The sequence below is a fragment of the Oryza sativa genome, chromosome 10, assembly GCF_034140825.1.
Source record: "Oryza sativa Japonica Group chromosome 10, ASM3414082v1".
Taxonomy (NCBI): Eukaryota; Viridiplantae; Streptophyta; class Magnoliopsida; order Poales; family Poaceae; genus Oryza; species Oryza sativa.
In genome coordinates, this window is record NC_089044.1 from 7389995 (window position 1) to 7462083 (window position 72089).

General features: G+C 43.4%; 2 long non-coding RNA genes, 1 other non-coding gene and 1 pseudogene across 4 annotated transcripts; 2 read left to right on the forward strand and 2 right to left on the reverse strand.

Moving 5' to 3' along the window:
- The first annotated feature begins 22689 nt into the window (after positions 1 to 22689).
- On the forward strand, positions 22690 to 24688 carry LOC9268637 (uncharacterized). Its single transcript, XR_001540405.3, has 3 exons — positions 22690 to 22836; positions 22984 to 23067; positions 24248 to 24688. It is a non-coding gene; the product is annotated as an uncharacterized lncRNA (long non-coding RNA).
- On the forward strand, positions 23497 to 24170 carry LOC107279012 (uncharacterized; annotated as a pseudogene).
- Positions 24689 to 35656: 10968 nt separating the features above from the next.
- Positions 35657 to 36995, reverse strand: LOC107278346 (uncharacterized). Of its 2 annotated transcripts, XR_003238869.2 has the most exons (3): positions 36877 to 36995; positions 36360 to 36757; positions 35657 to 36242 (listed from the first exon to the last, which is right to left on the reverse strand). It is a non-coding gene; the product is annotated as an uncharacterized protein (transcript). The 2 variants fall into 2 exon arrangements; XR_001540477.3 differs by lacking the exon at positions 36877 to 36995 and having other exon boundaries at positions 36360 to 36806.
- Positions 36996 to 43798: 6803 nt separating this feature from the next.
- LOC136353771 (uncharacterized) lies at positions 43799 to 45837 on the reverse strand. The gene is made up of 2 exons (XR_010737190.1): positions 45757 to 45837; positions 43799 to 44576 (listed from the first exon to the last, which is right to left on the reverse strand). It is a non-coding gene; the product is annotated as an uncharacterized lncRNA (long non-coding RNA).
- Between the last annotated feature and the right edge of the window lie 26252 nt (positions 45838 to 72089).

Below are 72089 nucleotides of genomic sequence, written 5' to 3' on the forward strand. Positions count from 1 at the left end.
GCACGGGCAAATTACTAGTATAACGATATGCAAGTACTTTGCCTAGTTACCTTGCTGACGGTTTCCTTGCCTTTGGTGGCATGGGCCAGCGAATGGTTTGCACTTCGCAGAGGTGTCGTAGATCCTCTGGTCGTCCCTTTTGACCAGCCCCCAAACCAAAGTACTTACCCCAAAATCAAGTCTACACCCAGAATTGCAAATCGAGCACGCGCGGTACCAGATCCACGCAGATTGGATGCACCCCGTAGGGAATCAATCGGGAGGAAGCAAAAGGATCGGATGGGGATGGGCGAGGGGGAAACCCACCCCGCGGTTCTGATGTGGCGGCGGTGAGGGAGTACCAGCAGCGTCGACAAAGATTGGAGCGGCTGGGTGGAGCAGCTTGCTCCCCGGGCCTGGCGCCGATGCGGCGGCGGGCACCCAGGCGTGGCTCCGATGCTGCGCAGTTGAGGGAGGCAGTACAGGAGCGGTGGAAGGAGACAACGAGGAAGGAGATGAAAAACTCGGTGCCGTAACTGGGAGTGTGGAGAGGAGCGAGAGGAGCCGATGCGAGTGGGAGCGGTTGTGGGAAGGAGGCGAGGAAGGCGGAGAAAATCGCGTGGGTTGGGGAAACGTGCTGCACGGGGAGGTGGAAGCAATATCCTTCGTTCAATCTGATTGTCGAAACTAGATTTCGGCAATAATAAAAGGGGGTGGCTATCAAGCTGGAGAAGTGTATGGGTTTGGAGACAAAAGATTTATACAGGTTCAGGCCTTCTTATTCAAGAAGTAATACCCTACTCCTGTCCGGGGATGAATCCGCCGAGTGTCTTATTGATTGTATGATTTGGAGAAAGTCAACATATGCCCCTAGAGGCACCCGGACCCTCCTTATATATGGGAAGGAGTCCATATTACAAAAGATAATCTATATCCCTAACGGAATATGTAGATACAGATAAAATACAGTCGTAACCGACTAAGTCTCAAGGTATTTCCTTGATGTACAAGTTGAGAAACAAACCCGAGATACAAATAAGATATTCTATCTATATTCGGTATCCTATATTCAGTCCAAATATCATCGCCGTGTAGATATGGGATATCCATAATCTCCACAGTAGCCCCCGAGACCTTTGCAGTCAACCATCAAGGCCTTCTCAAAGATAATAATCCGAGTGCTTCAAACTTTTCATTCCAAGGCCTGCCGAGTAGCGGAGACGAAGACTGTAAAGGGCGAAAAGATAAAGAATATGGTGCATCGAATAGATGCACCTAATTAGGTGTAGCCCCCAACTATGTGATTAGTTAACAAACTAAACATATAGTTGAGAACAAAATAATAGCGCAATCGTGCATCATATGACAAAAGCATACGCGGCGCCTAAAGAGGCATTCTAGCCGACTGCTTTTTAACCATAATAAAAGGAATCCAAGTGGTTAACACTCTAAAAGGTTCACGAATGAACACACTTGACAGGCATCCGAATAGAAAACTCTAAAGATTACCCACCAAATATTATAAAAATTATGGTAATGAATAAGTCTAATAGCCTAGGCTATGACTATTTACCATAATGAAAACAGGCATATAACATACCAAGGAAATGGCTATGGTAAAAACAAGTCATTCCAAGTTAACCCAGACAGCTTTTGTAGCCTAAAAAAGCTTACAAAAACAGCATAACACCTTTCTGTCGGGCACCTTTTAATTTGCATTGCAATAATTCCAAAGAATTATATGACCGCATAAAAAGGATTTTATCAGCATTGGGCAACACTATTGTGCGCATAAATTGCCAAAGCAAAAAATGCCTAAGTCCCTAAGGAGCACAATGGGCCACGCTGTTTAAAGTACTGGGCTGAGGTACTGTTCAGGCCTAAGCCCATTTGCACCTCCGATACCCTTAACAAGAAATCCTGAGATCCAAACGACACTTCATCTTCCCCGCCGGAACTCTCGCCATTTTCCCCACTCCCTGCTACAGTACAGAGCTGCGCCGGCAAACTAGGGTTCACCATTCCACTCGAATCCACCTTCGAAAAGTTCATCAAAATCCTTCCCGTGATCCACCGCCTCAATCCCTCACTTCTCCCTAGCCATCCCTCGAATCAAATCAGCGCATTCGGGTAAAATCAATGGCGGAAGAGAAGGAAAGCTTTGAAGGCCAATGGGCGCCATCCGACGTGACGGAGGAGAACCTGAAGGAGATGGTGGCGCACGGCGTTCTCCCTGCCAAGGAGATCATCAGGTGGCGGCCAGCGTGCGGTGAGGCTTTTCCGACCCCCGATACACACGAGGCTGTGGTCTTCTCCCATTTCTTCTATGGCGGCTTCGCTCTTCCGACCTCAAAATTTTTCCGCGGGATATTAAGCTTCTATGGAATCAGCTTGCATCACCTAAACCCAAATTCCATAGTCCACATCGCCAATTTCGTCCATGTTTGTGAAGCCTTCTTGGGAATTAAGCCCCACTTCGCTCTGTTTCGCCGAATCTTCTTTCTCAAACCCCAACCGAACAAGAGTAAGCCATGTGTAGTCGGAGGGGCCGGATTTCAGCTGAGGGGGACTCTGAGCCAGAAGTACTTCTCTATGCCCTTCAAGACCTCAAACAAAGGGTGGCATGCAAGCTGGTTTTATATTCAGAATCCTGAGCCTGCTCTTCCCGAGTACTCTTGTCTTCCTCCGGTGTACCAAGATACCTGGAATTCTCTTCCGATTGGGGATGAAGCAGCCCAAGCCTTGGAATTGATGGATCGCATGCTAAAACTCAAAGAACAAGGCTTACAAGGAGAGCAGATTACTCGGCACTTCATCAAATGCCGATTGGCACCAATTAAAGAAAGATCCCGTACGGCATTCGAGTTTGACGGCAAGCATGATCCTAATCGTGAAGAACCAGATTCTCTGGATTTTAAAATCATGAAGGAGAGAATGTACAAAATCTTCTCAAATGCTATTGTCGTCAACTACTCACATCAGCTGCCAGTTGTGCCATATAACGCATTCAATCCACCTCCGCAGGTATGTATCTGAAACCTTCAACCCATGACCAAAACATAATCTTGTCTTCATGTTGAGTTAACTAACTGTGGAGGCATCTCATTCAGGAATATGTATTGATGAAGTCTGACCCCCCAATCACTCAGCGCTGGTCTCCTCACCAGCACACCGTTCAGGGAGGTGAAGGGCCAACAATCAGATCAGATCCGCAACCTCAAACCTCCAATCCGGCTGGGTAGACAGGTTCTCGCAAGAGAAAGCTGGTGCTTAACGACGACGAAGGCGACGACGGCAACAAATCTGGGAACAAAGGCTTGCCCAATAAACTCCCAAAGCATACCACTCCCAGGAAAAAACTGGCTAGCCGTCCAATGCCAAAGATTAGAACATCTTCCAGGTATAAACCTCTCGGTACCATTTCACTTCGGCATGCTTCTCTCATGAAAACAATACTGAATATTGAAAGAACACTTTGCAGGAAACCATCCGACATAGATCCAACTGGAAAAGATCCTGATCCGGCTGTGACAGAGCCAAGTTCATCCAAGGATTCTGAGCCGACTGCCGAAAGCCAGCCGACTGGCGCCCATACTTCAGGTGACAAGGCCGATCCGAGTGACCAGCCTCCGACTGGAAACCAGTCGGCAGCAACTGAAACTACAACAACCCAAGAGCCCCCGGCTGGAAACCAGTCGGATGTAGGTCCAGATCAAGAAATTCCCGAAGTTGAAGTGCGGACGACAACTTCTCAAGGACCAGAGGCTGGTAACGACTCGATGATTGGGTCTCCAAATAAAGAACAAGGATCACCTCACGCTCAGCTAGGAACATCCTCAGGTAACTCATCTTCTCAAGTGATGCCGATTTGAATAACTCCAGCTTATTCGTCTAATGTCTTGGAAATACATCAGGACCACCAGGCGATGACGAAGAAGAAATTCCTCGCATAAAGGCGGCTGATGACTCTCGTCCTCCTATCTTACTCAAATGGTGGGACGAGAACTTACAAGCTGCCGGCATCGTCATAAATCGTCAAAAAGAAGATGAGGAAGTGTGCCAGCTGAAGAAGGCACTTGGAGAAGCCACTCGCATTGTGAATGTAAATCTTCCGGGTGACCGCCTTTGATGACTTTGTTTTCTCTTCAGCAAAACTAAACCATGAACCATCATGCAGAGAATCCATCTTCGCAATGAGGCCAAGACCGCAACTTTAGAAAAGCTGGTTCCTCATTTGGGAACTCTTGAAGCAGTTAGGGACCAGCTACACGAGGCCAAGGAGCTCGCCAAAAAGACAGAGAAGGAATTAAGGGACCAAATTGCTCAGCTCCAGGATTCAAACTTCGAGCTGAGTGGTTCATCAAAAGGTAATCTCTAGATCTGTCCCATTAATTTATGCTGTCGTAACTGTATCCTCAACCATTTGGATTTCAAACAGCGCAAGCCGCCAGGATGGCTCAAATGGAGAAACAAATTGAAGCCCTGGAAAGAGACAAGGTAGAACTAGCTGCGCAAAGGGACTCGGCCTTGAAGGAGGTTGAAGGTACTGCCAGCTGACAATCTGAACTTCTCTCTTTTCAATGCAGCAGATTTTTATCATAAATGTGTTTTGTAGACCGCAAAATCAAATCTCAAGCTCAATTTGACGTCCTGGTTGGTAAGATCAAGAGGCTTGAAGGAGCAAGAGATGAAGTCGCTAATGTCGCTACACCACTCGTCCAAGCTATGTTCCTCAATAACAGTGGTCCGAGTGCACTCGACGCAACCGAAGTCTTCGACAAGCTGAGAGTTGCTCCGGATGTATATTTCAAGAATATCAAGAAAGCTGGAAGTATGGGAGCTAGCACGGCATTGGCGATGACCAAATCCTTGTACCCGAGGATTGAAATTGACGCCATTGATGGCTTTGCAGACGGGACAAGCGTAGGGGCTGCTCTTGATCTTATCAGCAATGCTCAAAACACGGCTGACAAGATTGCAAGTGACGTTGTAGATCAATTCCGCAATACCAACCTTCAGCCGAGTAGTAATAACTCTGATGATGAAAAGACTGATTCTGACTGAGTATAAATGTAGCAAATGGAGGCATAACTTGTACAATACTGGTGTATTTATGCTGTGCTTGATAATTCTAGCCAAGTCTTTGATTTCTTAAAAGCTTTTATCAAGCTTTGTTGAGCCTAAAACCCAAAGAAGCTATTAAAAACTTTCAGTCCTCGCAGACTAAGTAGAAAAATCAAGCAAGGCAATGATAGACCAAGTAAGCAAATTGAATTGATAAAAAATCACACTCCGTTATTATGATGATAGCCCCCGACTGACAACTTCAAGAAGAACACTTGATGTTGACAGTCAAGATAGGGAAGTACAATGATAAGCTTAAGCGTAGAAACGACGAAGATGTTCAATGTTCCAAGAGTTGTCGACGAGTGTACCGTCTTCGCGCTTGAGTCGATAGGAACCTGGTCGGGTGACTTCAGAGATGATAAATGGCCCTTCCCATAGAGGAGATAACTTGTGCCGATCTCGTGTAGTTTGAATTTTCCTCAAAACCAGGTCGCCGACTAGAAAGGCACGGGATCGAACATTGCGATTATGATAACGTCGCAACCCTTGTAAGTATCGAGCCGACTAAATCAAAGCTGCTTCGCGGACTTCTTCCAATTGGTGCAAGTCATCCACTCGGTCCTCTTCGTAACGTTCTTCGCGGAAATTACGAAAGCGCAAAGACTCGAATTCGACTTCACTCGGCAACATTGCTTCTGCCCCATAGACAAGGAAAAAAGGTGACTGGCCTGTGGCCCGACTGGGTGTAGTACGCAAAGACCAAAGTACTGATGGCAGCTGTTCCACCCATTTGCCGGCATAGGGTTTTAGCCGGTCAAAAACACGCGCTTTAATCCCTTGAAGTATCATGCCATTGGCTCGCTCCACCTGTCCATTGCTCATGGGATGCGCCACTGAGGCATAGCAAATCTTAATTCCAAAGTCTTCACAAAAGTCTTTAAAAACTCCGCCAGTGAATTGTCTGCCATTATCAGTGATGATCCGATTGGGCACTCCAAATCTATGCACAATGTTGATGAAGAAGTCTCGAGCGTTATCTGCTGTGATTGTGACAACCGGTTTAGCTTCAATCCACTTGGAGAATTTGTCAATGGCCACAAAGAGGTGCGTGAAACCGCCGACTGCCTTTTTAAACGGGCCAACCATGTCGAGCCCCCAAACCGCAAACGGCCAAGACAGTGGGATGGTCTGCAACTCTTGAGCTGGTAGATGAATTTGTCTGGCGAAAAATTGGCAACCTTCGCACGTGCGCACAATTTTGTCGGCGTCGGACACTGCAGCAGGCCAAAAAAAACCCTGCCGGTAAGCTTTGCCGATAATGGTGCGTGCGGCAGCATGGTTTCCGCATATCCCAGAATGTATGTCTTTCAGCAATTGTCTCCCTTCCTCTAAAGATACGCAGCGTTGCAGAATCCCTGAAGGGCTTTTCTTGTACAACTCAGCTTCATGCATAACATAAAGTTTGCTCCGCCTTGAAATCCGCTCGGCTTCATCTTTGTCTTGGGGGAGTTCTTGAGAAGTCAAAAATCGTATGAGGGGCTCTCGCCAGTCGGCTTCAACCATAGCTACGTCATGAGTGCCCGCAACTTGAGTAGTATCTTTGTGAGGTACTGTCGGCGTATAAAGGTGTTCGACGAAAACATCAGAGGGCGCCCCCTCGCGCTTGGATCCAAAGTTGGCAAGTCTGTCGGCGGCTTCATTATTGTGTCGAAGAACGTGACTGAGCTCGAGTCCATCGAACTTGTCTTCCAATTTGCGTACCTCTTGTCGATATGCCGTCATGTTGTCGTCAAGGCAGGACCACTCTTTCATAACTTGGTTGACGACCAGCTGTGAATCGCCTCGAACTATTAGACGCTTTATCCCTAGGGAGATTGCAATCCGCAGTCCATGAAGGAGCGCCTCATACTCAGCGACGTTGTGGGACGCCGAAAAATGTATCCAAAGCACATAGCTTAATCTTTCTCCAGTTGGGGAAATTAAAACCACTCCTGCTCCAGTGCCCGAAAGTCGTTTTGATCCGTCGAAATGCATGGTCCAGTGCTCCATCTTCTCCGCGGGGGTATCCTCCTGGCACTCGGTCCATTCGGCGACAAAATCAGCTAACGCTTGGGACTTGATTGAAATTCGGGGCTTGAATGATATGTCCAAAGACATCAACTCCAAAGCCCACTTAGCAATCCGTCCGTTTGCTTCGCGGTTGTGCAGTATATCACCGAGTGGAAATGATGTGACCACCGTTACCGAGTGACCTTGAAAGTAGTGAGATAGCTTCCTGGTAGTAATTAGAATACCATATAACAGCTTCTGAACCTGAGGGTACCTCGTTTTGGAGTCGGCTAGGACCTCGCTGACAAAGTAAATCGGTCGCTGGACTTTCTGGACATGGCCTTCTTTCTCGCGCTCAACGACCAAGACTGTGCTCACAACCTGGGAGGTGGCTGATACATACAGCAACAACGGCTCCTGCGGGTGTGGTGAGGCTAAGACCGGTGGCTCGGTGAGGAGTTTCTTGAAATCTTCGAAGGCCTTCTGTGCTTCGGGTCCCCACTGGAAATCATCTGTTTTCTTCAGTAGCTTAAAGAAGGGCATCCCCCGCTCGCCAAGTCTTGAAACAAATCGGCTGAGCGCCGCCATGCATCCAGTCAGCTTCTGAACATCTTTCTGGGTACTTGGCGGTTTCATGTTGAGGATAGCAGTAACTTTCTCCGGGTTGGCTTGGATGCCCCTATGAGACACCATAAAACCAAGCAGCTTCCCTGACGGTACTCCGAAGGTGCACTTTTCAGGGTTTAATTTCATCCTGAAAGCGTGGATGCTCGCGAAGGTTTCTTCTAGATCCGAGATCAAATCATCCTTTTGCTTGGTCTTGACAACTACATCATCCACATAGGCTTCAACGTTGCGGCCGATCTGCGTTGAGAAGCATCTCTGGATCATACGTTGATAAGTTGCTCCTGCGTTTTTTAGTCCGAACGGCATGGTGACATAGCAGTATGCTCCAAAGGGCGTGATGAATGAAGTCTTCAAGCAGTCGGATTCCTTCAGTCGGATCTGATGATACCCCGAGTAGCAATCCAAAAAACTGAGAAGCTCACAGCCGGCGGTCGAGTCGACTACCTGGTCAATGCGAGGCAACCCAAAAGGATCTTTAGGGCAAGATTTGTTGAGGTCAGTATAATCAACACACATGCGCCATTGCCCTGTTTTCTTCCGAACTAGAACCGGGTTTGCCAGCCAGTCGGGATGATGGACTTCTTTGATGAAGCCTGCCGCTAACAGCTTGGTTAATTCCTCCTTGATCGCGTCCTTCCTGTCTTGTGCGAATCGGCGGAGTCGTTGTTTGATAGGCTTGGCATCTTCTTTGACATGTAAGGAGTGCTCAATCACCTCTCTAGGAATACCGGGCATATCAGATGGTTTCCACGCAAAGATATCTTTATTGTTCTGAAGAAAGGTGATGAGCGCGCTTTCCTATTTACAATCTAACTCGGCGCCTATTACAGCAGTTTTAGTAGGATCAGAAGGATCTAGGGGAATCTTCTTAGTCTTGGCTTCGCTTTCTCCACTTTTTGAAGTCTTGGTAACGGGCACTTCTCCTTCGCTCGCCGTGGCAGCAGCCAGTTGGATATCCTCTCGGGCAGACGCCATCTCGCGGGTTTGGGCCATGTCGCAACTCTCCTTGTCGCATGTGACGGCTTGCTTGATGTCGCTCCGTAGGGATAGGACTCCTCGGGGACCAGGCATCTTCATCATCATGTAAGTGTAGTGCGGGACGGCCATGAACTTGGCTAACGCCGGGCGTCCGAGTATGGCATGGTATGTTGTCTCGAAATCGGCGACTTCAAAGCTGATATTCTCTGTGCGGAAGTTTTCCCGAGTGCCAAAAGTGACCGGGAGGGTGATCTGGCAGAGTGGAGTTGCGGATAATCCTGGAATTACTCCGTGAAAAGGCGCATTGCTTGGTTTTAGCTCGGAGCGAGGAATCTGCATATCATCCAAGGTCTTGGCGAAGAGGATATTGAGAGCACTGCCACCGTCGATGAGGGTTCTGCGAAGCTTGACATTACGGACCACTGGGTCTAGTACCAGGGGGTACCGCCCCGGGTGGACCACTCGGTCAGGATGATCCGAGCGGTCAAACTTGATTGCAATCTCTGACCATCGAAGATACTGGGGCGTGTCGGGCTGAACAGCATTGATCTCCCGTTCGGTCAACTTTCGCTTCCTTTTAGACTCATAAGCCAGGGGGCCGCCGAAGATATGGTTGAGCTCCTTGCGGTGGTCTTGAAATCCTGCCGGGGTGTCGCCGTCGTCCTTCTTCCTCGACGTGCTGTGTTCTTCGTCGGAGTTCTTCCGTGTAGTCTTGGTGTATTGCTCCGCAAATTGCTTGTAGACGAAACAATCTTTGGCCACGTGGTTGGAGTTAGGATGGTGCGGGCATTGGGGGTTCATGATCTTGTCGAACGTGTTGACGCGCGAACGCTGTCGAGAAGAGTGAGTGGCGGTTGCAACAAGTTCCTCAGGCTTACGCTTGCGGTCCTTATGATTGTTACTTCCACCTCCTCCCGTAGCCGGCGTACCCTTGTTTGGCTTCCAACTGGGACCCGACTGCTTTGATGCGGTGACGGCGTCTTCAGCTTTGGCGTACTCGTTGGCTTTTTCAAACATAAGCTTGACTGTCCTGGGAGGCTTACGCCCGAACTTGCCGACCAATTCTTCGTGGCGAATCCCTTTGGTGAATGCGGCGATGATAACGTCGTCGGTGATGTCGGAGATCTTGTTACGTTGTTCAGAAAATCGCCGGATGTAATCTCGAAGGGATTCTCCGGACTTCTGAACAACGTTGTAGAGGTCGAATTGTGTGCCGGGACGCTCGAAGGTGCCTTGGAAGTTGGCGATGAAGTGGTCGCGTAATTCGGCCCAAGATCCAATTGTACCACGGGGCAATCCATGGAGCCAAGATCGGGCGGAATCCGCTAAAGCCACTGGTAAATAGTTCGCCATGGCCTTGCTGTCTCCTCCTGCTGCGCGGATTGCGAGACCGTAGACGGTAAGCCACGATTCTGGGTTAGTGGTACCGTCGTACTTCTCTATTCCAGTCGGCTTGAAGCCGGCTGGCCAATCCACTCGACGCAGGTTGTCGGTGAAGGCTGCTACTCCGTCAAGGTCGTCGTCGTGGCGGTCCGGCGAATGATGATGGCCTCGAGCTGCTCGGCGCTGTATGATTGTGTCGCGAAGATCGACGGGGCGGCGACGAGGTGGTGAGCGAGGCCGTTCCACTCGGCGCTCCCTATGATGGTCGGGAGGTGAGTGAACGGACCGCTCGTCGTGACCCCTGCTCCTGCGATTGGATCCTGCGCCGGTGATGCTGAGGCTTGGATGACGGTAGTCATGAGATCGGAAGTGGGGGACTCGGCTGCCAGTCGGCGTGCGGACGCTTTCGGAGTTAACTGGGACCGAAGCCGCAATCATGGTCTTCGTCTGGTTCAAGATGTTGTCGACGTGATCAGATTGATTGAGCTCGTTTTCCTTGAGGAGGGTGTCGAGGAGGGTGATCGCGGCAACCGCATTCTGTTGAGGGGTGCGGAAAACCGGTGTCCCTTCAACATCTTGTTGGCCGATGAAATCACGCGCTCGGCGCCCTGCTTCCAAGGCTCGCTGCCGTCGATCCTCAGCCTCCTTCGCGGTCCGCTCACGCTCCTGCTGCTCACGCCGTAGCCGTTCTTGTTCTTGTGCTTGACGCTCCTCCTCCAGTCGGCGACGCTCAGTCTCGCGACGTGCTTCGGTTTCCCGGGCTTGGCGTTGCTCCTCCGTCTCGTTATCGGCCATGAAGACGCCGAAGTAGAGAGGGGTGTAGTTGTCATCTAGGCTTCCGTCGAAGTCGTCGAGATCCGGGTCGTTGTAGCGAGAGCTAAACTTGTCGTACTCCACGATGTTGGTGGGACGCGAGTCGACGGTGGGAGAGCTGTAGTAGCCATCCAGCTGATCCGTCGAAACCGTGCCGAGTGGTTGGAGGATGACGCCGACTTCCCTGAAGCTAGGCGAAATCGGTGTTGAAGCCGACTTCCGCCTAGGCCTACGGGATGGAGACGCTGTCGTGATGGAGACGGCCGCTAAATCGTCGGGGAGCTTCATCAGGATTGGTGGGTAAGCCCCATCATCTTGATCCGGTGTCGTTGGAGAAGATGCGATCTCGCCCGAGTGGTTTGAAGCAAACTCGATTGAGATGGTCTTGAAGTAACTTTCAGCCGCGTTTGGGAGTCCAAACGGGACTGAAATACGGTTCTCTCCCGACTGGTCTGACTCCGAGTCAAGGAGAGAGATCTTGCCGAAGTTGTTGGTGACGAAGTCGAGGCTGCCGAACCGAAACGTCTGCCCGGGTGGGAAGACGAGGTCGTCGATGCCGGAGACGGAACCCATTACACTGATCGGCGAAAAGCTTGACGCAACCCCTACCTGGCGCGCCAACTGTCGAAACTAGATTTCGGCAATAATAAAAGGGGGTGGCTATCAAGCTGGAGAAGTGTATGGGTTTGGAGACAAAAGATTTATACAGGTTCAGGCCTTCTTATTCAAGAAGTAATACCCTACTCCTGTCCGGGGATGAATCCGCCGAGTGTCTTATTGATTGTATGATTTGGAGAAAGTCAACATATGCCCCTAGAGGCACCCGGACCCTCCTTATATATGGGAAGGAGTCCATATTACAAAAGATAATCTATATCCCTAACGGAATATGTAGATACAGATAAAATACAGTCGTAACCGACTAAGTCTCAAGGTATTTCCTTGATGTACAAGTTGAGAAACAAACCCGAGATACAAATAAGATATTCTATCTATATTCGGTATCCTATATTCAGTCCAAATATCATCGCCGTGTAGATATGGGATATCCATAATCTCCACACTGATGCAAATAATACGGTCCATTATATTTGTCCAATGATAAATGATGAATGAGTATATGGTGTTGGTGAATTGTAGTAGGGTAGGGTAGATTAAGCAGCTGGAAAATAGCTACAGTTTTTCATCAGAGAACCAATAAGTTATACTCTTAACTATGCTTCTTGGTAAGTGCACTTGATTTTGTACTTGCAGTGGTCCGGCGATGGCAAAGATTATCAATAATCACAATTACTTGTGTTTAGTATGTTTCTTGAAGTATGATTTCAGAGATAAATCGATGTAAACCAGCATTATGTTGGCTTAGGCTAAAATGGCTTAAATGTCTGGGAAGTTAGCAAGAATCAGATAATGTTACCAATTTTTCTGTAGATATGGGATTAATGTCATAGGCATTGAGCAGGATGCCGATGACAATTGCTCTTACCGTTTGTTGAATATAAGCACGCTGCGTTCAATAAAGTCTCAGTAAGAAAATTGTGTTTGAGAGTTTGAGGTCATCATAATTATATATTTTTGTTTGGGCAAAATCTAAATCAAGAGGCCTCTCATTTTAGTGCTAACTGGTGAGTGTGCATGTGCAATGCACATCGACATATAGACATATAACCATATAGGCAAGAGTTAAAGTTTTTGTTGTGTAGATTGTGACAAAAGTCGTGTTAAGCATTAGGATTGCCAATTGGTGTTGCAAATCCCTTTTTATCTGCCTAATATTTTGTGTGTTCATTTGCCTCTTCAATGGCATTTTCAATGTCATGGACACTCGAAAATCATTATTATTAGTTGCTGTTTTAAATTTAGTACATGCACAGATTGGCTACATCCAATCCAGATAGATATATTTATTTATGGACTAACAGACAATGTTGTTGATTTTAAGTATACATGCTAAGTATGTAGCTATATTTAAGTTCCCAATGTCTACACAAATTCAAGAAAACATTGTGGTAGGCGCATTATCTTTCTAAGGATCCAAACAAATAAAAAGAATATCGGTATTGATAGACCACAGGATAGCTTCAGGTGCTTGTTGGTTGCTTGAATGTCAATTGACAAAACAGGCAAGTACAAATAATTAAGATGTGATTGTTCACCATGCGAACTCGGAAAATACATAAGTCAGCAAGAGGCAGTTTAACATTTAATTATGGGATGCTATTTGAAGAACAAATGTTCGGGCTGCAAATTTTCAGCTATGCAACCTTGTGAAATATATAAAAGAAATAGCTCTTTTCTGTACATCATGAAGATATGAAGATATTCAGCTATGCAATCTGAAGCTACGTAGATTTTTAGATTTCCATGAAGCAGACATGTTTCAGGATATATATTCCATGAAATTATGTATGAAGTGATCACCTGCTGCAGGGCCTCAGACGGAAACACATCCTCAAATGTTGACTAAAAAACCTCAAATTTAGCCACTGTTATGCATATTCACGTAATCCAGCAAGATAAGAGTTAAAAATCTGATGTATACAATAAGAAGCTGCAGATGCACACATAGCAACAGAATTTATTGAGCCATTAAGCTTCTGAATTTACCAAATTAATTTCTGAAACAATCTAGGAGCCGTGATTGCTTCAAATTCAGAAGCATGTTGACAAAGTTTGCAACCCTAGGTTCAGAAGCAATGCATCACAAGTTTCAACCTCTATAACTTTAGATGTATGTATGTATACTCGAACTAATATTTGGTTCATATCATTGTAAATCATCTTTGTTGTGTTAAAATATCTGATGGCCTACCAGAGAAGATATAGAGATTTACATTTTTAATTCAATAGGAACTTAGCATGTGACTGTTGGAATTGAGATTGAGCAAAGGGAACCATCAGCATACATAATTAAAATGCAAAATCCAGATAATTCATAAATAGTCAATAGTACAGTGGTATGCATGTGGCAAACCAGAACATTCAGGTCGATAATTTTGAGATATGTTATATGTGTACAAACATATGAACGCCAAATCTTGTTCCGACAGGGAATTACGTTTGAAGAACACAAAAGATAGATGAAAAATCTAAAGAACAAAAGAGAATGTTGCAGGTTCTTGCAAGAACATTCAGAAAACCATTTTTCTGGTCATGCCCTGCTAAACTTTAAAAATAATTGAAATTGAGATTACTGAAGACCCAAAACCATTGCCTCTTCCAAATTCATTATGGTTCTGCACAAGCAAGAGCTCCCTTTCCTGAACTTAATCCAGCAGGAGCATCTTCACAGTATGGCCATCAATAACAGAAAAGGAATAGGAGGTGGAGGACATACCTCGTGTGGTGGTCGAGTAGGCTGATGTGGATGCCGAGAATGCGTGGAGTCGTTGCTGGCGCGATGGTCGGGGATAGAATGACCATGACTGGGGTGTGGGCCGGACGCGATCACGATGCGGAAGGGATCTCAATATAGATAATTATGCTCACCTAAACAGTTGCATGTTCAGGACATCATATCAAGCAGAAGAGAGTCAACTTAGGCATGCTACTACTCATAATTTCATAGCTTCCCTGTAAAGAAACAAACAGAACAATTCAATTTTACATAAACCAATAAAAGGTCAACTATATTGTGTAGAAGCAAATATTTTAAGTTGAATATATACATAACACCGAAGGAAGCAGCACATGCATAAAAATGCTGGTATTTATCTATTAAAAATGCTTGTGAATCAGGGGAGTTCAGGGGAAATTTAGTGCACTCCGCATACATGGAAGAATTGTACATCCAGTATAGAAACTTCAGGTAACAACAAATTCATATCGAACGACAGAAACTTAAATTATTTTGAGGTGTACATTGAATGAAAAACTTTCTTTCGGTCAATTATTTTCTTCTTATTTCATTATTATCTCAGACCATTTGTGGCAACTTTTGAGCAAATTTTGTTCAGAATCATCAAATATTTATGTACATAACTGAATTACCTGTCAATCTTCAACCAAGACAAAGAGTATCAAATATATGCATGCTGTCACTCGGAAACAGTTGCATTATTGCATCGGCAGCCCATATGATTTGGTTTGAAGCACCGGAGAAAAACTATAATCACTTGGCTGAAATGCAACTACTCCTCCTTGGCCATCGTTAAAGCATAGATAAACCTCAAATGAATATGATGGCAAACAAGATGAACCAATCAAAAAAAAATTCTGAATAATATATGTTTTCCATAGAGAGCAATAGATAGTTACAACCCAGGAGATATTTGACATCTCTATTGATACCTAAAAAACAAATGACCAGCTCTAGGTGAGCTACTCTTTGGTTCAGAGGTATTTGTTAAGCATCAATGAAACTTATTTGACAGCACAGATAAGATAATAGAAAAACCAAACTGTAAATCGCAACCATCAAACTTAATTAATCAATCGCTGGATGATCTTGGCTTGGGGCACAACGTCACCCGAGATCGATGGCGCGACGTGGGGAGGGCGGCACAACGCTGAAGCGGCGAGCACGGGGAGGGTTGGGTGGAGCGGGCGGAAACAGCAGCGTGGAGATGGCGGCGTGGGGAGGGCGGCACAGGTGAGGTGAGGGGGGCGGCGCAGCAGCGTGGCTCAGGTCAGGCGTGCGGCGCAGCATCGGGATGGTGGATGGCAGAGGTTACATGCTTTTAACAGCGAAATTTGATAAGTGAAGCATCTAGGCCCCTGTTGTTAATTTTGGTAATTAATGACAAGCACTAATTATGGACTAACCGTTGTCTTTGAGATATTTATTTTAAATTAGGTTCACATCATGTGTGCACATGGATGATTATCGATGGATTAAAATTTGATGGCGCGAAGCGAAGAAAAGAAGACGGTAAAACTAGTGCTTTAGTTTTAAATTGATTGAGGTGTAGGGCGATCAAATTTGCTAGTTTGATTTTAGCTTCGCCGCACTACTAAGAGCGGTAATGACCTAGCAAAGAGATGATTTAAATTGCCACATTAGGTCATTTGCATTTAGACTCAAATTTCGTATCTTTGTCCTAGCAAAGTGTTGCTGTGCTGCTGACCAGGGGCGGTCAGACTGGCCCCAAACGGGTGGTCTGACTGGCGTACATGGCCAGTCTGACCGGTGGCATATGGGTAGTCTGACCGGCCCCCTGGTAGCTGGGATGGTGTGCTCTGGGATGGCCAATATAGAGCCGCCGGAGCCGTATTCGGTCAGACCGAGCTGAGGGTGGTCTGACCGAGCCGAGGCCGGTCGGACCGGCCACCCAACTGCGGTCTGACTGGCTAGGCTGATGGGGCCCTCTGACAGGGCTACGACGGCTAGAAAACTAGCCGTTGTAGAGTAGCATGGTCAGACTGGCAGTGCACAAAGTTAGGGGATCTCGTCCCCAACGGCTAGTTTTGGTTGGTGGGACTATAAATACTCCCCCACCAGCAGCAAGGGGACTCTCTTGGCACCCACTTTAATTTCATACACCCCTTGCACCCCTCTCACACTCATTTGAGCTTAGTGTTCATCCATTGTAGTGGTTGAGGGTTGATTTAGCCAACAGTCAAGTGCATTGCTTCATTGTTGAGCTAGTGTGGCACTTGATCATCTCCGAGCCGGGTCATCGCTTGTTACTCTTGGAGGTTGCCGCCTCCTAGACGACTTGTGGAGGAGTTGCCCGGTGACCTCTCCGAGAAGATTGTGGAGGAGGCCCGGTGCCGGTTGTGAGTGGTTTGGAGTTCACCACCTTCGGAGTGAAGGAAGAACTACCCCGAGTGATCAAGGCTTGGGTAGTCCTCTCCGTGGGCCGGCTCCCGCCTTGCCCACCCCTTGACGAAGGGGGCGTGCGGTGGCTTCGTGGTTGAGCGGTGGAGTTGGGCTCGCCTCAACGGGGAGTGGGAAACCGGCGAGTTTTCGAACCTTGGTGAAAATTCTATTGTCTCATTGTCTCATTTATTTGTCGCATTTACATTTGTGCAATTTACATTCCTAGAGACATACTTGAGATCAAATCACCCTAGGATTGCTAAACATTGAGTTAGGAGTGTGATTTACTTTCCTAGAGATATAATTGAGCCACTATCACCCTAGGTTTGCAAAACATAACTTAGTTGCTTTGTTAGACTTGATCCTCACCGAGCCTAGCAACTTAGGTTAGTTTTGATTAGGTGTCATTTAGTTTTTAAATCGCCTATTCACACTCCCTCTAGTCGACATCTCAATCCTACAAGCGGTATCAGAGTTTGGTCTCTATTGATTGGGCTTCACCACCTAGAGAGAAGATGTCAAACAAGGTGAACCATGTATGGAAGTTTCTCATGTTCAATGGCACAAACTACTCCACTTAGAAAATTAAAATGTCTACTCACCTCAAAGCTGTGAGCTTGTGGATGTAGGCTTCGCTATCACCGGCACACCCTTGACGGAGATTGACCACCGCAACCTCCAAATCAATGCTCAAGCCATGAATACTTTGTTCAACTCTTTGAGCCAAGAGGAGTTCGATAGAGTGAGCAACCTTGAAACCGCATATGAGATTTGGAACAAGTTGGCGGAGATCCATGAGGGCACAAGTGAGTAGAAGGATGCCAAGCTTCATTTCCTCAAGATCCCATATGAAACATTCTCCATGTTGCCTCATGAGATTGTGAATGACATGTATGAGAGGCTCAATGTAATTGTGAATGATCTTAAGGGGCTACACCGATCTTGAGGTTGCCCAAAAGATGCTTAGGACTCTACCAGAGAAGTATGAGACCCTAGTCACCATGCTCATCAACTCCGACATGTCAAGGATGACACCTGCAAGCCTCTTGGGGAAGATCAACACCAATGACATGTACAAGTTGAAGAAGAAGGAGATGGAGGAAGCCTCACCATCCAAGAAGTGCATTGCTCTCCAAGCCGAAGTGGAAGACAAGGGTAAGAGCAAGGTGAATGAAGCCAATGATGACTTAGAGGAACATACTGCCCTTCTAGCTAGAAGGTTCAATGATCTCTTGGGAAGAAGAAAGCAGAGAGGAAGGGACTCCAACTCAAATAGAAGAAGAAATAGAAGACCCAACAAGACTCTTTCCAACTTGAGGTGCTTTGAGTGTGGTGAGAAGGGACATTTTGCTTCCAAGTGCCCTTCCAAGGATGATGATGGAGACAAGTCATCCAAGAAGTAGAGTGGAGGCTACAAGCTCATGAAGAAGCTCAAGAAGAAAGGGAAGAAGATTGAGGCCTTCATCGGGCAATGAGACTCAAATGAGGAGAGCTCCGCCTCATCCGGGTCCGAAGAAGAAGGTGATGATGATACAAGCTCCAAGAAGAAGAAGATGGCCGTTGTTGCCATCAAGGAGGCTCCATCACTCTTCGCTCCACTTTATCTCATGGCAAAGGGCTCTTCTAAGGTTACATCTCTTAGTGATAGTGAAAGTGACGATGACTGTGATGATGTTTCCTATGATGAGTTTGTGAGTATGTTTGATGAGCTCCATGTATATAGTGAAAAGGAGATTGTCAAGTTTAAGGCTCTAAAGAAGGATCATGCTTCTTTGGAGGTCTTGTATCAGGAGCTAAAAACTTCACATGAGAGACTCACCATTTCTCATGAGAAACTTAAGGAAACTCATGACACCCTCCTTTCTACTACCCAACATGGAGCTCACATTGATGTTGGCATATCTTTTGACTTGCTTGATGATAGTGCTACTTGCCATATTACTCATGTTGCATCATCTAGCATCTCTACCTCTTGTGATGATCTTATAGATATGCCTAGATCTAGCTCTAGCTCTTGTGTTTCTATTTGTGATGCCTCACTTGTTGTTGAGAACAATGAGCTTAAGGAGCAAGTGGCCAAGCTCAACAAGAGTTTGGAGAGGTGCTTCAAGGGTAAGAACACTCTTGACAAGATTTTGAGTGAGCAACGGTGCATCTTCAACAAGGAGGGATTTGGATTCATTCCAAAGAAGGGTAAGAAAACTTCTCACCGTGCCACTCGTTTTGTCAAGAGCAATGGTAAGTATTGCTCCAAGTGTTGTAAGGTTGGGCATTTGGTGAATGATTGCCCCGGTGGTAAGCCTTCTAAGACATGCATGTTTGATTCTCATTATATGCTTAGGAAAGCTCATGATGGTAGTATTGTTGCTAGATATATGGGTTCCCGTATACTTGGTGGTAAAAAGAATGCCATTTTGGTGCCCAAAGCTTTGGTTTCTAACCTCCAAGGACCCAAACAAGTTTGGGTACCTAAAAGAGCTTGATCTTCTTTTTTTAGGTGAACTACCGCATCGGTGAGAACCATTGGGTGCTTGATAGAGGATGCACTCAACACATGACCGGTGATAGGGCTATGTTCACCACATTTGAAGTAGGAGGGAAAGAACAAGAGAATGTGACTTTTGGAGATAATAGCAAAGGAAAGGTAATTGGGTTAGGTAAAATTGTTATCTCCAATGATTTGTCAATTGAAAATGTCTCTCTTGTTGAATCTCTAAATTTCAATTTGCTTTCGGTTGCACAGATTTGTGATATTGGCTTGTTATGTGCCTTCTTCCCGCAAGAGGTTATTGTTTCTAGTCTTCATGACAAGTCTTGTGTTTTCAAAGGTTTTAGATATGGAAATCTTTATTTGGTTGATTTCAACTCTAGTGAAGCAAATTTGAAAACTTATTTAGTTGCAAAAACTTCATTGGGTTGGCTTTGGCATAGGAGGCTAGCCCATGTTGGCATGAATCAATTGAGCAAACTTTCAAAACATGATCTAGTTGTGGGCTTAAAAGATGTGAAGTTTGAGAAGGATAAACTTTGTAGTGCTTGTCAAGCCAGCAAGCAAGTTGCATGCTAGCATTGGTGGTAATAGTCATTGTCTTGTGATTGTTGATGATTATTCTCACTATTATTGGGTGTTCTTTTTGCATGATAAGTATATTGTTGCCGAATTTTTCAAAAAGTTTGCAAAAAGGGCACAAAATGAATTTAGTTGCACTCTTATGAAAATTAAAAGTGACAATGGTTCCGAGGTTAAAAATACCAATATTGAGGACTATTGTGATGATCTTGGTATTAAGCACGAGCTTTCCGCTACCTACTCACCTCAACAAAACGGTGTAGTGGAGAGAAAAAATCATACATTGATTGAGATGGCATGGACTACGCTTGATGAATATGGTGTTTCCGATTCCTTTTGGGCGGAAGCCATAAACACCGCTTGCCATGCAACCAATAGGCTTTATTTGCATCGTCTCTTGAAAAAGACTTCCTATGAGCTAATTGTTGGGAGGAAGCCAAATGTTGCCTATTTTCGGGTTTTTGGTTGCAAGTGTTATATTTACCGAAAGGGTGTTAAACTAACCAAATTTGTAGGTCGGTGTGATGAAGGATTTCTTCTAGGTTATACCTCAAATAGCAAGGCATACCGGGTCTACAACAAAAGCAAAGGTATTATGGAAGAAACCGCCGATGTTCAAATTGATGAAACTAATGGCTCCCAAGAGGGGCACGAGAATTTGGATGATGTAGGTGATGAGGGCATGATGAGAGCTATGAAGAATATGTCTATTGGAGACATCAAGACTATTGAAGTTGAAGACAAGCCATCCACCTCCACTTAAGATGAGCCATCTACTTCTGCAACGCCAAGTCAAGCTCAAGTTGAAGTGGAGGATGTTGGGAATAGTCCCACATTGCTAATCTAGTGGGAGTTGAACCAACTTAAAAGTGGAGGGAGCCCCTCACCTCTTGAGCTAGCTTTTGGGGTGTAGAAAGGCTTTCTCCCGGTTAGGCGAACGTCTCCCGGTTTTGGGCCAACAAGTGGTATCAGAGCCAAACCCACAATCTCTAGTGCTTGTGCACACTCAGGGTGGTGTAAGCTCAAAGCCTAGTGGACCGCGGGTGTGAATCCCGTATGTGCCCGTGTGTGGGGCCGGTCAGGGCTAAGGGGTGCCAATGTGTGACGGGGGAGATTGTTGGGAATAGTCCCACATTGCTAATCTAGGGGGAGTTGAACCAACATAAAAGTGGAGGGAGCCCCTCACTTCTTGAGCTAGCTTTTGGGGTATAGCAAGGGTTTCTCCCCGTTGGGCCAACGTCTCCCGGTTTTGGGAGGAGGACAAGACACAAGATCCTCCTATGCCTCCAAGGATACACACCGCTCTTTCCAAGGATCACCCATTTGACCAAGTTTTGGGTGACATTAGCAAGGGTATCCAAACTCGATCTCGTGTCGCTTCGATTTGTGAACATTACTCGTTTGTTTCTTGTCTTGAGCCAAAACAAGTAGATGAAGCTCAACAACTTTGCAAGAAACAATGTGTGGACTTTGGTTGAAAGACCTTATTTCTTAACATTTTTTAATAGTAAAACCTTATTGATATGTAAGTTTTATATAATTTTACATTGTTATGCTATATTCTGTTGTATTAATGTTGTTACAATTATGTTTTTTTTATCTACTATAGTATTGTTCCTCAATGTTCAAATTCTATTAACTAGAAACAATGTGTGGACTTTGGTTGAAAGACCTTCTTTCTTAACATTTTTTAATAGTAAAACGTTATTGATATGTAAGTTTTATATAATTTTACATTGTTATGCTATTATTGTTACTCATGATGCGTTTATATTCTGTTGTATTAATGTTGTTACAATTATGTTTTTTTATCTACTATAGTATTGTTCCTCAATGTTCAAATTCTAGTAACTAGATTCACAACCCATATTTAAGATAATATTTTTTTATGAAAACCTTTATTTTTCTTGATGCATAACATGTTATGGGCCAACCACAAAGAATCATTTGTAACTATGGTAGAAAAAATGACTATATGATCATATCAAATAAATTATAATTACGTGACGACAATATAAAAATGTAAGAACACTTGATATTGAATCGTGGAGAAAATATAAATCTTTCACCAAATTTTATTTATGTGATTCTTTCTTTGCTTTCAAAATTTAAACATGGTCAGCATATGTAATCATTATGATATCTGAAACAATGGCCATGTATTTTTTTTTGGAGTAAAGCTACCATAAAAATGTGTCTAAACATAATGAGAGTCGTTAGTTTAAAAATGATTTCCTTTGTTAGCATTTATTTTTTCTTTCAAGGATATTATTGGGATATAATTTTGTATGATACTACAGTTCTTATATTATAATTGTTACTCCTAATATGTTTATATTCTATTGTACTAATGTAATTATAATAGTTACTTAATGTATTTTTAAGTTTTAGTGACTAAATACAATTTGAATGTAACAACCTATATTTTAGGTGGTAGGAGTATTAATGTAAAGATTACATATTGATGTTGGTAACCTACTCATTTTACTTCTGATGTATCGTGGTATGAGATATACATTGATAATTATGATGGCTAAATGATATAATTATATGTCAATATAAAAAGGTAAAAATATTCTAGATTTTATATGAAGGAAATACTAGACTGAAAGGCCAAATACATAGTAGCACAATTACCACACTTCTCTAAGAACATGTCGAAGATATACATACTTTTATCAATAATGAACTATTCTACCGAAGGGCATGTAATGCCTCGAGTTTTGAATTAATATATTTCGGGGAATATTAGAGCAAACACGCAAAAGTTCAACTTTTAAACCATTGTTCGTATAGGCGATCGGGAACCGTGGATGCATAGAGGTCGCTGAGTAGTGCAAAATAGACTATAAATTTATAGTAATCGGAGTTCAAACGAAGTCCCGAGGATTGAATAGATGTGGGCCGTTAGATCTTGTTTAGTCTCTTTATATAACCAACAAAAAAAACGAACGAAAAAAAAGAGAAACAGGAGAAACGCCCCTGTAGCCCTAGCCGCCGCACCTCCTGCGCTCTGCTGCCGCCGCTGCTGTTCCTGTCTTCGCCGGCGCCGCCGCTGGTGCAGCCGCCGCCGGTCGCCACAGCCGTCGTCGTCCACAGCCGGTCGTTGGTGAGCTACTGTTGTTTCTGTTAATTTCCCTGCTGTTGCCGATCCCTGCTGTTGCCGATCTGATCTCTTCCTTGCTGGTGATGCACGGCTTGCTGTTGCTGCCAATATTCGTTTCTGCTGCTGCTGCTGATGGCCTGCAACGAACAGGAAGGAGGGAGAGAAGGCAGAGACGAACAGGAAGGAAGGAAAGAAGGGGAAATTTGATAGAAGAAGGGAAATTTGGGGAATTTGGTGAATATTTCTAAATTCTTCGTTTTTCTTATACATTAGTACTGCTAGGTAATCTGTTTTAGTCCATAGTTGTTTCTAATTTATATTTAAGACGATCCGTTTCCGGTAGTTCGAATTTACTTTATATCGAACGCTAGGCTGAAACCGTATTTTGAAATCTGGTATTAAACCATCAGGAATCAGGTTAGTTGTCCTAAATAAATTTTGTAGTCATCGTCGATATCTTTCTGACGGCACTGGTTTCACTCAATTCCGATAAACGGTTTGGGAGGAACAACAAAAACAGTACTGCTGACCTGGTCTGGAAATCAGGACTGCGATTCATTTTTCTTAATCTGGGATTTTCAGAGGCATAATCTGATTTTGTGCTCAACATGAAAGTGGTAGACAATTTTGTCTAGATGTCCGAAGTTATATTATTTGCTAGATTCCATTAGATGGTTTGCAAGTTAGACATAAAACAGTAAGGGAACTGCTATAGATTATTTAATACAAATCGGTAAAAAAAGTCTATATGTTCGAGGTTATCGATTTTAGTGAATATCCCTTGTAACTGTCATTTAGTTGAGTATAGTGGTTTATGCGTAGTTTTACTCCACAAGTGTGGAGGATTCCAACGTTGGAGGAGTTGAGTCAGATTATCGAAGGAGTTAAGGCAAGTACAAGATGGACTTTTGTGTTTAATAAACTGTGTTGCTTTGTTGGTTTCATTTACCCAATTCTTATTCGAAGCTTCCTATTATCAATTGTGTGGTTTTGGTATTATGCTACATATTCATATTTCACTTCATGTTCAAGTTCACGACGTTATTCATGTTTCATTCTTCCGGAAGTTTTTGTTTACATTATTCAAGCACCATGTGTCATGGGAGTGCAATTTGAATCTTTTTGTTTACATTATTCAAGTACCGTGCGTAGTCATGGGAGTGCAATTTGGATCTTTATTCATGATCCTTGAGAAGCGCTGATCACTCTTACTCGGCTTATCGGTAATGCTAAGAGGATATTCATACCTGCCCGGGAGGGAACTACTATCTTTTGACTTCTTTGGTTTAAAATAAAGTAAATCCAACCCTTGATATTGGTTTCTTATTGCTTAAATCCTGTGTATGTTTTACTCGTTCAATATTGTACTTGCTGAGTACTTTTTACTCACTCTTGTGTTTAATTTGGTTTTTAGGTACCTAATGACATTGATCGGCATGGGGCGGGAGTAGCACCCTTGGACTACACATTATTATTGCACACAACTGAAATTTAGTTTTAGACTATTTTTTTGCTCAGCATAAGTTTTGCATAGAACTTATAAAGGTCATTTAAGGTTCTGATCCTTATTTTTCACGTGGGATTTGTGGAGCTAGGATGGTTTGGATTGTGTGGATTATATCGGTATTGACCTTTCTTATCACTGCCTGTCGTGGATGTCTGTATTTTTAGGGGAGACTCTGCCAAAATTTCTAATAATTTTGGGACTTAGTTTTCGAGTGTATTTGTATTTTGGTGTGGCATTCTAGGTACGTGGTTACCTGGGGTGTTATAGGGCAGGCTTCACTCAAGGTGGAAAAAAAATGAAAACAGTAAATGTGTATTAATAATGAAAAATTGGATCCCCTATTACACACCCCTCGGGGTCTTTTTATAGTTTTACGACCCTAGAGTTTGGCGTGCTAGTGAATTTATATGATTGTCTCTTTGATGGAACAATTATGAGGGATACTGTAAATAACGTGTTTTATATATATATATATATATATATATATATATATATATATATATATATATATATATATATATATATATATATATATATATATATATATATATATATATATATATATATATGGGTAAATTAACTGGTGCTACATGGAGTATGGGCTCCAAGATTCAAATTGAGTATATACCCAATTTGAATGAGTATGGAATTTTTTTAGTTGTTTAGATATGGACATTAACTTCTTTACTAACAAGTTCAAACAAGTTTGAACTGAGTTTGAACTTTTTTTTTTAGATTTTGGTTCTAGGTATATAACATCCAAACATATAATTCGTTAGGTATATAATAATGAATTATAAAATAAAGTTGAGTTTGAGTTGTTTTGTTGTTAGGTATTTGTATAAATCAAATTCATATACCTAGGTATATACTCACAATTTGAAAATTTTTAAAAATTTGAGAGAATTTGTGTATTTTATACCTTGGAGCTCGGACACCATGAAGTCCCATATATATATATATATATATATACATATATACATATACATGTATATATATATACATATATACATATACATGTATACATGTATATATATATATACATATATACATGGTGACGCTATATATATATATAGACACACACATATACACACATCATGCAGTGTATATATATATATATAGACACACACGCGCACGGTGACGCTACACAGCGCCTGTGACGCGCTACGGAATTAGTAGCGCGACTCAGATGGGATCCCATCCGCTGTTTCTGGTTTTTTAGGCGCCACGGTAGCCCCACCACTTCTTAATTATTTTCGTTCCATTGCTCCTCCCCCGCGTCCTCTCTCCCCCCACCGTTCCCACATCCGTGAAAAAATTACTCACCCTTGATTTCTTTTTGTTCTGTTGGATAAGCACGCCAGCTGTCAATTCCCTTTCCAATTCTTTTTTTTATGCAAACACAGTGTTTGGAAAACTGTACGATTCTAACAAAATTATTTTGACTCCCAAGCCGCTGTTGCATATATCCAATGGCCACGAGTAAAAATATTACTATCTAATTAGATTAGGTCCGGTTAAAAAATTACCATATCTTATATGATTTCATCCGTAGTAAAAAAATGACTTATCATGTTATTTACTAAGAGAACCAGCAAAAAAAAATTCATGAGAAAAATCAGACCTCTATCTAAATGTCGTGAAAAATTTACTCGCATCTAATCAGTAATTTTTTTACTAAGAAGTAACAAAATGAGAGCCAAGATCAGTTAAAAAATTACTAGTCGTAGCCAAGATCAGTTAAAAAATTACTAGTCGTAACTAATAAATCCATCCAACTGTGGAGTGTTATTACGGAGTAATAATTTTACTACCGATTCACTGATAAAAATATTGTTACTGCCCAGTCATTCTGATGAGCTCAGTGATCTCCATTCATTGTAGTAATATTTTTACTTAGGTGTGCTTTTGCTTTTTTTTTTACTGAAATGTTCTTTTAATTATTTTTTTACATGCTCTGTACTCTCATTAGTTAGTTCCTATACCACAGAAAATATGTGAAATGACAATATTTACTATTCATGCTACTCTCACTGGTGGAGAAACCATCTTTCGTCGGCCAGCCTAATTCCACAATAGTCCCGGTTGCAACAAAAACCGGGACTAAAGACTTTAGTCCCGGTTAAAAAGGGTAACGGGCATATACGGGGACTAAAGATCATCTTTTGTCCTGGTTCAAATGCTGTCAGGTCTTGGCAGGCCCCCCCGAGAACTTTAGTCCACCAACCGGGACTAAAGATCGTAACTTAAGTCCCGGTTGGTGTTACCAACCGGGACTAAAGATCCCGGTGATCTTTAGCCCTGGTTCATTACACCAACCGGGACTGAAGTCCCACCCCTATATATATATACGTCTTCTTCCTCCTCTAGCCCGAGCAAGCTTCAAAATTTCTTCAAAAAAGATGGGAGGTCATGCCAAAATTTCTAGTGAATTTATTTTGGTGATTATATACAAATCGGAGGTGCCTAAAATGTTAGCAACTTCATCCTCCAATGTTTTTTTTATCATATTACATTTGGAGCTATGTTTTGCACACTTTTTTGTCTCCAAAATTTTGTTGTTAGTTGATGAGAGAGAAAATTTGTGTGGGGAAGAAAGAATATATAAAAATTTAGTTTATTTGCTAAAGAAGGTTTTATAAAATAGTTGAGAAGGAAAATATAGTGAAAGTTAATCTTGAATAATAGAAAACAAACTAAAATGAAAAATTAAAATAAGTACGACACATTAATATTAGTTTAAAACTTTATAAATAGTAAATAAGAATTATTTAGTGTAATATTTCATAATTTTTGTATGAATAATGATATGTCATTATTGTGTGACTGTTGAAAGAGTTTGTAATTATTTTATAATTATTGTATGACTGTCATTATTTTACGAATAATTATTTGTGTACGATTTTTTTTCATGTCATGTAGATGGATCGGCAATGGATGTACGCTGACCGGCGGTCCAAAGAGTTTATTGACGACGTGCATTATTTTTTGAGAGTGGCCGAAGCTAACAGGCAAAAGGGTTTTATTTGTTGTCCATGCAATAAGTGTAAGAATCAGAAGGAGTATTCTGCATCCAGGACTATTGATTTCCACTTGTTTGAGTCGGGGTTCATACCAAGCTATAATTGTTGGACATCCCACGGAGAGCAAGGTGTTGAAATGGAAGAAGATGAAGTGGAAGACGACAATATTCCGGACTTTGCTCAGTACGCTGGATTTGAAGGAAATCAAACGGGCGAGGAGGAAAGGGATACTGATGGTAACAATGTTGCGGATGATCTTGGTCAGATGTTGCAGGACGCCAAGGAGGATTGCGAAAGTGAAAAGGGGGCCCATAAATTGGACAAGATGTTAGAGGACCACAGAACGTCGTTGTACCCAGGTTGCGAGCAGGGGCACAAAAAGTTGGATACCACTCTGGAGTTCTTGCAATGGAAGGCAAAAAAATGGTGTTAGTGACAAGGCATTTGGCGATTTATTGAAACTCGTCAAGAACATTCTTCCGGAGGGAAACAAATTGCCTGAGACAACGTACGAGGCTAAGAAGATAGTCTGCCCTCTAGGACTAGAAGTTCAGAAGATTCACGCATGTCCGAATGATTGTATCCTATATCGCGGTGAGGAGTACGAGAACCTAGAAGCATGCCCTGTTTGCCAAGCACTACGATATAAGATTAGACAAGATGATCTAGGAGAAGTTGACGGGCAGCTAACGAAGAAGAGAATTCCTGCTAAGGTGATGTGGTATTTCTCTATAATACCACGGCTAAGGCGTTTGTTCAGGAACAAGGGGAATGCTAGAATGATGCGATGACACGCTGAAGAGCGTCAACAGGACGGGATACTGAGACACCCCGCCGATGGTTCGCAGTGGCGAAACATCGACAGAAAATTTAAAGATTTTGGAAAGGACGCACGAAACATACGGTTTGGTTTAAGTACGGATAGCATGAATCCTTTTGGAGAGATGAGCAGCGGCCATAGCACTTGGCCTGTTACAATCTGTATCTACAACCTCCCCCCGTGGTTATGCATGAAGAGGAAGTACATAATGATGCCGATTATAATTCAAAGCCCCAAGCAACCTGGTAACGACATCGATGTGTACCTAAGACCACTGGTCGAAGATCTTAAACTGTTGTGGAAGAAGGAAGGTGTCCCCGTGTGGGACGAGGACAAACAGGAGGAGTTTAACCTACGAGCGCTGCTGTTCGTAACCATCAACGATTGGCCTGCACTTAGCAACCTATCCGGGCAGTCCAACAAGAGGTACAACGCTTGCACTCACTGTATGGATGAAACAGAAATAAGGCTTGTGTACATGGGTCATCATCGATTCCTTGCAGCAAACCACCCGGTACGGAAGAAAGGCAAGCACTTTGAACATAAGGCGGACCACCGTACGAAGCCTAAACATCGCAGCGGGAAAACAGTGTTTGCTATGGTTAAAGATCTTAAAGTAGTGTTTGGAAAGGGGCCTGGAAGCCCGCCTATAGAGAGCGAAGATGGTCACGCGGCAATGTGGAAAAAGAACTCTATATTTTGAGAGTTACCCTATTGGGAATTCTTGGACATCCGCCACGCAATCGACGTGATGCACCTCACTAAGAACCTTTGCGTAAACCTTCTTCGCTTCCTAGGTGTATATGGAAAGTCGAAAGATACACTGGAAGCACGTAATGATCTGAAGCATATGGAACAACGCGGTGACCTTCACCCGGAACCAAAGGAGAAAGGAAGCCATTACTTGAGTCCAGCCAGCTACACTCTTAGCAAGGCAGAGAAGGAAAGTATGTTTGAATGCTTGGAGAGTATAAAGGTACCGTCTGGATACTCCACGAATATAAAGCGAATAATAATTTAATATCTTGATATGCTAATTATATATGATTATTAGATTTTGTATTAATTTTAAATCATGCTTGTGCTATTTACATATGTTAATTAGAATTTTTAACAATTTAATATCATGCATATGCTAATTATATATGATTATTAGAATTTTTAACAATTTTAAATCATTCATGTGCTTATTATATATTATCCACGTATTCTACTACATACAACAATAATTTTTCGAAGGTTTTGTCATTAATTGTTCGACTTTAAATAATTGTAATGCATTATTTACTATTTTAGAAACACATATGCAATGAAATTCAAGACACAGCTGCTATTATCTTTAGTCCCGGTTCTTAACCCTAACCGGGTTCAAAACGAATTTGGAAATAGCGGGAAAAGATCTATAGTCTCGGTTGGTGAGAACATCCGGGAGTAAAAATATCTTTACTCCCGGTTCGTACGAACAACCGGGACTAAAGATCTTTTCTTTAGTCCCGGTTGTTCGTACGAACCGGGAGTAAAGATATTTTTACTCCTGGATGTTCTCACCAACCGGGACTAAAGATCCGGGGGTATTTATATTCCCGGTGCGCCCTCGTCTTCTCCACCAACACTTAGACGTTTTTCGATCTCGGCTTCTCCTTCGCCGCAACCGTGCCTAGGGCAACCCCGCGCCGATGCCGCCGTCGTCTCTCGCCGTCGCTTGGCGGTCCTCGCCGCCTCCGCCGCAGACGCCACCGCTGCATCTCTTGGGTGAGAGCCGCCGCTGCCCTTCTCTCTCTCTCGATCTCGATCTCGATCTCTCTCTCTCCATGGCCGACGACCGATTTCGACGCGGCCGCCGCCGCTGACGACGCCGTCGCCACTACCACTTCGCCGCCCCCGCCTCGAGCTCGCCACGCCGCCGCGCCACGCCGGCGGGCCGCTACGCCACGCCGCCGTCGCGGCACGCCGCCGCCGCGCCCCCACGCCGCCGGGCCCTGACGCCGCCGACGTGCCCGCACGCCGCCGGGCCCCCACGCCGCCGCCGTGGCACGCTGCCGCCACGCCACTGCCGCGCGCGCCCAACATTGCCGAACGTGAACGAACGTGAACGATACGTGGACGACCTTGAACGAACGCTTAACGAACGTGAACGAAACGTTAACGAACGCGAATGAATGGTAACGAAACGTTAACGAACGCGAACGAACGTTCGTGTGCACGAAACGTTAACGAACGCAAACGAACGTGAACGAAACATTAACAAACGCGAACGAGCGTGAACGAAACACTTACGAACGTGAATGAAACACTTACGAACGTGAACGAAACGGTTACGAACGAACGTGAATGAATCGCTTACGAACGTGAATGAAACGCGTTTAGACTAATACATTTTCCTAGTAATGTTGCAGAGAAGACGTCGTCGTCGTCCCTCAAGCCAAAGTGGTAGCTAGCCATCGAAGGAATTCGCGCAGGCAAGTGATGTAAAGAAGTGATTGTTAGAGATTTAATATAAGATTGTTAGACTTAGCATATATGATTATTACAATTTTAATATATGATTTGGAACGTGAATGAAACGCTTACGAATATGAACGAAACGGTTACGAACGAACGTGAATGAAACGCTTACGAACATGAATGAAACGCGATTAGACTAATACATTTTACTGGTAATACATATATGATTATATATGTAACTTGGCCCGTTTAGACTAATACATTTTCCTGGTAATGTTGCAGAGAAGACGTCGTCATCGTCCCTCAAGCGGAAGTGGTAGCTAGCCATCGAAGGAATTCACGCAGGCAAGTGATGTAAAGAAGTGATTGTTAGAGATTTAATATAAGATTGTTAGACTTAGCATATATGATTATTACAATTTTAATATAAGATTTGTAGCCGATTTAATATAAGTTTGTTAGACTTAGCATATATGATTGTTAGAGATTTAATATAAAATTGTTAGACTTAGCATATATATATGATTATTACAATTTTAATATAAGATTAGTAGCGATTTAATATGAGATTAGTAGAGATTTAATATAAGATTAGTACCAAATTAATATAAGATTGTTATACTTAGCATATATATATGATTATTACAATTTTAATATGAGAATAGTAGCGATTTAATATAAGATTGTTAGACTTAGCATATATGATTATTACAATTTTAATATAAGATTATTAGAGATTTAATATATGATTGTTAGAGATTTAATATAAGATTGTTAGACTTAGCATATATATATATATATATGATTATTACAATTTTAATATAATATTAGTAGTGATTTAATATGAGATTAGTAGAGATTTAATATAAGATTAGTAGCGATTTAATATAAGATTGTTATACTTAGCATATATATATATGATTATTACAATTTTAATATGAGATTAGTAGTGATTTAATATAAGATTATTAGAGATTTAATATAAGATTAGTAGAATTTTAATATTACGGTTAGCAAATACATCCTATATACCTAACAAATATTTTTTGTATGCACAGATGGCTGATCGCGATGAGGAACAGATACTATACAATACAATCGCAGAGGGAAGCAGCCAATACTGGAACGAAAAAGAGGGGAACGAGGATCCAAACCAGTACTTGAACGAGGAGGGGAACGTGGAGAGGGATGCAGAGGGGAACGATGAGGAGGAGGCTAGTGGATGTCATCCCTCCGCTGGACAGAAGAGGGCACGCGGACAACGAGGTGCCGCGAAGAACATAGAGGGTCGGCACATCATAACTGAGGTGGACGAAGACGGCCGACCTAGTGCCCCGGCAGAAGCAGTCAAGAATTTTGTACGCCACAGCGGTTGGGTTGTGAGGGACAACGTGCCTGTCAGTACGGTGTACTGGCACAGAACAAGGGCACGCAGGGATAATGACAGCTTTGTCCCGGACTCAGAGAAAGAGATGCTGTGGACCACAATGCTCGAGACGTTCACGCTACCTACGGGTACGGAGAACATAGTGAAACAGTGAACTCTGAAGAAAATGGCAGAACAGTTCCAGAGCTTCAAGGGAGATCTCTACAAGAAATACATCCTGAAGGGACTAACACCGAACTTCGACGTATTCCCAAAGCTAAGGGATCATTGGGACGAGTTCGTTGCTTATAAGACAGGGCAACAAGGGCAAGCAATGATGGCCAAAAACAAAGAAAATGCCGCCAAGAAGAAGTACCATCACCACTTGGGGTCAGGCGGATATAGCGTCGCAATACCGAAGTGGGAGGAGATGGAGGCAAGTTTGATTGAGAGGGGTATCGAACCGGCCACCGCTAAATGGCCGGATCGATCGAAGTTTTGGTACTATACTCACGGTGGAACGCTTAACCCAGTTGATGGCTCCCTTGTCTTCAGCGATCAGATACACAAGGCTGTCAGTCGACTAACGGATGCAGTGGTAGCCTCTTCTCAGGGCACATTCCGACTCGACAGAGAGAAGGATGAGCTGTCACTCGCCCTACAGACTCCCGAGCATCCAGGACGAACACGAGGGAAAGGCGTGATTCCCTGGAAGATTGGATTTAAGGAGGACATCCACACGTACAGGAGTCAAATGAGGAGCAAGGGGGATACCGAGGCGAAGATTGCAGATCTTGAGTACAGGGTATCAAGCTACGAGCTCAGCATGCAAGAGGAGGTGGCAAGGAAGGTGGATGAACGTATGGCTGCACATCGGTCCCAGGATCCCCAGCCGTACATTCATCCTGGAATGGTCAGCCCATCAGGCAATCGTAGCAGTTGCGCCTCAATGGGGCAGGTCGGATCACAGAGCATGGACATCATGCAAACCCAGGACGAAACCACCTGCCCCGTTGATGAGATCACGCAGCGGACACCATGTGAGCTGCATATTCCCTTCAAGAACTTATCAATCAAGGTATGCTCATAGTTTGATGATTTTTGACTTGTACATTCCGCAAGTTGCTGCTTAGGATGATTACTAATAGATAACCTCTCATCACGTGAAGGTGGCGTCGGGAATGGCCATCCCAACGGACCCTTCCGGGACTTACCACTTCAGGCCGATTCCAGCAGGATACTCGAGGGTCGAAGTTGAGCTGGTGGAAGCCGTGTACGAGGACCTCGAGTTGGACTACCCAGGAGGAGATGGTGAGACACATCTACGAGACACAAGCCACGCCATTATACTATGGCGCAAGCGGTACATCATCCTCCCTAGGCGACAAGTGGCATCTCGTGCACCATCTCCTCCGGCTCCGCCATCTCCTCCGGTTCCTCTGCCACGTCCTCCTGCACCATCTCCTCCGGCTCCTCCGCCACCTCCTCCTGCACCATCTCCTCCGGCTCCTCTGGCTCCTCCGCTCCTCCACCTCCACCGTGTCTACCTGCACCTCCCAAGACAAGGTCTCGCCAAGCTCCACCGCCTGCCCGCACAAGGGCAACGAAGAAGGTGAAAGTTGACGCCACAAAAAACAAGGAGCCACCGTACAATTGCAGTCAAGAGGAGCTTGATGCTTATGTGGCAGGAGAAGTGAAGAGGCAACTCAAGCCTCGGAGTCCTGAAAAGAAGATACCTATTGACCCGAACGTGAAGAACTTCTTCAAGGGAATGTCCACAACAAACAAGGAGGCGTTACAGATATCGGACTATGATCGAACACTTCAGAGAGCCTATCACAAGAAGTCCAAACCAATCCCTCGGCTTGGAGAACAACCAAACCAAGAGGTCGAGCCGTTGGTGAACGGCGAAGATTTTGGCATAATGGAATTCATTTCAGACACCAGTCTAACTGTGGATCAGCTGATTCGAGGCGCACCAATCCTGAAGGCGGAAGTGCCATACAAGTTTGAACTCGGTAAACCGCTTGTCAAACCTGAACAGCTGCAGTCCCTACCGACACAGATGTACAAATTCCATGAATGGTACATGGAAATGAGCGCCAAGGGTAGAGAGATGTTCGAAGCGAGGATCAGAAACCCCGACTTCTTGCAAGGAGAAGATGTTCTCTGGATCCATTTCAAGGATCTCTTCGATCTGTACCAGCTGGACGCCCAAGATGTCTCTCTTTTGAGCGCATGGATTTTGTGAGTATCTTTGAGTTCGATTTGTTTCGTTCAATAATTAGCTCCTGGCATATATGTAAGCAATAATACTTTCCTTTCATCGTTGTAGAATGGAGATTCAAAGGGCCCGACGGCGGAGGGTCTACGATACTGGGTTCATCGACCCTCAGAAAATCAACACCGAAATGATCGACAAGTACGAGAAAGACACAGAGGACAATCTCGTCCATCTCCTAGCGCAGCAGCATTTCAAGACGTACATACTACTGCCGTACAACACAGAGTGAGTTTTTATTGTCGTTCGAACAAATTTCGTTCCCATAGATATAGCATGTATATTTTCATATATATCTCATCTCACGCATATTCCAGATTCCACTGGGTCCTGTTATTCTTCGACTTGGACGCATGCAGAGTCACTGTGTACGACTCAATGAATAAAGAGGAGAAGATTTTTGACAAGCTCTTCAAACTGATAGACAGGTAATATAATGCCATCTATTCCAAAGTCGCGGGGAATCTATTGCTATTATGTTGATCTCGGGTAATAATTAATTAATCATAGCTTGCAACTGCATATGTAGGGCTTGGGATCGGTTCCGTCAATTGGTCCGCGGGACTTGGAAAGAAAAACTTGGACGGAGGTTTCATTTTCCAGTGAGTACATGCATGATCCAAAATTATATTGAATTGAATCTCTAATTACAGTTAATATAAAGAGTATATTAAATCTCTCATCGTTTCTCATGTAGTGTACAAAGCAGGACCAGGGAACTAACTTATGCGGCTACTACGTATGCGAGTATGCCCACTGCCTATCAAACCAAATATGCACAACACGAGAGCTCGATGTACGTATACATAAACCATTCAAAATTTCATTGCGTATCGATTTGTTAAGTTGTTTATTAATTTCATATATTGATACGTCATTATTTTTTGAATGATAGCGTATTCACATGAGGGATAATCTCCCACAAAAGGATTTTATCACGGCTGTTCAATAACAACTGATGGGATTCATTATCGAAGAAGTCCTTAATCCCGATGGTGAATTCTACTACGACGGATCGACAATTCATAACGTCGGTCCTTCCTCTTCTGACATAACGCCGGCGTCGAAGTCGTAGCTATAGCTACCGAGCAAATGAATTGTACTATATATGCATGTATATATATATTTATATATGTACACATTTACTTTAGTGTTAATATATATTTTGGTAACATATTTGCACATAAAATGTTAAGTGCTTTAAATTATATATGTGTGTGTGTAATATATGATTTATACATATACACACACACATATATATATATATATATATATATTATATATATATATATATATATATATATATATATATATATATATATATATATATATATATATATATATATATATATATATATATATATATATATATATATAATCAACCATGCAGCAAACAGGGCTATGCAAATAAAAAAAAATAGTGCACCGATCTTTAGTCCCGGTTGGTAACACAAACCGGGACTAAAGGGGGTTACCAACGGGACTATAAACGTTCTTCTGTTCTGGTAGGAGGAATGGCACCCCGCCCTGCACTGGATAGCCTGCAATGGTGACAATCTGTGCTTTCCCGGTGACCCGGCGACGTCGCAGCCGGCCTTGACGCTGTGCTCAACAGACACCCACCCAAAAACGTTCTTTGCCCATCCCTTGATGAGCAGAAAGCAGGAGTTGAGGGACAACAGGCCCGTCAACTACACGCGATGGAGAAGCTCCGCCGATGGTGGTGACTGACAAAGCCTGCCTCCGACAACGAAGACCACGGATTCGGAGTCCGGCCCGGTACCAGCAGCATGGCGCCAGCGGTAACTAAGCTGGGGGCATCCCTCTTGCGTGCGGTCACAATCGAGGCCGTTAGGAGGTGGTCGAGGCCGGCCGGGCAGACGACGGCGTGTTGCCCATGACCGGCAGGAGGAAGCTTCGCCTGCCACCAGCATGGGAGACCTTGCTTACATTCCACGAATCAAGACCTCGAAATACAAGATCCCAAACCAACAAAAAAAGCACTAGTAGTAAGTAAAGTAAGTAATGATTTGCTCTGAAGAACAAAGAACAACACAAAATGCAACAGAGAAGACTGCTCTAACCAGATTTACAGTTTGCATCTGGTGTCCTCCTTGCCTCGCGAGCACTACCACCAATCCGGGGACGATGGTTGAGACGAGAAGGCGATGCTGAACAAACCTGTCTCCATCAATGCCGTTCGTCCGTGGTCTCCTTGGATCACACCAGCACCGGCACAGTGGGACGTCTTCCAACGATGAACCCATTCCAGATCCACCCATCCCCATCAGCAAGGACGAGCACCTTGGCAGCGGCGGCGACACTGGGGACATCGCCAGACGGAAACATGACCGCCACCCGCCATGTGGATACGGGATCGATGTAGAGGGTATGCAGTAGTGTCTTCCTCCCGATGCCGCTGCTCGTCGCCGTTTCCTCCACCTAGGAATCGCCGCCCACTGGACGCCGCCGCGGATGGAGCCTGATCCAAAAAACACGCGTCGATCCGAAAAATTAGGATCATAAACAAAAGAATGAGAATGGTGGGTACAGCTGTAGCAGCACCTAATATAAATAGACACGCATTAGAAAAAAAATTACTTATAAGAGTATGAGCAGGATATGTGGGTAGGAGGGTTGGTAGGGGAGTTAAAATATTATGGATAGGAATGGTGGGTGGTTGGGTGCTGTGAGGAGAGCCATTTAGCTAAATGGCACGTTAGGGTGCCATGTAGTAGTTATATATATATATATATATATATATATATATATATATATATATATATTCTATACCCCCTCCCGATCCTTCTTTTCTTCCTCAAACATTCTTTTTTCTCTTTTCTAGGAAAATAAAAAATAAATTGCTAAATTCAAGACTGGAACCCATAATCTCATAGTTCAAAGCAAATTCTTCTAACCAATTCATCTAATGATGCTATTTGTTTCAATAATTTTGTGAGAAAGTAATATGATTATCAGGAATTGAAACAAAATATATGGGGTTAAAGCCTCACATGCTAACCATATACTTGTTACTGCACAAAAGTAGAAGTGTTACTACATAATAGGTGCATGTTACCACTTCTAAATAGTTATGTTACTGCACGATAATTATAGTTTTACTATATCATTTTTACGAGATGAAAATCGAATAGGTGGGCTATAGGAAAAGTAGTAGGTGGCTTTGAGCGAGGTCTGATTGATGTAGAAGTGTTTTGAACAAATTTATACATTTGGTAAAACTAAGTTATTGCGTGTATGTGCCCTTGTTACTGCAAATTACATATTCTGTTACTGCATGTGGAGGGTTAAAGTTTAAAAAACCAATATTTGAAAAGCAATATCTCACAAGATAAGTATTATTTTTTAAAACCATTTTCACAATGATGCTATAGTGTTACTGCATATGGAGTGTAGAACTTCAAAATGCATCTACTTACTCTCCTCCTCGAGAAACAGTTCTTCCTCCCTCTTCTCAAGAAAACCGGTCTTCTCCCTCCAATATAGTGTTATTGCATGAACGTATACGACGTTACTGTACTTTTGACGGTAATATTGCGGTGAATTGCAGTAAATCAGAAATTGAAACAAAAAATATATGGGTTCAAAGTCTCACATGCTAACCATATACTTGTTACTGCACGAAAGTAGAAGTGTTACTGCACGGCTTATACACGTTACCACCTGACAGTTACATATTACTGCATGTTTATGTAGTAACACTATCCAAGAACTGCAGTAAAACACTTTGTTTGTTACTGTAGAACATATAGAACGTTACTACACGTTAAACTGAGCCAATTCCCCTCTCTCCATAATATTGCACTTCTTTTCTTACTATACACATTCTTGCAGTAACGTTATCAATAAATCGCAGTAACATGTTTCTGTAAAACTTATAATCGTTACTACATCATGTAGTAATGGTATGATGTGATTGCAGTAACACATAGCAGACAATAGTAATACATATGATATAGTATTACTGCTTGTAGAGAGTTAAATTTAAGAAAAAACAATCTTTAAAGGGTAATATCTTTCACATCATGTACTACTTTTAAAAACGGTTTGCACCATGATGTTAGAAAAAAAGTGCTTACCAAAAGTAGATCCGACATGACTATATTATGACTATATTTTAATATTATTACTACAAGTAATACATGGTGTTACTGCACGATGAACATCACATTACTACGTTGTTTGGAGACGAGAGCTGAGAAGAGTGGAGGTGGTGGGGAAAGTCACATGCGAGTTTGACCAACTTGGGGGACCTTTGATCGAGGTAGGAGAGGGGGTTTGCCCTCTTGGAGGGAGGGGAGGTGGGTTGGAGGGAGGGGGGTATAGAATAACTATTCTATTTCTATACCCGTGTATATATATATATATATATATATATATATATATATATATATATATATATATATATATATATATATATATATATATATATATATATATATATATATATATATATATATATATATATATACACACACACACATTAGCGCTTGGCGCTACGGAATTAGTAGCGCGCCTCTGAGCGCTCCTTCTCCTGGTTTTCCATTTTCTCTAAGGCCACTCACAGTGCAAGCTATGGGGCCCATACCTCTAGCCCAAAAAATTGGTCTATAGACACTCACCCCACAGTGCAAGCACCCCTAGTTGTGTGGTTTAATTGGATAGAGCTACTCTGGAAGGAAACCAAGCCCACAATGGGCGTTATCCCAACGCGTGGACACGCACAGCGGCACCAAATTTGTTCCCTAACTACCTTCTCGACCTCTCCTCGAGCGCTTCATCTCCATTGCTCTCTCCTCGTCTCCTTCAGCGCCTCGTCTTCTCCTCCTTGACTCCATCGCCATCGCCTTCCTCCCATCGACCGCGCCACGCGCCCACGCCGCTTCTCCTCCCACGCTGCCACTCCACTTCTCCTCCCGCGCCGCCGCTCCACTTCTCCTCCCACTCCGTTTCTCCTTCCGCGCCGCACCTCCTTCCCTTCCCTCTCTGTCCCCCCACCTTTCCCGACGATCCACGCGCGCGGCAGATGGATCTGCCTTTCCCGTCAGTGGTGGCGGCTAGGGCGGCGGGAGGCATCCCCGGCTACTGCGGCGGTGCCGGCCACCACCACCCACGCCACCGCTCTTCCTCCCGGTCCGGCAGCGGGTGGTAGCGAGGAGGAGGAGGAGGAGAAGGAGGGGGAGGAGGAGGTGTAGATCCGGCCTCGCAGTCGACTGCGCCGACACACCTCCTCGCCTCCCACGCCGCGGCGGTGCGGCCTCAGCGTGGTGGAGCTGGTGGACAAGGGCGCTGACGCCGCGGCGACCGACGCACGCGGGAAGCGTCCCCGGGAGGCGCCGGCGCAATGTTTGCCGGCTCGTCGTCGTGGCTGGGATGCGCCGCCTTCTGTGATGATTTTGCTTTCTTTTTCTTTTTCATCTTGTTGAATCCGATCTGTTCTTCTCTTCCAATCCCCAAGATTTTCTTGCTTTTCTCTATCAATCCGATCTGTGGCGGGAGAAAGAATGCTATGGCGGGAGGGGATTTTGGGAGGGCGAATCGGGAATTTTGCTGCCGCGTGAGGGGATTTTGGGCGCTAGGGCACGCGCGTGCGAGGCTACGCCACCCACAGCGTGCGCGACCCGCCTCTTCTCCTCGCTGCGTGCCCTCGTTTTGGCGAGGTTCTGCGCTGCTCTGTTGGGGGACGAGAAACCTAGTTTAGGCGCGGGCGCTTGCTCCACGTCGGCGAAAATCCGAGCTGCCGCAACTAGAATCCGCGCCAGCTCGGTGCACTGTGAGAGGCCTAACTAGTCCACCTCCTATCTCTCTCCTCTGTTTTGTTCCCACCCCTCCTATCTCGAGTTAAAAAATTACTGACTACCTCACAGAGCATCGCATTTCTGTTTTTTTGGTTTTTCCTCATTGACGTGCCAAAGTACTTCCTTCTTCCGGTCTCCACGTGGCCTCCCTAGGGCCCTTTTTCTTGATATATCGGTTCCCACCACAAGTAAAAAAATTACTGAGTAAAAAAGTTACTCATGTCGCTATCTTTGCATGTAGTAAAATTTTTGCTGAGCAAAGTCAGGGCTCGATAATACTAGGAGTATCAGTAAATTTTTCACTCCTGTAAATATTTTACATTACTCTCAATTTGTTTGCAGTAATATTTTTATTACATCAATTTTTGTAGTTATTTTAGTTAGTAATAAAATTGCTTAATCATTCCATATTGAAAAATATGTGTAAAAATGTTCAGTCATTAAAAATACGAGTATCATGTTCCTTTTACGTGCATATTAACACATATAATCAAGATTATGATGCATATTATTTTTACATTCAATCATCCATATCAACCATTAAAAAAAAATCTCCCGTGGGTAAGAAACTACATAACGTAGGAGGAAAACAATACGCATCTCCCATGATTATATATACAAGTGAATATATGTATATAAAATTTCAATTATTGTAATATGTGGATAGCAATTTTTTTTACCACGGATGAAATATCAATAGTTATTTTTTTACTGATAGACATGAGTACATAAAATGGAGAGGTCTATTGACCACGACGTAGCATGATAGAATTGAATCATTAAAAACAGTAGTTATGTTTTTACTCCACTGTCCATTGTTACACGAGGGAAAATATGCAGTGTAAATTATATGCATAGTGGAAATCTAAAAACTACTGCTGTTAGCTCAAAAAAATAGACGTTTGAGATTTATCCATGTCATTATGAGTAAAAATTTTACTCGCAAATTTACTCATGAGTAAAATTTTTATTAGGAGTTAAACTTTTACTCATGGTGACATGTACGAATATCATATATCCATTTTTCGATCCAATATCAGTTTCTAGGTTTCTACTACACATGTGGTTTGCATTACATATTTTTCCATCACATGCGGATTGTGTAGTGAATCACATGTATAAAAATGGTTACACAAGGTGATTCACATGAGTATGAGTTAAGAAGATGTGAGATGTTGTAGATCTTTATCCATTTTGTCAAGTCTCCTGAATGTGTAATACATTTGGTCTCCGCCTTCGAGTGGTTTGACGGGCACATCTTAGGCTGAAGTTGACTGGCAGGCTAAAGGCCCAACAATGTCTCTAATATTCTTCTCTCGAGGCGGGCATCTACTTCTATTTCACCATGGATCTTATATGGAAGGAATAGAGGGTGCATGGGTTAATGGGGATGGCATATGGCTTGGAAATTTGTTAAAAGAGAGAATGTGTTTGGGCAAACAAAAGATGACTTCCAACAGATTTTTCTGCAAGGTGATATTCTTCAAGCTGGCCATATTGCCCTGGCAACAGGTTTGGTTAGCACACCTTCTTTTCACCATTCTATTGGACCTGCAATGGTGCATCCATCCAAATCCAACTTGCAATGGTGCATCCATCCAAATCCAACTTGTCTACTAAAGGACAAAGTTGGTTTGATCTTTTACAACCATGGGTAAAGCAGGGATTGATTGTCGGTGTCACAATGCAAATTCTTCAACAGGTAAATATATGTCATATAAAATATTTAATGTACCACATTGATGGTTTTAAGTAAATGTTTGTGTGGGTAATTTATGAGATTTTCTATTTACCATTTTATTTGTAGCTTGCTGGAATTAGTGGCATTCTCTACTACACTCAAATACTTGAGCAAGCTGGAGCTGGAATTTTGCTAAAATGGTTTAATGTTAGTTCTTCTTCATTATCTATTTTGACGAGTGCTCTAACCACCTTGATGATGCTTCCTTCTATTGGTGTTGCAATTAAATGCATGGATCGTAATGGAAGAAGGTCAGCGTGATGTTTTTTTAATAGGTTTGGTATTGTGAAATACATATATTAAAATATACTAATTTTGCTAATTGTGCAGATCTCTTCTTCTTTACACAATACCAATGTTGATAGTATCACTTATTATATTGGTTGTGGTCAATGTTATGAACTTAAAAGCGATGTTTGGAGCTATTTTATCCATATAATAATGGGTTAATTGGATCCATGCCACTGCAACTTTGCGAAATTAAAAAAATGCCACTACTATTCGTCATATCGGCTACATGTCACTAGAAATTTCTAAAATTGGAACCATGCCACTCCCGTCCCTTCTTCTGTCTCTTTTCTCACGCTGTCTCTGTTTCCATCCACATCCCCTCCCTTCTTCCTCATCTCCAGCGATTGAGCAGGACGGAGGAGGATGGGGTCCAGGCGAACCTCTGGTCCTCGATCATGTCGTCGGTGAGGCCGAACACCCTCAGCTCCTCCACCGAGTGGTGCACCAGCAGGCTGTACCTCCCGCCGGCGCCGGTCTGCATCACCAGCGCGCCGTCATTGCTGAGGTTGGCGAGGCCCTCGAACTGTGTCACTATCCACTTGTACCACCTCATGCTGAAAATGCAATGCCCCCTGGTCGACAAGCTCGACGTGCGCGCACGCCGAGAGCACGGTGAGGAACGTGACGTCATTCTGCCGGAGCCTGTCCACCCGCATCATCTGGTCGAACAGCGCCAGCGCCTCCGCGACGCGCCCATGCTGGCTGTGCCCGGACATGACAGTGGTCCACATGGTGATGTTCCGCGCAGCCACCGCCGCGAACACCCAGCGCGCGTCCTCGGGGCTGCTGCATTTGAAGTACATGTCGACGAGCGCGCTGTCGACGACGACGTTGCTGCCGCATCTTGTCCACGTCCTGGAAGTTACCAAAGTCCTGCTCCCGCAGCCGTGGCTCCTCCCGGACGCCGGCGATGCGGCGGGCCTCAAACGCTCGCCCCAGCCCATGCAGCGTCTCCAGCATGTGGCGGTAGGGAGTGCTCGGAGCCGTCACCGCCATCCTTGCCGTACTCGACGATGCGCTGTCCTTCGTCTTCTTTTGCAGTCGCCAGGGAGAAAGAAGTGGGAGATGGAAAAGGGGGAACGAGACGGTGTGAGAGAGGAGACAGAAAAAGGGATAAGAGTGGCATGGTTCCAATATTAGAAAATTTCAGTGGCATGTAGCCAATATGATGAATAGTATTGACATTTTTTAATTTCACAAAGTTGCAGTGGCATGGATCCAATTAACCCAATAATTTTATGTTTGTTGCTTTGTTATGGGATTTGGACCAATTCCCAATGTTCTTTGCTCGAGCTTTTTCCTCCTAGTTGTCATAACCGTTGTATTTCTACTTGTACATTGACATTTTGGATTATTTCCATTATTGTCACTTATGCATTTTCCTGTTATGCTAAGCTCCATAGGTCTTACTGGTGTTTGTGGGATATATGCTGATGTATGCATAGTCTCTTTTATATTCGTGTTAATTAAGTTGCATGAAATGAAGGGCAAGCCTCTTACGGTCATCGCAAATTCCTTAGCTGTTGGAGCAAAGCAATCAGTTAAACATAATGAGAACATTTAAATGAGGTCATCTTCATAATCAGTATCAAGCTCTTCTTAATTCTCCAAATCTGTTTTAGGTTGTTCTATATCACTTGACATGTTTTCATAACTAGTGAATTCAGGTGTATTAAATATATTGCCATGCATACTATCAAAAAGTGTGACAACAGGATCAAGCAAAAAGTGTGACAATAGGATCAAGCAAACTAGGTATAGGACTATGGTCACTTTCAACAATATTTTTTCCCTTGAATGGCCGAGCAAACCAGGTCACAACTTCTTCATGGCCATACAATTTGGTTGTTTCTGTGTTTGAAATTGATTCATCATCAAATTCATCATTATCATGACCAGTCATGTAATCTTCGAGGAGCAGCTGTCCTAGCACAGATGAGCGGCGACACGACACCGAGCAGAGGGGCGTCGCTGACACGGAGCCGCTGCTCGTCGCCGGTGCACCTGCTGCACAAGCACAGGGAAGATCCGCCGAGCGCACCGGCATTGCTGGGGTTCGCCGGAGAGGTCACGGACATGTACCCGGTGCCCGTGGCGCCGGTGGTGCAGCCGCATGGGTTTAACCGGATGGACTCAGACAAGAGGAGGGCAGCGTCCTCGTCAGCTATCCAAGTTGACATCGCCAATTCTGATTTCTCCTTCAGTGTACAATGGTGATGGCCGAAAGGTTTCTGTACTGAAGTTGTATAGCAGCAAATATAGGAGTACAATGTGTAGTTGGTACCCTACATATAGAGATTAGAAAAGCACAGCCGAATTTTTTAAGAAACAATAAAGGCATAGCCTTGTATAACATATTCTTTCGGAATAAAGATGCAGCAGCATTGGGGAACATCCAAATAATCTCCATCCTCTTTCGTCCAAATAATCTCCATCCTCTTACTATAAAACTACATGAAAAATTCTTGTTAATTCAAAATAAAAATGATAGTAATATTTAGCTGCAAAAGGTTCGAGCTGAAGGAGTCAACAATGTAGAAGCTGGACGATCCTATCGTAAGCCATTACTACTTATATTCAATACATGAAAGCTAAATGACATAAATCTGGATTTAGCTGCAAAATTGACCCTAGGAGCAGATAATTGATAGATTGGTAAGTGCTCCATGGCAGAGAAGTGTTTATAGGAATACTTCTCTAGGAGTAGCAGGGGTAAAGGTCGAAGAAAATTATAAATATACGAGGGTGAACAAGGTTCGGAGATAAACAACAACCGTTCCCCGGCAACGGTGCTAGAAATGCTTGTTTGTACTCCCTCCGTCCCAAAATATAACAACTTTTAGCCCTCAGAATTTGTCCTAAAATATAACAACTTCTCCACCAACATTCTCTTCCCAACCAATCACAACCCTCCACCATTCACTTTTCTCACATACCTCCACTACTCATCCAATTACAACCCTCCACTACTCACTTCTACCTACTTTCTTAATAACCGTGTCCAACCCTAAAACTTCTTATATTCTAGGACGGAGGGAGTATTTCTTATGGTCACGGATAAAATCCGCAAGCGCACGGACATACCGCTATAGCACTTCACCAAGGAGTATTCCAAGGTATCGAATTTTCACAGGGAACGTGTGTGTTCATCTCCTCTTCAATATCATCCAAGGACACAAAGCAAAAAATGGCAAAGGATTGAGAGGATTTACCAGTAAGGAACAGTGTCTACAGAAAGCTTAAATTTAATCATATCGCAATACTTTAGGCGCTGGCTTGCTCACCGCTACAAGATTGCGCTTTACTCCGTACCCGGATAGGGAGGACTACGGTGATCTTAAGGGCTGTTACCACCTCTATACCAACCTCTAACAAATGGTGCGATACGCAGCAATCGCTAGTAATTAACAACCTACACACTGTATCTATGCAATTAATTACTACTCTAGCGTTAAGTAAACACTAAAGTAATCACTATCTATTAATGAACAATAGTGATCAATGATCCAGTATGCTAATAGAAACTAGCTAAGAGATAATCCTCACAAAACAAATCTCAATTACTCGATAAAGATAATATCAATTAAAGCAGAGTAATTGAGAAGGTACAAAAGGTAAAGAGGAAAGTACCGAATACTCTGGAATTCCTCCGACTCTTTCTTCCTTACTCTCTCCTTATTTTAATGTACATAAAAAGATACAATAGAGCCTCTTATAATTATAAGCTCATGCTTGGTGTGTTGTGAATGAGGGAAGAGAAGGGTATTTATAGGTGGAGGTGCCTTGGGAGTGTGGAGATCCTCCATCTCTCCTCTTACCATCTGTTCTCCTGATGACGGTTGGAGCGTCGGAAACAGTCACAACCGTTATTGGGAGGTCGGTAGTAACTGCCTGCAAAAGATCGGGCTAAATGGAGCAGTTCATGGTTCGTCTGAACCCTAGCTGGCTCATTTGGCCCCCGACCTTCTCCTGGAGTTGGATCCCCTTTAGTATTTCTCTGGAGTTGGCCCATTTAAATATGATCTTATTGGGTTTGTGGGCCCAAGACTCCATAGACTTGGATATGGAAGTAATATTTTCCTTCTTTATGTATTGTTCTTCTCAACTTTAGTAGTTTGTCACCTGCATCCAAATATGCACCAACACTTGTGGAATTTGTTAGAAATAAACCCTACCACTATACTGGATATTTTATATTTTCAGTTTTATGCATGTATTGATGGTGTGAATTTGGTATGTAATAGCCATCAACAATAGTGAAGCTAAACTTTAATCTAAACAAAACCCAAGAAACCCTGAAAGGGTACCTAGCTATTTAAGGATATGGGTGGATGACAAAGGGGTCCTCAGGGTCGTGCTCTACCTGGTTGGGGCGCTTCCCACATGGGCCTTGAACATAGGCCTCTCTCTTGCAGCTAGCCACCTGGGCCGGGGTCTCAGATAAAGTTACAAGCCCATAGGCCCATTATAGGTGATGCAACACCTTGCTTATGTGATTGTGGCCAATTCAGATGAAAGTTGCAGATGAGGCTAGATCTGTTGGAAAGATGACTCCGAGATCTTTCCATCGGGTACTCACAGGCTGAAAACGGAGCTCGTATATAAATTTGGTGGCCATTTGAAATCAGCAAAGTAGCAGGTGGCCGAATCGGATTCAAGCACTTGGAGGACTTGATCGTGATGGCTGCTTGTTGATCCATGATGTGAGTAACGTTTGTATCCATAGTAGTCATGGTCACATCACTTATCCCTCTCTTTCACTGTACAAATAGTGAGCAACAATTTATTACTCTGAATCTTGATGTAAAACAAAACAAGCGTATATATAGCACTGATTCAGATAAAGCAAAATGTTCAGCAGCAAAAATATTAACCTTACTTCTCCACATGTGTCTTAGCACGCACGATCATAGCTAGATTCAACCAGTACGTAGGTACCAAAGGTCACATCGTGAAACAAACAACCTTTCTACACACCAACTAGGTCTATCATTTAATTAAGCTAATTCCCTAATTAACCAGAAGTAACGATGTCGCTAATTAATTACCATCTCCAACTGACACCAATCGAACCAGTTCAATGCAATACACATAAGCATATGTGTTGGCGTTAAACTATGCCGCTTTGATTTCAATCAACGTAGAACCAATTTGCACTGTTCGCCTCACATCCCTTTCTTTATGCTAATAATTCTTCTTGATCTCTTGCTCGACTAAAACGGACATCGTACCAACAAGGAAAGATACATGGGTCTTGGTCACAACACCATTACTGCCCTAGCTGCTTCTCCTTTCCTCCACCACAATTGGTAGAAAATATTTATGTTTCAACCAGACACAACATTAAAAAGTAACTGATTAGAACATCCAGACCGTACCATCGGCAACATGGAAGAAAAGATAGTGTGCATCATATGCAACATTAGAAAAAAAAAGAGTGAAACACTCTAATGCAACAAAGATAAATAATACACCGCAACAAGCCTAGCATTTGTCTTTTCCTCTAATCTGGTGGTCGTATCAATCTTCATCCTCTACTCAAGTGGCCAGATGTCAGATTCCTACTACAAGGAGATAAGTGTTGATGTGAACAAGAAATAAAGACAGAAATATAGCAGTTAAATCCATAAACGATAGCCGATCGGCTAGTCGCCGATGACGTATCATTTATCTTTGAGCCGATGTCATATTTGAATCGATCGGCAATTATAAATAAGCAAGAAACTAAATCTATTTGATCGGCTGTAGATATCAATGGTATATAATGATTTCGTCGATATATACTTAAATCAAGTGATTGGGATAGATCGGTCATCATGCCGAGACAGTATAAATCACTTAGATCGAAATATATATTAACGAGAAGATTACAAGCATCCATAGCATAGACGATCAGATAGATCTAGCATGTATCGGCTAATACTCCGATACCACTCTATATTAAGATATTAAAGCAAGCAAAATATATCAAATAGGAAGCTTAATATACCTAAACGCAACAAGATCTTAACATAAAGGGCAGATTTAACATGTCAATCAAGCATATAAGACATAAGGTAGTTAAATCAGGTAAGATCGGCTAAAATCCCAATGAAACCCTAATCGGCAACCAAAAAGCAGGCTAGAGATTGAGATTCTAATCATGACTTATAAGGTCAAACTCAACTGATGTAGCTATAAGTATGAAAAGAATAACAATATGTAGACAATCAAGCCGTTGGTTGTTTCATAGGATGGTAGATACCCTATATAATTTAAATCAACATTGATATTTAACCTAATCGGCTGCCTTCTAACAATTGATGTTAGCCGATTAAAGGTTAGATAACGATATTGTCAGAGATTATATAGAATATATGATAACTCGACGAATTACATAAACAAGATTAGAGTATCATAAAGATGGAAGCACTAATCCCGAGAATGCAAACCGCCATAACAAGTTTTACCTCTAGCTGAAGATCGAAACCGCTGCAGCTCAACCCGAAGCAAGAACTCGTCGAAAGTAAACGAAAGTAAAGGGTGGCGATGCGCCGAGATTGTTATTGAACGTGTGTTGTTTGATTACATGGTTTTGGGTCATATTTATACCCGAGATACAAAATATGTCCTTGTCGGATACGACTATTATCTCTAACAAACTCTAAGATACCATAAGTCTTTGCGGTAGACTTTTGCCCAAACTTATCTCTATGCAAATCACATAAAATATCCTAATTAATAAATACAATTGCCTTTTAAGGACTTAACCCGTGCGTGGCAACCCATATGAAGCACATTAACTTAATCTGACAACGTGTACCGGGTCACATTGTCGGAATCGGCTTAATCGGCTAACCTCGTCCAACTCGAACTCTGACGATTCTGGTCACAGCCGATTCGGACTTTAGGCGATCCTAGCTCTGTTTCTGGAACGATCTCTATCTTGGATTCTGCTTCGGTTTTATCTCCATCTCCGATACTTAAGTTACCAAATTTGGTCGTTAACACATGCCCCCTAAGTCCAGAATATTTGGCAATGTTTCGGATTTGCCATATCTGCTTCTCCAAGAATATCGCTCATTGCCGTTTTTTTGACCGTTACCGCAGTGCTTTAAATACTAACCATCACCCCTGAGAAATTTCACACCGTTACCTCCGTTTTCACTACTTAAGCAAACTTCGTCTTCTCTTCCTCCGGCGATCCCCTCGGTGCGCAAGGTGATCTCAAGGCGATTCGTCCTCCGGCCAAGCTTCCGTCCGCAGCGATATCGACTTCCGCCAGCCCGTCTGCCGCGCCATCAACCGAGTACGCAGAGGTATGTGCCCCATCGGCTAGATCTTTCTTCTTTATGCAGTAGATCGGTTTCTCCTTGTCTCATCTTGTTTTCTTCTTCTCTATTCTTTTCTGCATTTGTAGCATCTTTCCAATTTGGTTGCAATTCCCAGCCTATCTCACGAGCATCAGTATTTTCTTGGTCCAATCGGCAATTCCGACCCCACTGAGTTCATCATCGCCAAAACCAATAGGATACCCTTTAGATTGGCCAACCCAAATCTAGGTCATTGGAAAAACACTTTCAAGTCTTGGCCTTCCCTTGAGAAAACTTCTCTCGAGAAAAGTTGGCATGTACGGTACAAGCGCGTATCGGCTAGCAAACAAGTTCACGGGGATGAACTAGGAATCGGCCAAGCCCTTGCTCTTACTTTAGCAAATTCGGCTAAGGACGAACCCCTAATGGCTTCTGCATCATATTTTTGGTCCAACACACTCAATGCCTTCATGTTCAACCAAGGGCCGATGACCCCCACTCTGCTTGATGTCATCATGATCACTGGTTTGGATGTGACTTCATCGGCTAATCCCATGAACTTGAACTCCAAGAACCAATTCGACTTCATGACCAAGAGCATAGGTGGCTCGTTTGGTTATGTTGATTCATACATGGGCAAAGGATCGGTTACCCCCCGAGAGCACACAACCTTTCTGTTAATGTGGCTCGAGAAATTCCTGTTCTGTGAATCAAGCTGTGGCCCTATCACCAATTGGCAATTCCTAGCGGAAGCCCTTGAAGCCAAGAAGCAAATCCCTTTGGGCAAAATTCTCCTCGGCTATCTATATCAGATGTTGAACAACACATCGGCCAAGATAGCTGTAGGCTCAGTAGTAGGTGCAGGTGGTCCTTGGTGGTTGTTGCAAACATGGCTTAACCTTGTTGCCATAAATGTTGTGAATCGGCCATCTTTGACAGATACTGAATTCCCAAGGCTAGAACTGATCACCAACGATGATGGAAAAGAACTCACTCACCGCTGATGCATGTCGTATGGAGAGGCTGCATCAACACCAGCCGATTCTAGAGCAAAGCTATCGGCTGAATTGCTCAAAGACTGGTTCTGCAGTTTCTATGAGGGCTTCCAGAAAGATGCTCGAGTGTGGTTTACATATGAAGATTCAGTGGAGTTCGAGCTGCCATCAGACTTCATATTTGAAGACATCAATTCTGAGAAATTTGATAAGTCCATAGAAGTCTTCTCGGCTGCTATCAGTCCATGTATTCTTCCTGTTGGCATCCATTAAGGGAGAAACATACAAGTATCTTATGAGTTCTACCATCCAATGAGCTCGGCTAGGCAATTTGGGATGGGAGAACTACCAATCGGCTTATACTTTGCCGATAAGATCCAATGCAGAGGAGAGATCTCATCAACACTGATGATGGATCGGCTGCTTAATATCCCAGGACCCCCTTTGGGCAGCATTGACAACATAGAACTAGCAAGATTCAGGATCAAGAACTTTGACATATGGTAGGGTGAATGGAAGCAACACTTGTTCCACCAATCAGCTTCCATGTACATGACAGATCTATTCCCGGATGTCATCCCTCAGGTAAATCTTTACTTTGTCAATTCTGTTAAAATAGCTGTTAGCCGATTTGTATCTTGACTAATCTTCTTCTTCTATTTTGTAGACAACAGAATCTTCTCCTCCCCACAAAAGCAATAGTGGCAAGGACATAGAATATGCTCTAGGCCTTATCCCAAATGGAGGTGGATTAGCTCCCCCTGTTATCAGCTACCATGCCCCCAGGACCTCGAGTCTACTCCAAGGGCAGCTGAAAGAACCAGCCGATGCCGGCAGGAAGAGGAAAACTAAGGCATTGGCTGTTGACCCATCGGCTCTGGCTCCAAAGAAAAAGGCCAAGAAGAAGAAATCCAAGCCAACCGATGACTTGCCTGTCTTAAATCCATCCATAGAACAAGCCCTGGATGAAGAAGAGATCGAGGAAGATGTCGACCAAGCTGCAACCGAACTGAGTGACTTAGGAGAAAAAACACCATCGGCTTCACCCAAACAGACTCCTCCAACTCCTGCTGCTCCAGCCCATTTCTCAAGGGTAAATAACTCACACTTGATCACCTTTTGCAACCATTTCATATAGCCGATTATTTATAAGTCTTGTATTTGCAGAAAAAGAAAACTGTCGTGAAGAAGAAATCGGCACCAGCACCATCTAAACTAGCTCCACCGGTAAGATTCTCTCTGTAAAAATCCTTTAACTCTGATTCATAACCGATGTTAATTAACAATTGTTTTTTCAGCCTCCTCCTCCTCCTTCGTCTCCTGTGCAGCCGACGCCAAGTGATCATACTCCATCGGCCGCAGGCAGCCACAATATTGAGGAGGAAGAACAAACAACTGCTCCTTCTATCCCAGTAAGCCTTTCATTGCCATAAATCTTAGATCGGTTGCATAATTTGTTTGACATTTAACTGTCTTGAATTTTCTCTCTAGTAGGTCTTAGCCGATATGTTATCCTTTGACATCAAGGATTACTTTGACGAGGAGGCAGAAGAAGAAACAACAAGCAAGACTCTAGCCCCTCTAGATGAAGATGTCAAAAGAACACTTGAAGACATATCTCATCGGCTAGAGTCATCATTAGACAACTTAGTGGCTTACTGTGGTTCAATCCGGGCAAGATTTGCAGAGATTCAAGCCCTAGTCCCGGATGATCTGGCAAATACCATCTCTTCAGCTGTCTATCTCAAGCAACATCAATTCAAGATGGAAAAGGCCAAGCAAAGGATAGCCGATCGGCGAGAGCAAAGGGATATTGAAGCCACTATTCAGGCCAATCAGCAACTTGTGCATGAAGAAAAAGCTAAGCTTGATCAACTCTATGTTGGGCCAATTCAGTCTAACAAAGATCGGTTTGAAGCCCGCAAGATTGATCTCATAGCACAACTTGAAGAATGCAACGCCAAGCTGGATCTGGAAAAACAAAAATTAGCCAATCTTCCCAATGCCGTTGAAGAACAGAAGTCCAGACTAAGATCGGCCATAAAAAATGTGGCTGATATGACCAAGTCCCTCAAGGTCATTCCTGGAACCGACGCCCAAGATATCCAAGCTATCGAAGAAGTAGATCAAATTAGACAACGGGTTGTATCGGCTATCCAGCGTTACTTGTCTGGATGATTACCTTTGTAATAGGACTTAGAAAATTTTTGTAATCGGCTAAGAAATTTTGGTACATCCTTTCGACTATCACTGAACCTTTGTGCTGATTAATATAACTTCTCAATTGACTCGAAAATTCTCAACTGCGGAAATTCTCAACTTCGAAAATTCTCAACTTTTGTATATATGTGTCCCCCTAATTTTGCAATGACGAAGACATTGATAAAATCATTTCTTTGACCAAGGGCGATATATTAAATATCGGCTAGCACACATTGGCAAAACACAACCAATCATGATAAGAAAGAAAAATAATTAAGGGCGATATAACAATATCGGCCGTCATATATCGGCAGAACACAGCCGATTATGATAATAAAAATTGCTAAGGGCGATATAACTATATCGGCCATCATATATCGGCAGAACACAACCGATTATGATAATAAAAACTGCTAAGGGCGATACAACTATATCGGCCATGTGGAGGCGATGTAATCACATCAGCTAACATGCATCAGCAACACCTAGCCGATCATGCATTGACCCAGACACTTGGATAATATTTCTTCAAGTACTTGCCATTGAGTGCTCGTCCATAAACTTCTCCATCAAGTCCTTGCAAGATATAAGCCCCCTTAGACACAACCTTATGGATTTGAAATGGTCCTTCCCAATTCGGTGACCACTTGCCGAATTTGTTATCTCAAGTTCCTATCAACAAAATTAACTTCCAAACAAGCTCTCCCTCAGAAAAAGACTTAGGCACCACCTTCTTGTTATAATGTCGAGCAACCCTTTCTTTATCCCTCGTAACTTTTGTGAGAGCTCTCAATCTTGATTGAACCAAGTCTTCTTTTTCATCGGTCATAAGGTTATAATACTCATCGGCTGTCAAGTTATCTTGTAAATCCATTCGTCTCGAGCCAATTCTAACTTCCCATGGCAAAACTGCCTCATGTCCATAAACAATCTTATAAGGAGGAACTTGAATCGATCTATGACAAGCCATCCTATAAGACCACAACGCTTCTGCCAATCTAGAATGCCATTGCCGAGGATAATCAGAAATCTTTCTCTTAACCAACTTGATCAAACTCTTGTTAGACGCCTCGGCTTGTCCATTGGCCTGTGCATAATACGGGGAAGAATTTAATAACTTAATGCCCATGCTATTGGCAAACTGAACAAACTCATCGAACACAAAGATCAAGCCTTGATCGGTTGTAATGATCTGGGGAATACCAAGCGGTATATTATATGCTCTTTGACAAACTGTATAGCATCCCCTGAATCAACCTTCTTCAAAGGAACAGCTTCCACCCACTTGGTGAAATAATCCGTTGTAACCAATATAAATTTATGCCCCTTGCTGGAAGGTGGATTAATTTGGCCGATCATATCCATACCCCATCCTCTGAATGGCCAAGGCTTAATAATAGGATTCATAGCCGATGTTGGTGATCGTTGAATCGTTCCAAACTTCTGACAATCTTGACATCCTTTGTAATATCTGAAGCAATCCTCCAACATTGTCGGCCAAAAATATCCTGCACGTCGAAGCAACCACTTCATCTTATGAGCCGATTGATGAGTACCACAAATTCCTTCATGTACCTCGCCTATCACAACCTTGGCTTGATCGGTACTCAAACATTTAAGCAACACCCCGTCAATCGTCCGATAATATAACTCATCATCCAACAAGGTGTATTTCAAAGCTTTATAACGCAATTTCCGAGAAGCCAATTGAGATGGATTCTGCAAATATTGATACGGATCATACCTCCAATCATCGGCTGTTATCATGGAAACTTATACTTTAATATCCTTCATCATCGGCTTGTACCCCGATGCCCCTTGAGCCAAATCATTAGCTCCAACATTTTGTTCTTGAGACACATGCTTTAAAGTTACTAGCCGAAATCCATCCATCAACTCTCGGCACTTCTCATTGTAGATCATCAATGTATCATTCCTGCATTCATATTCTCCTGCCAATTGATTGATCACCAACAACAAATCACCCATAATCTCGATAGCATCGGCTTCAACTTCCTTAAGCAATTGAAACCCCTTGAGAACCGCTTCATATTCAGCCTGATTGTTAGTTGCATAAGGTTTAATAGTACGGGCAAACTCAAAACTTGCCACTCGAGGGGGAATTATAACCAAGCTGATACCACAACCATGAGTGCACACGGATCCATCAAAAAATAAAGTCCAAGGCACATGATGTCAACTAAGCCGATTGAGTCATCACGATGGTCCACAATAAAATCGGCTATAATTTGTCCCTTAATTGCCTTCGGTGACTCATACCGAAGATCAAATTCTGTTAAAGCAAATATCCACTTTCCAACCCTTCCTTTTAGAATCGGAGCCGATAGCATGTACTTAACCACATCGGCTTTACATATCACAGTGCATTCATTGGACAATAGATAATGCCTTAACTTTGTGCAAGAGAAATATAAGCACAAACACAACTTTTCCACAGGAGAATACCTTGTCTCTGCATCCAAGAGCCTTCGGCTCAAATAAAACACAGCTCTCTCTTTCCCTTCAAGCTCCTAAATCAAAACAGAGCCAATTGACTTCTCACCGGCCGACAGATATAAAACTGGAGGAGAACTAAGATATTCTTTAATATTATCCAAAGCCTTCTGTTGTTCTGCCCCCAAGTGAATTCTTGATCGGCTTTCAATCTCAACAAAGGTGTAAAAGGATCTAACCTTCCAGACAAATTGCAGATAAACCTTCTAACAAAATTTGTCTTGCCGATCAACTCCCGCAACTTCTTCTTGTCCTCCGGAGGTTGAATTTTCTTAATTGTATTAATACTCCTTTTAGTGACATCAATCCCCCTCTCATGAACAAGAAATCCCAAAAACTGACTAGCCGATACACCGAAAGCACACTTTGTCGGATTCATCTTCAGGCCGTATTTTCTGGTCCTCTCGAAAACCTTCCTCAAATCGGCTATGTGGTTCTCTATTTCCTTTGATTTAACGACCACATCATCAATATAAACTTCGACCAACCAGCCAATCAGATCGTGGAATATGTAATTCATGGCCCTCTGATATGTAGCTCCAACGCTCTTTAAACCAAAAGTCATCACAACCCACTCAAACAAGCCAATTGCACCAGGACACCTGAAAGCTGTCTTATAAATGTCTTCTTCGGCCATAAAGATCTGATTGTAACCTGCATTGCCATCCACAAAACTTAATATCTTATGTCCTGAAGCAGCATCAACCAACTGATCGGCAACCGGCATTGGGTACTCATCCTTTGGGGTAGCCTTGTTTAGATCCCGAAAATCAATACACACTCTGACCTTGCCATTTTTCTTGATAACTGGAACTATATTGGAAACCCACTCAGCATATCGGCATGGACGAATAAAACTAGCATCATATAAACAAGGCCGCTGGTATGGTCTAACCCCCGGTTTAATAGGAAGCCGATGTTCAACAATTGATCGGCTAAGTCCTGGCATCTCATAATACTCCCAAGCGAAGCAATCTCTATATTCTTTTAAAAGCTCTATCAACTTGGTTCTAAATTCTGGAGATAAATTCTTACTGATGAATGTCGGCCTTGGTCTATCACCTAGACCTATATCGATTTCTTCCAAATCACCAGCCGACATAAAACCCTGCCCTTGCTTGTCATCGAGATCATCTACTGTGTCCTTGGTGTAGACGTTTGGACCCTCCACGACGCCCTCAAAATAATTATTTGGGCTCTCCATCTTGAATTGGCTGTATATCACAATCGGACACTTTTAGAAAATCTCCATCCCAAACTTTTCCAGACAGGCAATCAATACCATCCATCTCCCAAAGAGTTAAATCGGCACAGGCAACGTTAACTGACCTGTCAGCTGGCACGATCTCAATCTTGTCGCCTTGCCATTGAATCAAGCATTGATGCATGGTCGAAAGAATACAACAATTAGCATGAATCCAATCCCTTCCGAGCAACAAGCTATAGGAACCCTTCCCATCGATGACAAAAAAACTGTCGAAACATGAATTCGGCAATAATAAAACGGGGTAGCGCACGAGACCTAAAAGTGGATGGATGTGGAGACAAAGGATTTAGACAGGTTCAGGCCCTCTCAATGAGAGGTAATACCCTACTCCTGTTTGGGGATTTGAATCCGCCGGGTGTATTATAGATCTGACGATCTAGTTGTCTCATGCCCCCTAGAGAGCCTCCTGCCCACCTTATATAGGGTGGGGGGCAGGATTACAAGATAGAAACCTTAACCAATACGGTATCGGTTTCCTAAATCTACTTTACAATATTATCAAACCAGGACTTTAGGCTGTTCCGTAATATATAAGGAAACGTAATACCCGAGTCATGATCTATTACATATTCCATAGATATAAGTTATCCCCTATGACTAGTCGGATAACCATGCCGTATGGGTATGGGGTACCCATAATATCCACAGTAGCCCCTGAGACCTTCGCAGTCGAAAAGATAATCTTCTCTCGAACCAGATTACTCCAAAGCCGAGTGCTTCAATCATCTTTATCATGGTCTTCCGAGTACTTTTACCAAATCTGAAGACTGTGGAGGGCTGGAAAATAAAGTCAGGTGCACCGACTAGATGCACCTGATAGGTGTAGCCCCCGACAATGTGGTTAATTGAACAAACCAAGCATATAGTCAAGGAATAAATAATCCAACCAACCGAGTGGTTTTGATAATCGTAATCAACCAAGTGACTTGATATCAATATATAGCATATGCGGTGTGAATCCTCCAAATAACATGATCCGAGTGATATACCAACTGCTTTGTAAAATATGATGAGTGATATAGCAAAATAGCTATAAAGAAGCTTGTATATTGTGAATAAAGAAATTTCCAAAGTATTGGGCATACGCCATGCGCACACTGCTTTAACAGATGTGCTTAAGTCCCTAGAAGACACATGGTTTCACCACACCTGGAAATATATGGCATATGTGGTGTAAAATCCGAGTAAATAAACTCATAAAGGATTTACCAACCGCCTAGAAAATGACCACAATATATAATCAGCCTAAGCCATAATATTGGTCAATAAAAATGCACACTTACGTGGCGAAAAGCAATGATATTGTATCCAATCAATTGCTTAAAAACCCAAACAGCACCTTGACTTATATATAAAAAAGTCAGCGGGACAGCTATATAAAGCTTTACTGTTTGACACCTTTTAAGATGCATTGTACCAACTCCTAAAAAGTTAAGTAACTGCGGTATAAAAGGATTTTAAGGTATTGGGCACTTGATCACGCGCACTTTGGCCTAAGCAAAAAGTGCCTAAGTCCCTAAAAGAACGTGACAGGCCACACCTGAAAATATGGGCTGCAGACATATTAGGCCTAGGCCAAAACATATGCCTTCGACACCCTTTAAAGGATGACGCACATAACATGCTCCCGAGTAATAAATCTTCCGGGTAATATAGACCAAGTGTAGCTCATATGAATAGCTTCTGATCTGAATGATTATCCCTTATGGGATACTCCAAAATAAATATAATAATTGAATCCCGACTGGCGCAAGTATTCGGTTGATAGCCTTTACGGGGAATAATAATTGGTCCAGTCTTTGAGCATAGAAGATAGACTCATGACTATGAATCCATGTGGAATGTATCCGGAACAAGTCCCAATTGGAGATATAATCCTCACGCTTGAGTTGATGAGCCCCTGAGCATATAGCTTGTCCTTCTGTCATAGTCAAAATTGTCTATTGGCAATAGCTGACGCAGTCGGCATGGAGATGAAATGACCAACATGAAGACGAAATTGCTCATCAGAAGTAACGGAAGATGTCAGTGGTAGTAAAAAAACAGTGACACCAATCAAAGGTAATGAAGTTGCATAACCATGGAGGCGAAGAAACAGTCGGTGATGACAAAAGCAAACCGACGATGAAGACGTAGACGCGCATCAACAGTGATGGCGAAATCCACCAATCATGAAGATGAAGAAAATAGTTGACGACGACAAACGCAACCGACATGATCAAGATGACGATGTCGGTGATCCAGCCAATAGCAGTGTAGCAACCAATGATAATGACAAAGACGCTCATCAGCATTTGCATAGTAGGTCAACCATGAAGGTGAAATAATAAGTCGGCGAAAACATAATCATCCATTAGCAATAGCGGAGATGTCAGGGCCGATGAAGCAGAGGTGCTGGTGATGATGTCAGTGACAATAATCCATCAAATTAATGTTATAGCTGTTGTAGATGCTTCACTTGGAGGAGAGTTGATGTTGTTGTCCAACTCGTCCAAACCGAAATATTTCAAGTTGTTGAAGTAGAATGTCTGCTCTATATATTATCAAAGATGAAGATAATGACTCCTGGAGTTGACTCGTTGGTTGATGAATTGATTTCTTCAGCTTGACATAAAATTTGTCAAATTTTGAGCCTTGTATTTGTGTAGCCCCCGACTCTTTGGTTAGTTGGGAAACAACTGAACATAGAGTCGAGAATTATAGCTTCTTGTCGTCGAGTAGTCATTGCTTGATTGAAGATATGTGTTGAAGATGTCCAAGTAGAAATCCTGAATATTGGAGAGCCTCTTGTTGTAGTAAAATAACATGGCATCACATGCCGAGATGTCGAGGCTCACAAAGACGTCGTGGTTGGTGAAGTAGCAAAACTTGCGAAGTAGCAGCAATAGAGTTTGCCAGTGCCGAAGATAATAAAGATGAAGTCGCTCTACCATGATGACAAAGTTGCATTGCCGTGATGAAGTGAACACGAGTCGTCGGCAACAGAAGCAAACTGGTAGTGAAGACGCGCAGTTGTGAAGATAAAAGCACTAGTCGGCGACAGCATAACCAGTCGGCGACGGAAGACGATGATGTTCATCAGTAGTGGTAGCGTGAAGAAGATAGCATCAGTCGGCGTCATAACAGGCCAGCTATGCAGGCGGAAACACCAGTCGGCGGTGGACGAGGCGGCAGGTCGGTGAAGACGTAGACGCCCAACAACGGCGGCATAATAGGCCAGCCGTGCAGGCGGAAACACCAGTCGGCGGCAGCGAAGGCAAGCCGGTCGGTGAAGACGCAGACGCCCATCAACGGTGGCATAATAGGCCAGCGTGCAGGCGGAAACACCAGTCGGCGACGGTGGAGGCAGGCCGGTGGTGGAGTCGTAGACGCCCAACAACGACGGCATAATGGCCAGCCGTGCAGGCGGAAACACCAATCGGCGGCGGTGGAGGCAAGCCGGTGGTGGAGTCGTAGACGCCCAACAACGACGGCATAATAGGCCAGCCGTGCAGACGGAGACACCAGTCGGTGGCGGCGAAGGCAAGCCGGTCGGTGAAGACGTAGACGCCCAACAACGGCAGCATAATAGGCCAGCCGTGCAGGCGGAAGCACCAGTCGGCGGCGGACGAGGCGGCCGGTCGGTGAAGACGTAGACGCCCAACAACGGCGGCATAAAGGCCAGCCGTGCAGGCGGAAACACCAGTCGGCGGCGGCGAAGGCAAGCCGGTCGGTGAAGACGTAGACGCCCAACAACGGCGGCATAAAGGCCAGCCGTGCAGGCGGAAACACCAGTCGGCAGCGGCGAAGGCAAGCCGGTCGGTGAAGACGTAGACGCCCAACAACGGCGGCATAATAGGCCAGCCGTGCAGACGGAGACACCAGTCGGTGGCGGCGAAGGCAAGCCGGTCGGTGAAGACGTAGACGCCCAACAACGGCAGCATAATAGGCCAGCCGTGCAGGCGGAAGCACCAGTCGGCGGCGGACGAGGCGGCCGGTCGGTGAAGACGTAGACGCCCAACAACGGCGGCATAAAGGCCAGCCGTGCAGGCGGAAACACCAGTCGGCAGCGGCGAAGGCAAGCCGGTCGGTGAAGACGTAGACGCCCAACAACGGCGGCATAAAGGCCAGCCGTGCAGGCGGAAACACCAGTCGGCAGCGGCGAAGGCAAGCCGGTCGGTGAAGACGTAGACGCCCAACAACGGCGGCATAAAGGCCAGCCGTGCAGGCGGAAACACCAGTCGGCGGCGGTGGAGGCAGGCCGGTGGTGGAGTCGTAGACGCCCAACAACGACGGCATAATAGGCCAGCCGTGCAGGCGGTGACACCAGTCAGCGGCGGATGCGGCGGCCGGTCGGTGAAGACGTAGACGCCCAACAACGGCAGCATAATAGGCCAGCCGTGCAGGCGGAAACACCAGTCGGCGGCGGTCGAGGCGGCCGGTCGGTGAAGACGTAGACGCCCAACAACGGCAGCATAAAGGCCAGCCGTGCAGGCGGAAGCACCAGTCGGCGGCGGACGAGGCGGCCGGTCGGTGAAGACGTAGACGCCCAACAACGGCAGCATTAAAGGCCAGCCGTGCAGGCGGAAACACCAGTCGGCGGCGGCGAAGACAAGCCGGTCGGTGAAGACGTAGACGCCCAACAACGGCGGCATTAAAGGCCAGCCGTGCAGGCGGAAGCACCAGTCGGCGGCAGACGAGGCGGCCGGTTGGTGATGTTCTGACTGATCCATTCCTAGAGCGTAAGAGATAAGCTTAAAGCCATGAATCCCTTTTATGCATATCTGGATCTGGATCCTGCAGAACAAACATATAGGATGAGTAGTATCTGATATAAATATAATACTCGAGAAAAAATCAAGTATTTTAAAATATTTATAAATATGTATTTCTCCTCTTGTCAATTTTGATTTCCCCGAGCAGATGACTCTGTACGTTTAAACACTCTGCCCGACTAGTCATAACCACCAAGCATCGGGAGTCGGCCTAGGCACTTCCCAAACATGCATATGAGTGACATGAGTTCGTCATTAATGGAACAAAGTTTCACGGATCAGAATTTACTACTCAGGTACTTTTGCAATTATTAAGAGCAGAAAATAAATTTATCTCATCTCTATGCTTTTGATTTATTCCGAATAATACTTAGCACCTTGCGTTACTCGGTCCATCCAACGAGCCCCCGGGTGCTAGGAATCGGCCCAAAGGCAACCATCCATTGGCAAACCAAACGGAAAGCATAGGAAGATAGAACTCCATAACTCGATAGGTACTTTTGTACTCAGATTATGTCGCAAGCAATCAAGATAAATATTATGAAAATTGTTTAAAAAATACGATATAACATCTATAGCCCCCGACTCACTAGTCAACGGCGAACCAGTTGATGTAGTGAGGCAAAGGAAAAGACAAAATATCATATAAAGAATAAAATAAATGATGACTTAGCTTTGTCGTATTCCCTCGATGACAGCAGAAGTAGCCGATGTGGGAATAAAGCAGTCCATCAATGGTGACAAAAACACCAGTCGGCGCCAGTGGAACCAAGCCAGTGGTGTAAATGATGAAGCCCATTAACAGCGGCGGAGTCCGCCAACCGTATAGGCAAAAACACCAGTCAGTGGCGGCAGAGGCCAGCCGGTCGGCGAAGACGTGGACGCCCATGAACGGTGGTGTGACCAACCAACCGTATAGGCGAGGACACCAGTCGGCGGCAATGGAGGCAGGCCGGCGGTGAAGTCGTAGACGCCCAACAACGGCGGCATAATAGGCCAGCCGTGCAGGCGGAAACACCAGTCGGCGGCGGCGAAGGCAAGCCGGCGGTGAAGTCGTAGACGCCCAACAGCAGCGGCATAATAGGCCAGCCGTGTAGGCGGAGGCACCACTCGGCGGCGACGGAGGCAGGCCGGCGGTGAAGTCGTTGTTGTTATCAGCAATGGCGGTGGCGAAGACAAGCCGGCAGAGTGGACTCGCGGCCGATCGACCGGAAAGCTGAGACGCCTCGAGTCCATGACCAGCATCAATCGCCTCAATAGTGCCGCGTAATTATATGCGAACAACAACAAAAAATAGCAAGAAATTAATCTGAGATTAAAAATCAATATGATAAATAATGATAAAAATCATATTGAGTTTCCCCCTGACTGATTTGGATCAAGTCAGAGAAGAGGAACTTGAAGAAGTGGTCGACGGAAAGGAAGTGAAAACTCCCAAAGCGAAAACGAAGTCGGCGACTCATGAAATTGATTCCATCGTGCTCGTTGATAGGAAACTCGACGCAACCCCTACCTGGCGCGCCAACTGTCGAAACATGAATTCGGCAATAATAAAACGGGGTAGCGCACGAGACCTAAAAGTGGATGGATGTGGAGACAAAGGATTTAGACAGGTTCAGGCCCTCTCAATGAGAGGTAATACCCTACTCCTGTTTGGGGATTTGAATCCGCCGGGTGTATTATAGATCTGACGATCTAGTTGTCTCATGCCCCCTAGAGAGCCTCCTGCCCACCTTATATAGGGTGGGGGGCAGGATTACAAGATAGAAACCTTAACCAATACGGTATCGGTTTCCTAAATCTACTTTACAATATTATCAAACCAGGACTTTAGGCTGTTCCGTAATATATAAGGAAACGTAATACCCGAGTCATGATCTATTACATATTCCATAGATATAAGTTATCCCCTATGACTAGTCGGATAACCATGCCGTATGGGTATGGGGTACCCATAATATCCACAAAAACGTTGTAGGAACAGTCTTGCTGCCGACTGTTAGTTCCACATTCAAAACTCCTTTAGTCTCCGATGGATTGCCACCAAAATCCTTGAGAACCATGTTAGTTTTGATGAGATCATCTGAATTTCTGCCCAACTTTCTGAATGTAGCATATGGCATCAAATTCACAGCGGCTCCCCCATCAACGATCATCTTGGACATCGGCTCCCTGTTGACAAATCCATTGATATACAACGGCTTGAGATGTCGATTCTCTGTCCCCTCTGGCTTCTCAAAAATCGCTTGTTCTGGCGACAAAACCAATCTAGCAGAGGCTTCTTCAACTTCATCAACATTGGCTTGCCTGGCTTCAAATTCTGCTGGTAGCATAAAAACCATGTTTACCAATGCAGATGCAGTAGCCTTGCCCTTGAGCAACCTTTTCGCTTTATCGGCTTCAACCTCATCGGCTGTTGTGACCGTGCTCTTAATGCGCCACTCCTGCTTGGTTTTTGTTTTCTTCAGCCGATGGTTAATCTCCTGTTCTACCTCTTGAAAGCGCTCCCTATTCCTCATTCTTTGAACCCTTCTCTTCTGATTCTTGGTGAAAATGCCTGTTGGACACCATTGTGTTTTCCTATCTTCATCTTTATCATGATGATAATCTTGGTTTACTGGACCCAACCTCCAATGAACAGGTACCCTCTTTTGACTCATCCGATTACCTCTATTATAGGATCGGCTTGAACCCCCTGCAGTGTCACTACATCCAGGGCAATCCTCAATCGATGGCAGCCTCATACCCTCATTCTAGCAGAATCTAAAGAACTCACAGTACCAATGAGGATCAAATCCACCATCATCTTCTTCACAATACCTCTCCTGCTGCTTGTCATACCTTCTTTGATATTTGTTGATAATCCTGGTTGAACTCAACTGAGAACCTCGAATTTTCCTTTGATCGGCTGGCCTTCCAGCTGTATGCACCATATTAACAGGGAAAAAATTACCATCAACCTTCATCGGCTTCTTTGAATCATCAAATTTAATCTTCCCCCCTTCAATGGCCACCTGGATCTGCTGTCTGAAAACCTTACAATCATTGGTATTGTGAGAACCAGAATTATGCCATTTGCAATACTTTCTTTTGCCTAGCTCTTCGGCCGATGGTATTATATGACCAGCAGGAAGTTGAATCTGTTTCTCTCGAAGTAACAAATCGATAATCTTTTCAGCCTTGGTGATATCAAAGTCAAATCTTTCTACTTTTCCAGAACTTCTCACCCATGGACATGGCACAACCTTCTTGCTCCAGACCTACTCGGCTGCTGCTACTTCGGAATCATCCTCTTCATGGGAACCATGCATGTCAGGGTACACATGGTTGATCTTTTTAAAATTCTTCTTAGCTTCTGCAAACCTTTGTTCATGTAGGGTTACCTTCTGTGCAAGATGAGACCAGCTTTCAAATTCTTGAGATGAAAATTTCTCCTTGATCGGAGCTATCAAACATTGAAATGCCAAATCGGCTAGCTGAGAATTGGTCAGAGCCAAACTATAGCACCTATTCCTCATCTCTCTGAATCTCTGAATGTAATCCTGCACAGATTCATCATGCTTTTGTCTGATTGTTGTCAGGTCAGATAATTTCATCTCATGGATCCCACTGTAGAAATAGTTGTGAAACTGTTTCTCCAAATCAGCCCAACTATTGATAGAGTTGTATGGCAAAGAAGAAAACCAAGTAAATGCCGATCCGGATAAGGACAAAGGAAACAATCTAACCCTTAAAGCATCAACAGCCGATGCCTCACCACATTAGGCCAAGAATCGGCTGACATGTTCATAAGTTGAAACATTGTCTTGTCCTGAGAATTTTGAAAAATCTGGAACTTTGTATCGGTTAGGTAATGGAACCCTCTCAAACCACTCAGGGTACGGAAGACCGATACAAGTTTCCAGGATCCTTCGGCTTAGGCCCAAACTGCTCCCTCATCACATCTGCAATCATATCGGCCCATTGTCTCTGCTGAGGCACCCTTTGCGCTTGCTACTGTATCGGCACAAACTGATTGAACTGAGGAGCATACTGAGGCTGAGGCAATCCCCCTTGTTGGACATGAGGCGAAGGAGGCTGGTAATGATAATTCAAGTTACCCCGTTGGTAGTTCTGGACATTCGGCTGAATATTATGCACCAAATGTTCTGGAATAACCTGAGCCACAACTGATTGATCCGGTCGTACAACGTGTACCAGATGCTCAGGGACGACCTGAGTCGCATTTTGATGCGTCAGCCGATTTTCAGGCGTCCTCAACCCAGTCAACATCTGCTGGACCGTCTACTGCTGAATCGGCTGAGTTGTCTGCTGTTGAATCGGCTGAGTTGTCTGCCGATGCCTCGGCGGCATCTGCTGAGTGGATCCACCAGTCGGCAGTGTTGGCAAAAACATTGAAGCAATTTGCTCTTGGGACAGCCGATTGATATTTTGCCCAACATGTTGTGGCTGTTCTCTCTAGTCAACAATTGAGGATTAATCATTTGCCTTTGTGCCGACGATGGTGCAGCTGGTGCAGGAGCCGAAACCGGTGCTGTCAGCTGAACTGGTGGTACATTGGAAACATTGGAAACACCTTGTTGGTTACCTGTGACCAAAGGTCTATAGTTTGGGAAAATACCACCTAGTAAATAGACTGGCCCCGTAGCTTGATGCTCAGCTATCGTACCATCAACCAATGACTTCACCATGTTTGTCAAGGTATTGACTAAACTCCTGATTGGTTGATCAAAGCATGTTGTACTGCATAGTCAATCCGATCTTGGAAATTGTTAAACTGCGGTTGTACTTCATTGCCATCTTCACCAAGATCCTCAACCACTCCATCCTGAAAGTCGTCGCCTTTATTGCCTGAGCCATCTGTAATACCTTTATCGCCTTGGGATGAGCTTGAGACAACTTCATCGGCAGCAACTACTTTCACTTTGTATTTTTCGTAAACTTTCCCGCGGGTTTCTGCGAAAGACTTCATGAATTGCTCCTGAGCGCTCTTCGTCATTAGTTCGAAATCCTTCTTTTGTTCTGGCGATAACTTGTCTATAGTGACTGGAACAATGTTCCCTTCATTAACGTCAGACGCATTCGGCTTCGGGATCTTGGATTGAAGATCTGCCGACTTGCCCGTCGACGGCAAAGGTTGCTTGTCTGCTGACATGCTTGCCGTGACCCACCGAGCGTGCCAAAAGCGTGTTGATGCGAAAAACACGAGGCTTGGAAGATCTGCTTAACTTCAGTGCAAGTCCGAAAATCTTGCCTTTAGTTTTGTGAGCGTGCCAGTTGATTTAATCCTGCAATCAACAAGAAATAAAGACAGAAAGATAGTAGTTAAATCCATAAACAATACCCGATTAGCCAGTCGCCGATGACGTATCATTTATCTTTGAGCCGATGTCATATTTGAATCGATCGGCGATTATAAATAAGCAAGAAACTAAATCTGTTCGATCGGCTGTAGATATCAATGGTATATAATGATTTCGTCGATATATACTTAAATCAAGTGATTGGGATAGATCGATCATCATGCCGAGACAGTATAAATCACTTAGATCGAAATATATATTAACGAGAAGATTACAAGCATTCATAGCATAGCCGATCAGATAGATCTAGCATGTATCGGCTAATACTCCGATACCACTCTATATTAAGATATTAAAGCAAGCAAAATATATCAAATAGGAAGCTTATTATACCTAAACGCAACAAGATCTTAACATAATGGGCAGATTTAACATGTCAATCAAGCATATAAGACATAAGGTAGTTAAATCAGGTAAGATCGGCTAAAATCCCAATGAAACCCTAATCGGCAACCAAAAAGCAGGCTAGAGATTGAGATTCTAATCATGACTTATAAGGTCAAACTCAACTGATGTAGCTATAAGTATGAAAAGAATAACAATATGTAGACAATCAAGCCGTTGGTTGTTTCATAGGATGGTAGATACCCTATATAATTTAAATCAACATTGATATTTAACCTAATCGGCTGCCTTCTATCAATTGATGTTAGCCGATTAAAGGTTAGATAACGATATTGTCAGAGATTATATAGAATATATGATAACTCGACGAATTACATAAACAAGATTAGAGTATCATAAAGATGGAAGCACTAATCCCGAGAATGCAAACCACCATAACAAGTTTTACCTCTAGCTGAAGATCGAAACCGATGCAGCTCAACCCGAAAGCAAGAACTCGTCGAAAGTAAACAAAAGTAAAGGGTGGCGATGCGCCGAGATTGTTATTGAACGTGTGTTGTTTGATTACATTGTTTCGGGTCATATTTATACCCAAGATACAAAATATGTCCTTGTCGGACACGACTCTTATCTCTAACAAACTCTAAGATACCATAAGTCTTTGCGGCAGACTTTTAAACAAACTTATCTCTAAGGAAATCACATAAAATATCCTAATTAATAGATACAATTGCCTTTTAAGGACTTAACCCGTGCGTGGAAACCCATATTAAGCACATTAACTTAATCCGACAACGTGTACCGGGTCACATTGTCGGAATCGGCTTAATCGGCTAACCTCGTCCAACTCGAACTCTGCCGATTCTGGTCACAGCTGATTCGGACTTTAGCCGATCCTTGCTCTGTTTCCGGAACGATCTCTATCTTGGATTCCGCTTCAGTTTTATCTCCATCTCCGATACTTAAATTACCAAATTTGGTCATTAACAATAAGCCAGAGCTGTTGCTCTAGCGTTGGGTCCACGGTAGCTGCCACAATCTGGTGTTGTTGCTGCTCCGCCTGCTCGTCCGCTTCTTTATTGGAGAGATAAGCCAGAGCTAAACGAGGATAATCAAGGATATGTCCTTCAGCTGTTCATGGGCAGGGAAACATCCGAGTCATCCTAAGACCTGTCCAGGAGCATTTCCTAATGCCCGCAAACCAGGTCAACACATATACACATGCGCACGCGCGCGCACACAAATACTCCCATTGTTCCACATTATAAAATGTTTTGGCCTCTCCGTGATTCACCTAGATTAACTAATATACATATGAATATGAATTTGGACATACGACATACATACGGAGCACATACTTGGATCTATCCATGAATCTATTCAAAATCCAAAACATATTATAATGTGCAATAAAAGAAATAGCTATTAATAGTAGAAGAGAAGATGCAATTAAAACAACTAATACTATTCTTTATTCTTGGTTATCATCATAATAATTTTGTTATATAAGCTTAAACAATTGTGTTAGCCGCTAGTGATGAATTCATCTTACACCACTAACAATAGACTATGGGCCACACTGATCTCTACATCTACTAATAGGTTGGGTATTAAAACCACATTCTCTCTCTCTTGGACTGCATTGGCATATTGATGTAAATCATCCATGGGCCTAGCCCAACTCACAAGGTTCATCCTTGCCGTACATGTGTGCTACAGCTGTAGGATCGAAACAGAAGAACTAAGCCAACCAGAGTGAGGGTGAATGGTTGGTATACCCAAAAATCGAAAACTTTTAGCGGAAATAAAAGTTACCCTCGAAATCGACGGAAGTCGGTCTGACCGAGATTGATATGCCGGTCTGACCGAGTGGATGCCGTCGGTCTGACCAGTGTTGAATCTCCGGTCTGACCGCCGAAGTCGCCTGCCGCGCCTATCGCCGCCGCCGGTCTGACCGCCGTGCTCCTGCCAGTCTGACCACCACAATGTCTCCGGTCTGACCGCCGGTGAGTTGCCGGTTAGACCGCCGAAACCCGGTGAAACACAAATCGAAGAACTCTTAAAGTAGATGACGACTTTATTGATTCTCTCTGTGTTTACTAAGTGCACCAACAGCACTCCTTATAAAAATCTCGACTAAACTCGAAACCCTAACTCAAAACTCAACTCAATTGCTCTAAAAAGCGATACCGGGAAGCCTCACGCTCTTCCTCTATTTATACATGAGGTAGATAGCCTAAAGCCACGAACCAAACTCATACTAGGAGTCCAAAACACCTTAGGAAACCCTCTAGTACAAGAAAGAAACTTTACATAACCAATCGTACCAAATTTGGACTCCTTCCAAATTCGACTCCGCATCCCATACACACACAATACCTCCATCGTATGCCATATGGAATCTCCATCAACCACGTACATCAACTCTAGCCTAAGTATCCCGTATGATCTCTGACCACCACGGACGTCGTCTTATCCCCAAGCCGACTCCCGGTCCATCACTGCAAATACTCTCCCGAGACATCGAGTCACCTATACATGAAATAAACAAAGAAACCATATTCCGAGACCAAGCTATCTCCAACTTGACTCGTTAGCAGCAAACAATAGTATTACATACGTATAGTATCCATCAAGAAATCATGATCATGAAATAAATTCGGATATCCAAACAAACAACCCGAAACCGAAACCAACACAGCGTCGGCCGGTCAGACCGCGGGCTGCGCCGGTCTGACCGCGCATTATACGCCGGTTTGACCGGCTACCAGAGCCTGGTCTGACCGGTCACATGAAATAATGAATCCTGCGATCTCCTGTGAATCCAATCATCTCCAAAACCACTTTGTGAATAAATTCCAAATAACAAAACCAATAATCTCCAATGCCCAATTGTTCATCACAGAATAATAATCAAAAACACCTTTGATTTTACAACAGCAACCTGAGATGACATTATATCTTCAATACCTAGCGCAGCCGCTGTCCACCTCCCCTTCCCCTTCCCCGCCGCCGCTCGCCCCTATCATCCTCGAGATTGTGTATCTTTTAGATCCAGCCCCTTTTCAACTTGGGAGTTGGAATCTCTTTGTCTACAACGACTAGAGAGCAATCAACTCTTCTCACCATAATACGTATTCATCACACCAGTTGCTTAGCGTCTCAAGGTTTGTTAACAGTAAGTCCTCGATCCTATGCTTGCCTAACTTGAATTACTTAATTATATTACTAGATTTGTGAGATCTTGTAGCGAAGTCATCCATGGATTATAACTTATAGCTCCTAACGCCATTGGCTTGAGTTCTTTCGTGCAAGTGCGTTCCACCTGTTGCTTGTTTGGCACTGAACACTTCTCAAGATCTCGTTTTGATAGGATGTTTACCCCCATCTTTATCTCTAAAAGATGTCCAAACCATCCAACCTCTATTCCATCCCCATTGATCATTGAGCCTGATTTAAGAAAAAATCCCCCCATTCAAAGTCGGCAAGGGGAATTAGATTGGTTCCTTCCTCTAAGGCTTTGGTTTCATCATATTGACTACAAGAGGTATGCTGTAAGTTCCCGCACATATTCTACATTCTAGCCAGCAACTAATTCAACTTCTACTTCTGGGAGATCAGATCGAGCTTGATTAGTTTCTGCAATATCTTGCCAACAATACAATTATATATGTAGATTACAACTTAGATCTTAGATATTACAATATTTATTATATTGTTATTTCTTTTACCTTTGAGTTGGGTTAAATTTGTTAACAAATAATGCTGATTCAATTACAATTGGAAATGGCATTTGCCTAAAGTTAATTTTTTTTATGATTGGTTGTAAAAGAGATTTTGGTGAATAAATGTAGCAGATAATCCAAATTTTGTACTCCTCCATAAAGTTTTTAGGAAAAAAATGACAAATTCTACCGCAAATATATTGGAGTCAAGATTGTCCTTTCCAAGTCCATTATAATGAGAGTGTTTTTGTTGTCTTAGTAGAAATATGCAGCTTTCTGCACAATAACATAAAATCCCGTATTGGTTGCTCAGTGATTATGAAATGATGCTTTTGTGTTGTGGAAATGTAAGGAATTTTTTTCTTCTGATGTTTATTGCACGTGTCAAATACTACTTGTGTGTCTGACTGTTATGCACATACCAATAGAACTAGATGATAGAACTAGAATAGAAAAAAGATATAATGGAAGGTAACTTGATAGTTTAGTGCTCCGTCTCATTTCACACTATATTTATACGTCAGTTGTATTTCCTACTGGTATATAAAAGGTAACTTTCAAATGGAAACAAAGTTTTCCATCTTATAGATTAAATGCGTGGTAATTTTTGGCTTACGATTTCCGAACATGGAAAATAAATTGTTCAAAATTACCCTTTTGTAGTTTGGGTAGAAGATGTCTCCTGCTTGGAAACATCATGGAAGGAAACAAAAGTTGTCCCTACCCGACGGTTGGAAAATTGAAAAGAAGAAATATCGTTATAGAACAGATAAGGTATTCAGTACAACTTCTATAAATTTTAATTGCAAAATATTATGACCATATGATGGAAAGAATAGATAGATTTCCTTGCAAATACCCATATTAGTTTGGTACGAACTGTGGAGAAAATTATACGAATGTGTAATCTTCACATACTAACATATGTGTATGCCATTAATACAATATGTGTGCATGCCGTTAATATAATATGTGTGTATGCCATTAGTATAAAATTTGTGTGTATGCCATATTCATGTGCAATCCCCATAAATATAATATGTGCTATGCCATGGCCATTACATATAACAAGCCATGAGTAGAACTTTTGAAGTGACTATTCCATTTCATCCAGGTCTTTTAGATGTTTTCCCTTTGTTCATGCTTTAAGAAAAAATATGATGTCAATATTATAAAACAAACTATAAGAGCTTTTATCTGTTCTTCAGTTCTACAGAGAGGAAAGCACAGGAAAACTATGTAGGTCCATTCCTGAGGTCAAAAGGTATCTGGAACAAAATAGTGTTGCAAATCTCAAGCCTCCACTTGACATGGATGTGAGCTCATCTTTCTCCCCATACTAATGTGTCTATTATTTCTCTAATGCCATGTCTTATTTTCGGCAAAGCAACTGCATTGAACGATAATTAATACATTATTACTTCATCATCATTCTTTTCAGGGGTCAACCTCCAGCACTGCTCCTGTAGAATCAACTATTTCCTGTTTGGGTGATTAAGCAAAAGA